Here is a 72,089-nt window from a genome sequence, read left to right on the forward strand (position 1 = left end):
AAAGTGTGCACTGTACGTTAAAATATGTACTCCTGCTCTCAGACTCTAACTGCTCCCCACTGTCTCCCCCACAAGTCAGATATACAGTCACACTATCACTTCAGCAAGTAGTAGTACTCCTCCTAATGCTCCCCAAAATTACTAAAGTAAATAATACTGTGTCTCTCTCTACTCTAGTAGTCTCACTCTCTATAAACGGAGAGGACGCCAGCCACGTCCTCTCCCTATCAATCTCAATGCACGTGTGAAAATGGCGGCGACGCGCGGCTCCTTATATAGAATCCGAGTCTCGCGATAGAATCCGAGCCTCGCGAGAATCCGACAGCGGGATGATGACGTTCGGGCGCGCTCGGGTTAACCGAGCAAGGCGGGAAGATCCGAGTCGCTCGGACCCGTGTAAAAAAAACTGAAGTTCGGGCGGGTTCGGTTTCCGAGGAACCGAACCCGCTCATCTCTAACTACCACTGGTCTGATGCAGCACAACACAACAACACTGTAAGGAACTTGTGGTTGTTGTTATTATTATTATACGGCAGCAATGGACATATAGCAGCAGTGTATATCGTCACTGGAATGACTAATGAGACAGTACACTACCACTGGTCTGATGCAGCACAACACAACAACACTGTAAGGGACTTGTGGTTGTTGTTATAATTATTATACGGCAGCAGTGGACATATAGCAGCAGCATATACCACTGTGACTGCCTCGTCACTGGAATTACTGATGGGACAGGAGGACACTACCACTGGTCTGATGCAGCACAACACAACAACACTGTAAGGGACTTGTGGTTGTTTTTATTATTAGTATACGGCAGCAGTGGACATATAGCAGCAGCGTATATATATCGTCACTGGAATGACTGATGAGACAGGACACTACCACTGGTCTGATGCAGCACAACACAACAACACTCTAAGGGACTTGTGGTTGTTGTTATTATTATTATTATGCGGCAGCAGTGGACATTTAGCAGCAGCGTATATTGTCACTGGAATGACTGATGAGACAGGACACTACCACTGTTCTGATGCAGCACAACACAACAACACTGTAAGGGATTTGTGGTTGCTGTTTTTGTTATTATATGGCAGCAGTGGACATATAGCAGCAGCATATACCACTGTGGCTGCCTCGTCACTGGAATGACTGATGAGACAGGACACTACCACTGGTCTGATGCAGCACAACACAACAATACTGTAAGGGTATTGTGGTGGTTGTTGTTATTATAATTATTATTCAGCAGCAGTGGACATATAGCAGCAGCGTATATCGTCACTGGAATGACTGATGAGACAGGACACTACCACTGGTCTGATGCAGCACAACACAACAACACTGTAAGGGACTTACGGTTGTTGTTGTTGTTGTTGTTGTTGTTGTTGTTATAATTATTATTTGACAGCAGTGGACATATAGCAGCAGCATATATCGTCACTGGAATGACTGATGAGACAGGACACTACCACTGGTCTGATGCAGCACAACACAACAATACTGTAAGGGACTTGTGGTTGTAGTTGTTATAATTATTATACGGCAGCAGTGAACATATAGCAGCAGCGTATATCGTCACTGGAATGACTGATGAGACAGGACACTACCACTGGTCTGATGCAGCACAACACAACAACACTATAAGGGACTTGTGGTTGTTGTTGTTATAATTATTATACAAGAGCATGAACATATAGCAGCAGCGTATATCGTCACTGGAATGACTGATTGTCAGGACACTACAACTGGTCTGTTGCAGCACAACACAACAACACTGTAAGTGACTTATGGATGGCTGTTGTTATAATTATTATACAGCAGCAATTGACATATAGCAGTAGTGTATATCGTCACTGGAATGACTGATGAGACAGGAAACTACCACTGGTCTGATGCAGCACAACACAGCAACACTGTAAGGGACTTGTGGTTGTTGTTATAATTATTATTATACGGCAGCAGTGGACATATAGCAGCAGCGTATATCGTCACTGGAATGACTGATAAACAGGACACTACCACTGGTCTGATGCAGCACAACACAACAACACTGTAAGGAACTTGTGGTTGTTGTTATTATTATTATACGGCAGCAATGGACATATAGCAGCAGCGTATATCGTCACTGGAATGACTAATGAGACAGTACACTACAACTGGTCTGTTGCAGCACAACACAACAACACTGTAAGTGACTTATGGATGGCTGTTGTTATAATTATTATACGGCAGCAATTGACATATAGCAGTAGTGTATATCGTCACTGGAATGACTGATGAGACAGGAAACTACCACTGGTCTGATGCAGCACAACACAGCAACACTGTAAGGGACTTGTGGTTGTTGTTATAATTATTATTATATGGCAGCAGTGGACATATAGCAGCAGCGTATATCGTCACTGGAATGACTGATAAACAGGACACTACCACTGGTCTGAGGCAGCACAACACAACAACACTGTAAGGAACTTGTGGTTGTTGTTATTATTATTATACGGCAGCAATGGACATATAGCAGCAGCGTATATCGTCACTGGAATGACTAATGAGACAGTACACTACCACTGGTCTGATGCAGCACAACACAACAACACTGTAAGGGACTTGTGGTTGTTGTTATAATTATTATACGGCAGCAGTGGACATATAGCAGCAGCATATACCACTGTGACTGCCTCGTCACTGGAATTACTGATGGGACAGGACACTACCACTGTTCTGATGCAGCACAACACAACACCACTTTATACAGCTACACTGGATATATGGCAACAGAGGACACCAACACTGTGACTGGCTGGACTGATGCAGAACAATACACTGACTACACTGGACTGGACAGCACAACACAGCTCCACTTTATACAGCTACACTGGATATATGGCAGCAGAGGACACAAACACTGTGACTGGCTGGACTGATGCAGCACAATACACCGACTACACTGGACTGGACAGCACAACACAGCATCACTTTATACAGCTACACTGGATATATGGCAGCAGAGGACACCAACACTGTGACTACACTGGACTGGATTGAGCAGCACAACACAGCACAAGACTCGCCACCCCATTTTCCCGCCCCCACACAGACACTGAACACTGAGGTCACGGCCTCTCAATACACTCTCCGAGACTGGAGTGAAAATGGCGGCGACGTGCGGCTCCTTATATGGAATCCAAATCCCGCGAGAATCCGACAGCGGTATGATGACGTTTTGCCGCGTTCGGGTTTCCGAGTCAGGCGGGAAAACCCGAGCCTGGCTCGGAACCGAACACGGAAGGCAAAGTCCGGTAGGGTACGGTTCTCTGAGAACCGAACCCGCTCATCTCTAATTTTTTTGTATTTTAAATGCTTCTCTTTCACAAATATTTACGCTAAAAGCCCAGAATATAATATTATTGTAGGTAGTTATAAAATAAAAACACCATTTGTGCATTCCATAAGCCGCTCATAACTTTATTGTGATTACATAAACCTTTTACTTAAGCTAGCTTATCACTAAATAAAACCACACCACACACTGAAATAAAGACACGGACACAGTAGCTGGAGTTAAAGGTCAGACGATGTTTATTAATCGCTGACCAACTCTTTAAACTAATAATTGAGGCCGAATTAGAATTGAATTGAATATATATTAACTTTAGTTTGGAGGATGGCAAACAGAAAACCGCTGCCAAACACCAGCACCCGTCACCTAGATGACAAACCACCAAACCAAGGAGGGGAGTACACATACCCCGCCTCCTTCCCGCATAACCCGCATTGTGCTGGCCTTACCCCTCTTTCTCTGGCAAACGTTCGGTTCCCGCAGGGGAACGTCTAAATGTCCAACCGCAAGAAAAGGACACACCTGCCGTCCATTTAAAGAGGGAGCCCCACAATGACCACTTATGCCTGTGTGACAGCTGGTTGGCAGCGATTTCCCGCCAATCTGGCTTTCAATAGCCCACAGCAAGAACAAAAAACGTAGACGCATTCTGGGAGGGCGGGCGGGCATAAACTGAAAGGCAAGAGGGAGTCTAGCAAGATGGCCACCCCCTATATACTAACCTAAGACCCTCCTCTTCATCCTGATGCACAACCCCTTAAACCAATAGGAAAAAACCAACCGGGAAAACTGATCTGCCTAGCAACTGCTTAGTCATTTAACAACCAATCACAAAAAGTTGATCGCTTATATGGCCTCAGGCTTATGCAGCCTTCAGCTTATCTAAGCCGCTCATAACTTTATTGTGATTACATAAACCTTTTACTTAAGCTAGCTTATCACTAAATAAAACCACACCACACACTGAAATAAAGACACGGACACAGTAGCTGGAGTTAAAGGTCAGACGATGTTTATTAATCGCTGACCAACTCTTTAAACTAATAATTGAGGCCGAATTAGAATTGAATTGAATATATATTAACTTTAGTTTGGAGGATGGCAAACAGAAAACCGCTGCCAAACACCAGCACCCGTCACCTAGATGACAAACCACCAAACCAAGGAGGGGAGTACACATACCCCGCCTCCTTCCCGCATAACCCGCATTGTGCTGGCCTTACCCCTCTTTCTCTGGCAAACGTTCGGTTCCCGCAGGGGAACGTCTAAATGTCCAACCGCAAGAAAAGGACACACCTGCCGTCCATTTAAAGAGGGAGCCCCACAATGACCACTTATGCCTGTGTGACAGCTGGTTGGCAGCGATTTCCCGCCACCAAGGTTTTCCAAACCGCCACCGCCATCCGCAAACAGAACCTTAACCAACCAGAAACTAACTAGCTCTAACGAAAAAGACCGAAAATATCTTCCAGAAAAAACTGCACTCCTTCCGGAGAAAGGTGAACCCCATCGTCTCTATAGAACTGCCTGTTCCGCAGCACCAGCAGAGGATGCTTAATTGCCACTCCGCCTATGGCCTTGACAAACAGAGACACCGTCGAGTTCACCTTTTTGCGTGCTTTCTCCAGCGCCGAGAAACGCACCGCACCACGCCAATGGAAACGGGGCACCATTTCCGACCAGACAATGCATACCCCAGGCCAGTGACAACGTATCGCCACCACATCCGCCTTTATAGACAAAATCAAGTCTATGCCTTTAACTCGGCCCAGATCATTACCACCCAGATGAATGATAATACAACTGGGGCGACCCCAGCGGCGCTCCCTAGAAAAAAGGACGCGCAACAAATCACCCCATAACATGCCCCTAACACCTAACCATCTAAATTGCCGGGACCCAAAAATCTCAGTCGCCCTAGATGCCATGGGATGTTTCTCCGCCCAAAAAACATATGAATGACCAACCATCCATATGTGATCTCCAAAATTGCTGACAGCTGTAAAAGAAAATATCCTAATGTCAGATTATGCACATAATCTGTAACTTAAACACAACGTAACCAATAAAACCCAAGTGAAGGAGAAAACTCAAAAAACCTCCCGTGGACCTTGGTAGAACAGCCAATTGAAATTAGGCCCCCTCGGAGGAAAAATTTTAAAAATTCGCTTCACACCCTCGATTCCTGAACGGTAAGCGTTCAAAAACCGACGAGTAAACACGTTTTTGGGTTAGCGCAACAGGCGCACTTATAACTTATCTATACGGACATAGGACTTATAGGAGGCCGACTTCCAGCGACCCAACTCCCGAATAGCCGCTGGTGATGAACCAGCGGCCGCCGCATGGGTAGACGCCCCAATCCGAAAGGAATGAGTACCGAAGTCCGCCTCCTGCAAGCCCAACGCCGTCAAACATTTCTTGAACACCGATGAGAACTGAAACTTTGTCAGAGGGTCCAACTGCGCGTGCACCAGCAACTGGTTGCCCCCCGGAGGTCTTAACCGCACATACTCTTGCGTCAACCGCAGCGGGCAAACGCCCATACCTCCCTGAGCCTCCAAGGACAACCAGCGACCCCGACCTGTTTGATCTGTCTTGGACCGCACAATCCTACAGAGCAACAGGCCCTCCTGCAAGCGCACATTCTCGTAGAGCAGACCCGATTCCCGGGACGCCTTGCTGCTCGCCACTAGCTCGCTCACCCGAAAAGCCCCGAAAAAGGCCAGGGCATACGCGCTACTAAACAATGCCACCTCAAATTCCGAGGACGCAATCCGAGGTAGCACACGCAGCAATTCCGCTAGCAGCTGCAACGTTATAGGCCTACGTGAATCCGCAGGCGCCGGGTGCAACCTAGCCCAACCTTTCAGCGCTCTGGAAAGGACAAACGACCCCGTGGGGTCCGTTGTCCCGTGGAGTCGCGAGTGAAAGGCGATGCCCGCAAGGGCAGTAGCCATGGCCGCTTTTGACCTACCGTTTTGGTAATGCTCCCAAACAAAGGTCAACAGGGCGTCGGCCGAGGACTCACCTGCTACCCCGTACCTACTCTGAAAGGCTGACCAATCCCGCCATGCAGCATCATACGCTCGTAGCGTAGAGGGAGCCAGTGCACACCTGGCCAACGCCGTTAGACCGCTTCGACCATCTGCCAGACAGAAGGTGGGCACTGTAACCCCTCTGCCTCCGCTCCCGGAACCAACGTCCTGAATTTGTCAAACTGGAACCGGGACAATGCATCCGCAATTCCATTGTCAACTCCAGGTACGTGGCGAGCCCTAAAATTAATATTGCGCTGCAAACAAACCAACACTAAATGCCTTAGCAATCGCAGCGCCTGCGGAGATGAGGAACGCTGGTTATTAATCGCATGCACTACCCCTAAGTTGTCGCAAAGAAACAAAATGTCCCTATTTGCGAACCGTCCGGCCCATAACTCAAGCGCCACTAAGATCGGGAACAATTCCAGCAGAAGCAGGTTCTTGGTAAACCCACGCGTTACCCAAGATGCCGGCCAGGCCGCAGCGCGCCATGAGCCAGCGAAGAACGCGCCGAAACCTCGACTGCCTGAAGCATCCGTGAACAACTGCAGCTGCTTACTGGAACAACAAGGAGCGGGCCACAACACTTCCCTGTTGAAGGACACCAGGAACGAGACCCAAATCCGCAAATCATCCTTGATCTCGCGGGGAAGGTACACGGAGTGATTCTGTCGAACCGTCCCCGCGGTGGCCCGCTCAAGTTTGCGACAGAAAATCCTACCCATGGGGATAATCCGACACGCAAAATTGAGAGAACCAAGCAAGGACTGCACCTGTTTAAGCCGAACCCTGCGTTTTCCTAAACAGTCTGTAATCAAACCCAATAGTTTCCGCACCTTATCCTCGGGCAAGCGACAGCACCCCCCTACCGTGTCAATCTCGATACCTAAATAGCTAAGACAAGTGCAAGGACCCTCGCACTTATCCTGCGCAACCGGTACCCCTAAAGCGCAGAATAACGACCTGGCCACCGAGAGAATGTCCCCACAGACCGAACTGTCTCCGGGGCCTACAAAAAGAAAGTCATCCAGGTAGTGAGCCACCCCCATCTGCCCGGAGGCGGTCTGGACGCACCAGTGCAAAAACGTGCTAAAGCACTCAAAGTAGGCGCAGGAGACAGAGCAACCCATGGGGAGACACCGATCGACGTAGAATTCGCCCCCTATTTTGAAACCCAGAAACCGCAGGGAATCTGGGTGTAGCGGGAGTAGCCGAAAGGCCGACTCCACGTCCAATTTTGCCAACAGACTCCCCGGACCACAATCCCGCACTAATCGCAGCGCGTCGTCAAACGACTGATATCGAACTCTGCATTGGGCTTCCGGGATAGCGTCGTTGACCGACAGCCCCGGCGGGTGCGACAAGTGCTGTATCAAACGAAACTTACCTATGGCCTTCTTGGGCACTACCCCTACTGGGGAAATGCACAAGGAGGGCAACGGGGAAAGGGCGTAGGGCCCAGCCATGCGCCCCAGCCCAATCTCCCCGTCAACCTTCCGCCGGACTTCCTGCGGGAATTCCCGAGCCGATCTCAAATTCTGGCGTGCAACCACATACACCGAATCCGGGATTGGCAAACGAAAACCGTGCTGAAAGCCCTGCAAGAGAAACGATGCCGCCGACTCATCGGGGTACAAGGTAAGCCAGCGCTGCAACTCGGGAACTATAATCGGGGAGAAGGCCTTACTTGCCAATTCCACCGGCCTCGGTGGAAGCGGCAGGCTTACCGCCTGTCGCCGCGGTGCATTCCTTGGCCGGGTGACTGGCTCCGCACAACCTGCATGAGTGGCGAAAACGACAGCCCGTTCCTTTGCCGCATTTGCCGTCGTTGTAGGCAAAGCACTTGCCTTTTCCCGTCAATCGAGAAGCCACCGCCCCGGCCGCCCCGGGCTTCTTGGCCGTGACGTCCGGGGTGGGTTTGACCTGCTGCGTGACCTCCAACCACACCTCAACATCCTTAAAACCCGCGGGCAGGGTGGGGTTGCCATCCTGATTGCGACGAAACTTCTCGTCGTAATCCCGCCACGCGGAACCCTTGGATTTTAAGTACATATCGTGTACTAAAAACAAATATTTCACCAAGTTGGCATACTCCGCGGGACGCGATTCCGTGTAGCAAGCCATGAACACCAAAAACCCACGCAGCCACTGGTGAAAATTGCGAAACGCATTTTCCCCAATACCACCTGGTTTCTTGGCCGCGTCAAAACCCTGCCGCATTTCCTCTGTAAGGGTGAATATGTCTACATACTTCCCCTTACGTATTTTTCCCCGCATGCGCTTACGAACCCCTCTTGTCACTGCCGTGTTGGCGCAATGTACCATCTCGCCGTAACGGGGAGGGTCGGAGGGGACCACCTGCGCAGGAGCGGCCACCTTGTGCGCCTCCTTGGCCATTCGCCGCGCGATGAGCCTAGCTAATTTACGCGGGCGCCGCGGAGAGCCGGATGATACGCTGCTAGAAGACGAGGAACTACAAGTTGAAACGTGTAAAGGAATATTTAGCTCACCGGAGTTTGAAGGACCCGGAACCGCGTCGTCCGCTGCACCCGCCTCCGCTGATGGCCGTACCTCCACGTTCGCAGTCGCGCTTGTCCGTGACCTTCGCCTCGTGACGGGCGTAGCCCCTGAATTAGACGGAACCTGCAAGGGAGAAAAAGAGGGGACAACCGGCACCGGGGGAACCAGAACATCATTAACACTTGTCCGCAAATGCGGAGGCGGAGAGCCCGTCCCCCCGTTCCGTGGCGGATGGCCGCCCGGCAGCTGCAGGGAGGGGGCCCCCGCCGAGGTGTACCCGATCGACTGCGTAAAGGCTGACCCGCTCACTGCACCGAAACTCGCGGGGTAAGACGGCCGCCACGCCGTATGCGGCGGGCAGCCGCCCGCCCCCGCCCATCCGTATGACGCCGGAAGGAACTGAGGGGGCGCCGCGAGAGGGGGCCAACTCTGTGCCACCTGATACCCACCGCCCGGTGATTGCCCTGACTGCAGGCCCGCAAAGGCCGGCAAGGGCACCGCGACTCGGGGGCCACCGACCGACCACGTGGACTGCACGCCGGCGCCCGCGCTGGCCCCGTGCGGGGAAAACTGTGTGCCGGACACCGTCATGAAGCCCATGGAAGGCATGCTGGCGGCTAAGGGGAATGCTGGAGCCGGAGGCCACGCAAAACCCCCGGGGAAGGACTGGCTCCCCGCGAAGCCTTGCTGCGCTGCTACCGAAAGCGCCCCGCCGGGCGTCATATAAGCCGCCGAGACGGATGTCTGTGTGGACCCAAACTGAAAAGGACCGGGAAGGGCGTGGAGAGGGGTTTGAAAACCGACGAGCGGGGGCGCCGTTAATGGCGTCGGGGCGTCTGACACCCAGGAGGAGCCCGAGCAGGCCACCGAGGCCGGGGGAAAACCCTGCCATGTGACTGCCGCCGGGGCGGGTGTGGCGGCTGCCGCTGCCACGTCCCCCGCCCCGGCGACACTAGGCCCAAACGGCCCAATATTATTTAAATTGAGGTGCGGTGTGCTAAACCCCCCGCTGGAGGGGGGTAGTATGGGGCCCTGTATTGTCCCGGGGACAGCGGGAGCCGCTACCCGCTGCCCTGGGCTCATATCCCCCAGCTGCATATTGACCCCCCCCTCGCCCCCCGCAGCTCTGCCGTGGCCGTCCGGCACAGCTTGTGCCCCCAGGACGCCGCCGAGAGCCGACCGCGGGGATGGAGGAGGAGGGCCGGAGGCACTTATGGAAGGAGGGAGGGAAGTCGTTTCGCCCGCGGGAGACGCCGGGGAGCGCGGCCCAGCCGGACCGCGCGCACCCGCGCCACGTGCAGAGCGGCCGCCGGCCGCCGGAGGGGAAGTGCTGCAGACGCCCGAGGCAGGAGGGAGAGGAGAGGCCCGTCCCGCTGCGAGCGCCGGGACGCGCGGCCCGGCCGAGCCGCGCGCATCGGCACCACGTGACGAGTGGCCGCTGGCCGCCCGTCTCCGTGCGGCAGGGGAGCGGGCTGTAACTGCCCGTCCCCGCCGCCTGTCTGAAACAGGGGGAAGTCCTCTCTGTGGCGCAACGCTCGGGGAGCGGGAGCGGAAGGCGCTCCCCGCATCCACGAGGCGCCGGGGGGGGGGGAGCTGCACGTTTTGGACGAGGCATGGCAGAGGGGGGAGAATCTGCAAAAGTATACAATGACACGCAGAGAGGGGGCACAGCACTGTATAATGCCCTAGAGAAGGCAAATGAAATTCAAAAAAAACAAAACAAAAACAATTTACAGGCAGTGAAAATAAGCAATAGTACTTATCCTTCCTGGGGCATAAACTGAAAGGCAAGAGGGAGTCTAGCAAGATGGCCACCCCCTATATACTAACCTAAGACCCTCCTCTTCATCCTGATGCACAACCCCTTAAACCAATAGGAAAAAACCAACCGGGAAAACTGATCTGCCTAGTAGCAACTGCTTAGTCATTTAACAACCAATCACAAAAAGTTGATCGCTTATATGGCCTCAGGCTTATGCAGCCTTCAGCTTATCTAAACTTAAAATAAGTAATGGGAAATAGGGATATTTCTTGGGACAATCCATGGGCATTATCGGCAGTGGATAATTCAGCAAATGGTAAACATAATTTCCTGTAATGCCACACCTACTGAGAGGCTAACCAAGACAAGTACTCCTTTAGATTCTTGGGCTGTCTCAGATTTCCAGATTGGGAGCATGTCTGACAGGGCCACGTTTCCTCTAACACTGAAATGTTTCCCATTTCAATATATACACAAGGCTCTTTTATCATGCCCCTCCCTTGTTAATGCTGTACATGTTGATGCCCTTAAGTCAAACTGGCTGTTCTATAAAAGCATGCTATATGGTTTCTAAGGGGAAATGAGGATGAAGACACTGCTAAACGATTTTAGGAATGCTTTCATCTCATGGGATTTTTTTGTATGTGTTTGTTTGGAGGGACATCATAGACTATTAAAAGTTCACAAAGAAAAACAAGTAAATGAAAAGGAGCTGTGCAGTATGTACAGGAAAGTCCCAATTTCAGATATAATGGAAGCAATAAAGTGCTTTTTCGGAAGTGTGTGAAAAGAAGATGTGTTTATACAGATAAGGGAGCATTGTCGTTGTACTGTGGCTAGGAAGGCTTGTCTCATAATTCAGGTTACTGGAATAGAAAGGATCTAATTACCATGTTCTGCAGACAGGAAAGATTGTTTTTTTCCTGGTAGATTTGTCACTAGAACTGAATAGTAAAAACTTCCTGGTGGCGTACAGTAGAGATAAAAGACACGGAGCAAGCAGGCTGCATTTCATTATAGGAGCAAGAGACCTGACTAAATGTTGTAGCGTTAATTCCATCTCCCTAGAGCAGGGGTGGGGAACCTTTTTTCTAACAAGGGCCATTTGGATATTTATAAAATCCTTCGGGGGCCATACAAAAATTATCAACGTAAAAATTAGCCTGCCCCCAGTAGTTATGCCCCAAGTCAGTAGTTATGCCCCCAGTCAGTAGTTATGCCCCCAGTAGATATACCCCCAGTCAGTTGTTATGCCCCAGTAGATATGCCCCTAGTACATATGCCCCCAGTCAGTTGTTACGTCCCATTAGATATGCCCCCAGTCAGTTGTCATGCCCCATAAGATACGCCCGCAGTCAGTTGTTATGCCCCATTAGATATGTCCCCTAGTAGCGCCGCTTACATACACACATTAAAAGAAAAAAAATACTCACCAGCCCCGCTCCTTCTTCTGGACCGCTGCCCTTTGCCTGGCCGCCCGCTCCTCGGAACTATGGGAGAGCAGTCATGACGTCTCTCCCATAGCGCTGCACAGCCGCACATGTACACTGCCTGAGCCGGAAGCCGGAGCTCAAGAGTGAGCTCCTGCCTCCGGCTGCTGCTAAGGGGAAGGAGCCGGGAGCCTGCTGGTAACAAAATCTCAGCAGGCGCCCGGCATCTCCCTCGGTTAGGTAAGCCTGGCCGGTTCGGATCAAGTGGCTTTGTGGGCCTTATACGGCCCATGGGCCTGGGGTTCCCCACCCCTGCCCTAGAGTATCAGAATTATAACTAACTTATAGCTTATTGCTCTCAGGGCCTGATTCGGATTTGTACGCAAACCCACTGGCATATTTATAATGGCTGTAGTGTGTGCGGTGCATGTGGGCCCCCGGGGTCCAGTGGGGCCCACACTGCACATCCTGCACCCATTATTTGTAATACTTACCATCCGGAGTCCCGCTGTGAAGGAGCAGCGGTGCAGGAATCACTGGGAAAATGGCGCTGTACCATTTTCCTGGTGTTTTGCGCATGCGCAGTTGGAAAATCATCTGCGCGTGTGCTCTAGATTCTAGGACAGAGCTACGGTCCCCTAGGGACCCCAGTGCCCAGAGTTACAGCGCTGCCGCCGGCTAGAGAGGAGGGCGCCTGATGAAGCATGCACACGGGCCTCTTCCTCTCTAGATATGCCCCTGTGCAAACCTGATGGTTTATGTACAAATCTGATGTTTGTGGGTCTGCGCATGTGTAGAGCAGGTCTTGCAATATGGCTCGCAGCCCCACTTATGATTGACATGCATCAACAGTTTGGGTGGCAACCGGCACCATCCTTCAACACAGGGGCGTGTCGTCCCCGTTTTGGAGATGTGCCGAACCAAGTGTCTGCATCTTCGGACACAGACTTCCTGGACCCTGCTATCCGGATCCTACAGCCAGTCTGAGTAAGCTTCAGCTGACGTAGACTGACCGCGGACTTCTAACATTGCAAGTCGCAACTGATGATCGCGATGGTGATCCGAGGCTGCGTCCTCAGATACAGCACTTGGCTCTTGCAGACGCATGCAGGAAGCATCTATCTCCTCCTGCTACATATTCTTTTTATTTGTACTAAATTGCACAGCTGCGTCCCTGCAGAATCAGGCCCTCAGTGCTATATGTGACTGTGTCTGGAGCCTGTAGATAGGATGGATGGGATGGGTACCTGTGAACAGAGTTCTCTGCTTTTCCAGTACTTGTGGATGTTAATATTAATTAATGTCTTTTTGTTAATGTGTCAGAGTGTAAACATTTTGTGGGTTGAACCAATATTCATGAGTATCATAATTTTAACCTCAGTGGACTTGGGGCCTAATTCTGAGTTGATCGCAGCAGCAAATTTGTTAGCAGTTGGGCAAAACCATGTGCACTGCAGGGGGGACAGATATAACATGTGCAGAGAGAGAGAGTTATAGGCCCTACACACATGCCGATATTCTGAAAGATATGAACGATCTCGTTCATAAATGAACGAGAACTCGTTCATATCTTTCAGTGTGGAGACTCCAGCGATGAACGATGCGCGGCCCCGCGCTCGTTCATCGCTGATCTCCCGTCGGCTGTGCATGCAGGCCAATATGGACGATCTCGTCCATATTTGCCTGCACTTCAATGCAGCCGCGTGACGGGGGGAGTGAAGAAACTTCACTCCCCCCGTCACTGCCCCCCGCCGCCGGGTCGCTCGTCGGCCGTATCCGCCGTCGGGCAGCTCGGCGGCGGGTCGGCCAGTGAGTAGGGCCCTTTAGAGTTGGGTGTGGTGTGTTCAAACTGAAATCTAAATTGCAGTGTAAAAATAAAGCAGCCAGTATTTACCCTGCACAGAAACTAAATACCCCACCCAAATCTAACTGTTTCTGCACATGTTATATCTGCCCCCCCCCCCCCCCCCCCTCTGCAGTGCACATGGTTTTGCCCAACTGCTAACAAAATTCCTGCTGCAAACAACTTGGAATTACCCCCTTGGTGCAATGTTCACTATGTCTACTAGCACCTATTACACAATGTATCACGGTAGAGTGTGAAACTATGGCAAGTCATCAAGGTTGTACAAGGAGTACAGACCTAAGGGGCCTGGACTGATGAGGGGGCCTGCTGACACTGATAATCCTGATAGTCCTTTGAATAAGAAGCACCGGGATCATTCATTTTGGAGGATAACTATTTAGCAGAAGGCATCACATCCACCAGGCCTCATTCGCTTATGGCTCCCACTGAACCAGGAGCGCTATACCTTAGAGAGGCAGCACAACACTGTATGTCTCCTTCCCCGGAATCACTAGTTTCCTCATCTACTCCCTCAGCTTCATCACTGGCTGGGACTCTTGTGTACATGCAGCTCAGGAAGAAAGCAGCACTGCATGTAGCACAGAGAACTCACCTCGTGTCTGCAGCTCTATGCACCCTCCCTATCACCCTACATGTCTGTCACTGTCTCCCCCTCTGTTTTTGTCTACATTTTGTAGCTTAGAATCTTTGCCTTTCTACCCCATCTCACCTAAGTGTCTCAGCTTCCTTCCCTCCACATGGACACCTCTACCCCACTCCCCACCACACTTGTGTCTACACCACCACCAACTCCACATATGAACCTTTCTCCCACTCTGATTCCCATGAGTGCCACTGGTCCCCTCTTCACTAACCGTGAGTGCCTCTACCCCTTCTCCACTGCCCTATGTGTACCATCCTCTACCCTCCTCCACTCTACATGTATGCCTCTGCCCCTTTTACTTCCCATGAGTGCCTCTGTCCCCTCTTCACCCCCTGTGAGTGCCTCTACCCCCACCCTTCCACATGTGTGCCTCTGCCTCCCACTCCATACCTAATATGTGCCTCAACCCCTTATCCACTCCCAATGTGTACCTCTACCCCTTCCCTCTCCTCCCTATGTATACCCCTGCCCTCCTCCACTCCCCATGTATGCCTCTGCCCTATCTACTTCCCATGTGTGCCTCTGCCCCCTCTACTTCCCATCTGTGCCTCTGCCCTTACTCTCCATGAGTGCCTCTGCCCCTTTCCTTCCACATGTGTGCTTCTGCCTTTCACTCCACTCCCCATGTATGTCTCTGCCTCCTACTCCACTCAAAGGGCGGGATGTACTAAAGCAAAAATGCGGTAAAACCCCCGAAAACGGGGGTTTTACCGCATTTTCATATTTACTAACACCCTACCGCCGCGTTTTCGGCGTCCAGGGTATCGCCATCTCTGGATGGCGATACCCTATAGAAGCCTATGGGCTTCTTTTTGCCGACCGCCGCAACCCGCCGACACCGCCGCAGACGCCGACCCCCTTCCCCCCCAGCTTACCTTCCCCCCCAGCTTACCTGACCCGGAAGGTAATCTCCTCCTCCCCCTAGCAACGCAGCCGGACGTCCTTCCGGCTGCAGGGGGGAGGAGGACGCGCTGGGGGCAGCCTGCTGCTGCTACCCGGCATCAAGGCAGTGTGGGGACCCCATGGAGGTGACGGAGACCCCCCGCAGACCACCTAACAGGTATCGCGGGGGGCCTCCGTCACCGCATCGCGATGTTGATCGCATATGTTAGTACATACGCGATCAACATCGCTGCGGTAACCGGCGAGGTGCGGCGATGTATGTTAATACATCCCGCCCCCAATGTGTAGCTCTATCCCTTCCCTCTCCTACCTATGAGTGCCTCTGCCCTACTCCAGTTCCTATGTGTGCCTCTGCCCCACGTACTTTTACAATGTGTGCCTCTGCCCCTCCACACCCCACCCGTGCCTCTGCCTCTCCCCACTACCCATGTGTGTCTCTCTGCTCTTCCTCACTCCCAAGTGTGCCTCTTGTCCTTCTCCACTTCCAAAGATAGCCTCTGACCCCTCCTCTACTTCCCATGTGTGCCACTGCCCCTCCTCCACCTCCTATGCATATGTGCATCCTAGCCATCAGTACAGTGACAGCGATAACTGGCACTTTATATTCAACCTATTTGGCAGGATAGGCTCCAGTCGGATTTGCTGTTCCGACAGCAGGACTCTTTTTTATAAATAAATCCAAAAAATAATCCCATATTGACGCGGTATGTGGCGATTAAAGGATATTTTTGAGGACTGCGTTGCCTGTGTTTTGTACTTCTTTTTAGATAAAACAATATCTTCCTTTTTAATTATCAGAATACAATGGATTGAAGAGCTTAAAGAACTGTGAGGAAAAGCCCTGACTATCAGGCTGTTATTGCTCCTTCTAAGCCTGGGACATAGAAAGTATAATGTCATCACAACCAATGTGGCTGCTCAGTTTCTGTGATGTCCAGCAACAGATGTCTGTGGTCCCAAGGAAGGTCACATGAGTTCAGAGATGATGCAGTGCTTTGCTCGAGGTTCATAGGTCTGTAAAATGAAAGTCCATTCTTTTTATCCCAGTTCCGCAACACACACATCACTTATTATTGTGTCCAAACAAATAAGGCTTCATTAGCATTGCCATTCTGACGCTGGTAAACAAGTTTATTTACACTTGAGCGCTGTAGAAGAATCAAGTCATACAGAAGAGTTCCTGGTAGGTGGCCCTGCTTTTTGATAAGTGGAACTTTTACAGAATCATTACCGACTCGGCCAGACAAGCTGCTATTGAAGCTATTGAGTGGGGTTAATGAAGGTTTGATGTGCCCTTTTTAAACGGAGGACTATAATGCTTGTAGCCATGTGTGGTCACATTGTTAGTCGATGATATGGACTCTGGAAAGAGATCCAGCTTTCTTACCAGCTTTACCCCACCTCCAACCCCTCTCTCTAATTTATATTTAATGAAAAATCAACAGAGACCTCAGTATCCAATACGCAAGACTAAATCCACTATAGACTAAACAATTTTCTTAGTGGAATATTGTTGATTTTTAATATTGTGGTTTAGAGGCATCTGTAGGTCTAGTTATGATATAAGTATTGACACTGGTTTAAAGCCATTTGGTCAATGACAACTATAAGTAATCTTTTAGCCAGGTATTATGTGGCTGTTTCTCCAAAGACAGACCCTTAACTGTCTGAGACATAAGCAGATTCTTGTAAGTACACTAGTGAGTCAGCGAAGACCACTTAGTCATTTTCATTGACTCGCTTGTCTTTGTACAGTCATATAAAATGTTGGGCTTGTTTGTTATACTATAAAATGTTTTACTTTCCATCCCTGCAGATGAAGTCACTTATACATAAGTGTTCCTTGTTTCTACCCCATAACAAGTATGGCTCATACATTGGGAGTGGTACAAGAAGAAGTTAGTGCCGTTAAAATAGGTATGTTTGGAATTATGAGCTATATTGGGCTGATAATGCAATGGCAAGGAAAGTCTTAGAGGACAAGTAAAGACACCGGGATATATTCATCATGTTAATTATCGGGGGCTGGGCATCCCCTGTTAATTAACATTCTGACTCGCCGTGAGCTCCGGAACTAGGGTTCACGCAGGTGCACAAAGCCCCCAGCGTCCTTTGGAGAAGCTGGACAGGGGCAGAAGGATCCAGAAGGATCCCTGTTCACAAGCCAGGACTGCTTTCCATAACATAATGATTCCCAAGCAGGTCTATATCTGTGTTGAGCTTCTATGTTCTCCCTGTGTTTGTTTATAGGCACTCCAGTTTCTACCCACACTCCAGCAACATAGTGATAGGTTAACTACCTCCTGACTAAAATGGATCCAAGTGCAGTCAGAGAATTTATGCTGTAAGCTTCCGTGGAGCTGGGACTGATGTCAATGACAAATACACTCTGTACAGTGCTGTACAATATTGTGGCTCTATAGAATAATATGCATTGCTGGGGAGTGTGCAAACAGAAATCGCCAGCGATAGTTATTGGTTTTGAAACTGTAAAAAAGAAGGAAAAAAGGGTACTGTACTCAGAAGTGTAGCTAGGTGCCGTGGTGCCTGGAGCAAAGGTATGTTTTGGCGCCCCCTCCCCTGTACTGAATTGGGTGCATGTTACATTTGAAAAGAAAAAATATAAAAAAAATCCTAAATTGGTGACAGGGCCGGTTCTAGACCTTGTGGATCTCAGGGCAAAAGTTTCCTCTCAGCGCCTCCCATGTTTAAAACAGGGACAGTGCTTGCCGAAGGCATGCAATAAATATATAGGGGCGTGGTTTCATGGTGAAGGGAAGTTGTCACAGAATAGTACCAATTCACATTACACCACACAGAAGAGCCGCTTATAAATGTTATGCCACAGTAGAGCTGTTTATACATCTTAGGGGGTGCTGAGGGAGGCAAGGCAGAAAGTGGTGCTGCAGCACCTGGGGCAGGGAGAGGTACTGCAACAGCCGGGGCAGAAAGAGGTGCTGCAGCAGCCGGGGCAGAAAGAGGTGCTGCAGCAGACAGGGCAGAGAGAGGTGCTGCAGCAGCTGGGGCAGAATGAGGTGCTGCAGCAGCCGGGGCAGAGAGAGGTGCTGCAGCAGCCGGGGCAGAGAGAGGTGCTGCAGCAGCCGGGGCAGAGAGAGGTGCTGCAGCAGCTGGGGCAGAGAGAGGTGCTGCAACAGCCATGACAGAAAGAGGTGCTGCAGCAGCGGGGGCAGAGAGTGGTGTAGCAGGACAGAGGTAACCCTGCTGCACAGCTACAAGCACACAGTGAGACATATAATAAGGGCGGCACGTGGGCTCAGGCATGTGCCGGCTTTCAGTATCTCCTGCTGTCACCTCTGGCCTGACATGTTCCCTACCTAGTCTCTGAGTCCAAGTCAGTGTGCTCCCCCACTGTGCCCTCTAAATTTTTTGGTGCCCGGAGCTCGCGCTCCACCGGAGCCACCCTTGCTACACCCCTGACCAGGGCCGTAACTAGGTGTGTGCGAGAGGGGCCTCGCACACAGCGCAGAGCCCTGGGGAGCGCACAGTCACGGCCCTGTTTAACACTGTACGGAGCATCAGAGATCTGTTCAGCTGCATTGCCCAGCCGCAGCCCGCCCCAGCATAGAAAGCCGCCTCAGCTCCACTGTACGGACACCGTACAGTGGAGCTGAGGCGGCTTGCGGCTGGGGCATGTTGGCGGGTCCTCCCCGCTCCCATACTCCGTACTACGGAGCATGAGAGCGGGGAGGACCCGCCAACATGCCCCAGCCACAAGCCTCAGCTCCACTCAGTGGCAGAACTTTCGGAGTCCCTGGTGTCGGCTGCCGCAGGGCGCTAGCCCTTAAGTGGCACCTCCTCCATTTCTCCGGTGTCAGGGATTACCTGCAGCATGAGCACCGCAGTACCCGTACTGTACTGCTGTGCTGTCCATACTGGAGGAGGAAGCGGGGGGCGGGTCCCTTGTGGAACCTGAAGCTCATTGAGGTCGGCGTTTCCAAGCAGGGACCATGCCGATGAAGGCAGAGCGGCACTCGCTGCACCCGCCCGCCCACTTTCTGCTGTGTGCTTCAGACTTATCATCTGATCTTCCCCTCGTGGCAGTAGTAACATCAGAGGCACAGTAAGGACTCCGATGGAATACCAGTGCTTAGGGGGGAGCAGTGCTGTGAGTTTGAGGGAGGAGAGGAAAGTGGGTGAGTTGTGCAGGGATCTGTCTGTGTGTGTTTGATGGGAGGGGAACTGAGTGACGGAGGAGAGCTGTGTTTGTGGGGGGAAAGGGGTCTGTGAGAATAATGGACAGCTATGTGGGGGAGGGAGTCTCTGTAAGGGTGGAGAGCTGTGTGTGGGCAGAGGTCTGTGTGAAGGACAACCATATGGGGGTGGGGAACTCGGGTCTGTGTGAAAGGGGAGAGCTGTGTGTAGGGGGTTCTGTGTAACTAAGGGACCACTACGTGGTGGTGGTGGTGGGGGTCTCTGAGTCAGGGTGTGGTGCTAAATGTGCTTGAGGGGAACTGAGTGAATGTGGAGAGATGTGTGTGTAAGGGTTTGTGTGAGAAAGGCATAGCTATGTGAGGGGGGATTTCTCTCTGTGTGGGGAGGTCTGTATGAGGAGGTGAGAGCATTAGGGGGAGTTTGTATGAGGGTGGGAATATGAGTTAGGGGTGAGAGCTTTATGTATTTGTATTTCTATATTGATTTGGGCCCTGTTGGTCCAGTTTCCACAAAAACCTGTAACAGCGGCCCCAAAGGGTTCGACAAAGGCCGTCCACCATATGGCATCTCTTTCCAGCACCTTCCCGGGGGTGGGGGTGTATCTCGTAAATAGGCCCAATAGAAGCATATTCTATTTTAGAGGGATTTTTTTCCGGGGAGGGAGGTCACCAAGATCCAGATTGCCTCCGGACGACTGGGATGAACTTATGCCACTGGCTCCACTGTACGGAGCTTCAGAGCGGGAGGACCCGCCAACATGCCCCAGCCGCAAGCCGCTTCAGATCCACTGTACGGAGCATCGGAGCGGGGAGGACCCGCCAGGCGCCAGCATTTCCCCGCTACAGGCCTTCTCAGCTCCATTGCCCAGCCGCAGCCCGCCCCAGCACAGCACAGCAGCACCAGCCAGTGTCACAGAGGACAGTGGGGAGAGATGGTAAGTGCCTGTCTGTCTCTCTCTCTCTCTCTCTCTCTCTCTATCGACGCTGTCTGCCGTAATTTGTAAAAAAGGGGACTGGCTGCCGTAATGTGTAAAAAGGGGGACTGGCTTCCGTAATGTGTAAAAAGGGGACGCTGTCTGCCGTAATGTGTAAAAAGGGGGATGCTGTCTGCCGTAATGTGTAAAAAGGGGGACACTGTCTTCCGTAATGTGTAAAAAGGGGGACGCTGTCTGCCGTAATGTGTAAAAAGGGGACGCTGTCTGCCGTAATGTGTAAAAAGGGGGACGCTGTCTGCCGTAATGTGTAAAAAGGGGACGCTGACTGCCGTAATGTGTAAAAGGGGCTCTACCTGGTGTAGTGGCGCTACTGTGCGGTGTAATTTGAATAATGGAGACTACTGTGCACCGTAGTATGACTTGGTATTATTTTGTGGCCACACCCTTTCCCCATGAAGCCACACCCCTAATTTTTTGTGCACGCCTACGGTGCGCACTGCCCGTATTTTACATAAGGTGGTGGTGTGGGGGGGGCGCAAATGCCATTTCTTGCACACAGCGCTACAATGCCTAGTTACTAGTGATGTGCACCGGACATTTTTCGGGTTTTGTGTTTTGGTTTTGGATTCGGTTCCGCGGCCGTGTTTTGGATTCGGACGCGTTTTGGCAAAACATCCCTGAAAATTTTTTGTCGGATTCGGTTGTGTTTTGGATTCGTTTTTTTTTTTACAAAACCCCCTCAAAAACAGCTTAAATCATAGATTTTGGGGGTCATTTTGATCCCATAGTATTATTAACCTCAATAACCATAATTTTCACTCATTTTCTGGCTATTCTGAACACCTCACACCTCACAATATTATTTTTAGTCCTAAAATTTGCTGGATGACTAAGCTAAGCGACACAAGTGGCCGACACAAACACCTGGCCCATCTAGGAGTGGCAGTGCAGTGTCAGGCAGGATGGCACTTCAAAAAAATAGTCCCCAAACAGCACATGATACAAAGAAAAATGAAAGGAAAAAGAGGTGCAAGATGGAATTGTCCTTGGGCCCTCCCACCCACCCTTATGTTGTATAAACAGGACATGCACACTTTAACAAACCCATCATTTCAGCCACAGGGTCTGCCACACGACTGTGACTGAAATGACTGGTTGGTTTGGGCCCCCACCAAAAAAGAAGCAATCAATCTCTCCTTGCACAAACTGGCTCTACAGAGGCAAGATGTCCACCTCCTCCTCATCGTCCGATTCCTCACCCCTTTCACTGTGTACATCCCCCTCCTCACAGATTATTAATTCGTCCCCACTGGAATCCACCATCTCAGGTCCCTGTGTACTTCCTGGAGGCAATTGCTGGTGAATGTCTCCACGCAGGAATTGATTATAATTCATTTTGATGAACATCATCTTCTCCACATTTTCTGGAAGTAACCTCGTACGCCGATTGCTGACAAGGTGAGCGGCTGCACTAAACACTCTTTCGGAGTACACACTGGAGGGGGGGCAACTTAGGTAAAATAAAGCCAGTTTCTGCAAGGGCCTCCAAATTGCCTCTTTTTCCTGCCAGTATACGTACGGACTGTCTGACGTGCCTACTTGGATGTGGTCATTCATATAATCCTCCACCATTCTTTCAATGGTGACAGAATCATATGCAGTGACAGTAGACGACATGTCAGTAATCGTTGGCAGGTCCTTCAGTCCGGACCAGATGTCAGCACTCGCTCCAGACTGCCCTGCATCACCGCCAGCGGTTGGCTCGGAATTCTTAGCCTTTTTCTCGCACCCCCAGTTGCGGGAGAATGTGAAGGAGGAGCTGTTGACGGGTCACGTTCCGCTTGACTTGACAATTTTCTCACCAGCAGGTCTTTGAACCTCTGCAGACTTGTGTCTGCCGGAAAGAGAGATACAACGTAGGTTTTAAATCTAGGATCGAGCACGGTGGCCAAAATGTAGTGCTCTGATTTTAACAGATTGACCACCCGTGAATCCTGGTTAAGCGAATTAAGGGCTCCATCCACAGGTCCCACATGCCTAGCGGAATCGCTCTGTTTTAGCTCCTCCTTCAATGTCTCCAGCTTCTTCTGCAAAAGCCTGATGAGGGGAATGACCTGACTCAGGGACTCAGGCTGGCAGTGTCTGGTCTGACTTCACGTGTGGCAAGTTCAAAGGGTTGCAGAACCTTGCACAACGTTGAAATCATTCTCCACTGCGCTTGAGTCAGGTGCATTCCCCCTCCTTTGCCTATATCGTAGGCAGATGTATAGGCTTGAATGGCCTTTTGCTGCTCCTCCATCCTCTGAAGCATATAGAGGGTTGAATTCCACCTCGTTACCACCTCTTGCTTCAGATGATGGCAGGGCAGGTTCAGGACTGTTTGCTGGTGCTCCAGTCTTCGGCACGCGGTGGCTGAATGCCGAAAGTGGCCCGCAATTCTTCGGGCCACCGACAGCATCTTTTGCACGCCCCTGTCGTTTTTTAAATAATTCTGCACCACCAAATTCAATGTATGTGCAAAACATGGGACGTGCTGGAATTTGCCCAGATGTAGTGCACGCACAATATTGGTGGCGTTGTCCGATGTCACAAATCCCCAGGAGAGTCCAATTGGGGTAAGCCATTCTGCGATGATGTTCCTCAGTTTCCGTAAGAGGTTGTCAGCTGTGTGCCTCTTCTGGAAAGCGGTGATACAAAGCGTAGCCTGCCTAGGAATGAGTTGGCGTTTGCGAGATGCTGCTACTGGTGCCGCCGCTGCTGTTCTTGCTGCGGGAGGCAATACATCTACCCAGTGGGCTGTCACAGTCATATAGTCCTGAGTCTGCCCTGCTCCACTTGTCCACATGTCCGTGGTTAAGTGGACATTGGGTACAACGGCATTTTTTAGGACACTGGTGACTCTTTTTCTGACGTCTGTGTACATTTTCGGTATCGCCTGCCTAGAGAAATGGAACCTAGATGGTATTTGGTACCGGGGACACAGTACCTCAATCAAGTCTATAGTTGCCTGTGAATTAACGGTGGATAAAGGACACACGTTTCTCACCACCCAGGCTGCCAAGGCCTGAGTTATCCGCTTTGCAGCAGGATGACTGCTGTGATATTTCATCTTCCTCGCAAAGGACTGTAGGACAGTCAATTGCTTACTGGAAGTAGTACAAGTGGTCTTCCGACTTCCCCTCTGGGATGACGATCGACTCCCAGCAGCAACAACAGCAGCGCCAGCAGCAGTAGGCGTTACACTCAAGGATGCATCGGAGGAATCCCAGGCAAGAGAGGACTCGTCAGACTTGACAGTGACATGGCCTGCAGGACTATTGGCTTTCCTGTCTAAGGAGGAAATTGACACTGAGGGAGTTGGTGGTGTGGTTTGCAGGAGCTTGGTTACAAGAGGAAGGGATTTAGTGGTCAGTGGACTGCTTCCGCTGTCATCCAAAGTTTTTGAACTTGTCACTGACTTCTGATGAATGCGGTCCAGGTGACGTATAAGGGAGGATGTTCCTAGGTGGTTAACGTCCTTACCCCTACTTATTACAGCTTGACAAAGGCGACACACGGCTAGACACCAGTTGTCCGCATTTCTGTTGAAATAATTCCACACCGAAGAGGTGATTTTTTTTGTATTTTGACCAGGCATGTCAATGGCCATATTCGTCCCATGGACAACAGATGTCTCCCCGGGTGCCTGACTTAAACAAACCACCTCACCATCAGAATTCTCCTTGTCAATTTCCTCCCCAGCGCCAGCAACACCCATATCCTCATCCTGGTGTACTTCAACAGTGACATCTTCAATTTGACTATCAGGAACTGGACTGCGGGTGCTCCTTCCAGCAATTGCAGGGGACGTGCAAATGGTGGAAGGCGCAACCTCTTCCCGTCCAGTGTTAGGAAGGTCAGGCATCGCAACCGACACAACTGGACTCTCCTTGGGGATTTGTGATTTAGAAGAACGCACAGTTCTTTGCTGTGCTTTTGCCATCTTAACTCTTTTAAGTTTTCTAGCAGGAGGATGACTGCTTCCATCCTCAGGTGAAGCTGAACCACTAACCTTGAACATAGGCCAGGGCCTCAGCCGTTCCTTGCCACTCCGTGTCGTAAATGGCACATTGGCAAGTTTATGCTTCTCCTCAGACGATTTTGATTTAGATTTTTGGGTCATTTTACTGAGCTTTATTTTTTGGGATTTTACATGCTCTCTACTATGACATTGTGCATCGGCCTTGGCAGACGACGTTGATGGCATTTCATCGTCTCGGTCATGACTAGTGGCAGCAGCTTCAGCACGAGGTGGAAGTGGATCTTGATCTTTCCCTATTTTACCCTCCACATTTTTGTTCTCCATTTTTTAATGTGTGGAATTATATGCCAGTAATAGATCAACGTATAATACTGGTGGTCACTGGTCAGCAAAACTCTGCACTGTACTCCTCCTATATAATATACTGGTGGTCCCCAGTCCCCACATTAAAGCAGTGTGAGCACAGATATATGCAGCACACTGAGCACAGATATGGAGTGTTTTTCATGCAGAGAACGTATAATACTGGTGGTCACTGGTCAGCAAAACTCTGCACTGTACTCCTCCTATATAATATACTGGTGGTCCCCAGTCCCCACAATAAAGCAGTGTGAGCACAGATATATGCAGCACACTGAGCACAGATATGGAGCATTTTTCAGGCAGAGAACGTATAATACTGGTGGTCACTGGTCAGCAAAACTCTGCACTGTACTCCTCCTATATAATATACTGGTGGTCCCCAGTCCCCACAATAAAGCAGTGTGAGCACAGATATATGCAGCACACTGAGCACAGATATGGAGCGTTTTTCAGGCAGAGAACGTATAATACTGGTGGTCACTGGTCAGCAAAACTCTGCACTGTACTCCTCCTATATAATATACTGGTGGTCCCCAGTCCCCACAATAAAGCACTGTGAGCACAGATATATGCAGCACACTGAGCACAGATATGGAGCGTTTTTCAGGCAGAGAACGTATAATACTGGTGGTCACTGGTCAGCAAAACTCTGCACTGTACTCCTCCTATAATACTGCTGGTCCCCAGAATAAAGATATTTGCAGCCCCCTGAAACAAAGTGAGAGGACGCCAGCCACGACCTCTCACTATCATTTCCAATGCACGAGTCAAAAATGGCGGCGACGCGCGGCTCCTTATATAGAATCCGAATCTCGCGAGAATCCGAAAGCGGGATGATGACGTTCGGGTGCGCTCGGGTTAACCGAGCAAGGCGGGAGGATCCGAGTCGCTCGGACCCGTGAAAAAAAAGGTGAAGTTCGGGCGGGTTCGGATCCCGAGGATCCGAACCCGCTCATCACTACTAGTTACGGCACTGCCCCTGACTGTTCTGTGCTATGTAGTGATGTGCACCGGAAATTTTTTGGGTTTTGTGTTTTGGTTTTGGGTTCGGTTCCGCGGCCGTGTTTTGGGTTCGGACGCGTTTTGGCAAAATCTCACCGAAATTTTTTTGTCGGATTCGGGTGTGTTTTGGATTCGGGTGTTTTTTTCAAAAAACCCTAAAAAAAACAGCTTAAATCATAGAATTTGGGGGTCATTTTGATCCCATAGTATTATTAACCTCACTAACCATAATTTCCACTCATTTTCAGTCTATTCGGAACACCTCACATCTCACAATATTATTTTTAGTCCTAAAATTTGCACCGAGGTCGCTGGATGGCTAAGCTAAGCGACCCAAGTGGCCGACACAAACACCTGGCCCATCTAGGAGTGGCACTGCAGTGTCAGACAGGATGGTTCTTCAAAAAAATTGTCCCCAAACAGCACATGATGCAATGAAAAAAAGAGGCGCAATGAGGTAGCTGTGTGACTAAGCTAAGCGACCCAAGTGGCCGACACAAACACCTGTCCCATCTAGGAGTGGCACTGCAGTGTCACGCAGGATGGCCCTTCAAAAAAAATACTCCCCAAACAGCACATGATGCAAAGAAAAAAAGAGGCGCAATGAGGTAGCTGTGTGACTAAGATAAGCGACCCAAGTGGCCGACACAAACATCTGGCCCATCTAGGAGTGGCACTGCAGTGTCACGCAGGATGGCCCTTCAAAAAAATACTCCCCAAACAGCACATGACGCAAAGAAAAAAAGAGGCGCAATGAGGTAGCTGTGTGACTAAGCTAAGCGACCCTAGTGGCCGACACAAACACCTGGCCCATCTAGGAGTGGCACTGCAGTGTCACGCAGGATGGCCCTTCAAAAAAAATACTCCCCAAACAGCACATGACGCAAAGAAAAAAAGAGGCGCAATGAGGTAGCTGTGTGACTAAGCTAAGTGACCCTAGTGGCCGACACAAACACCTGGCCCATCTAGGAGTGGCACTGCAGTGTCACGCAGGATGGCCCTTCAAAAAAATGCTCCCCAAACAGCACATGATGCAAAGAAAAATGAAAGAAAAAAGAGGTGCAAGATGGAATTGTCCTTGGGCTCTCCCACCCACCCTTATGTTGTATAAACAGGACATGCACACTTTAACGAACCCATCATTTCAGTGACAGTGTCTGCCACACGACTGTGACTGAAATGACTGGTTGGTTTGGGCCCCCACCAAAAAAGAAGCAATCAATCTCTCCTTGCACAAACTGGCTCTACAGAGGCAAGATGTCCACCTCCTCCTCATCGTCCGATTCATCACCCCTTTCACTGTGTACATCCCTCTCCTCACAGATTATTAATTTGTCCCCACTGGAATCCACCATCTCAGGTCCCCGTGTACTTTCTGGAGGCAATTGCTGCTGGTGAATGTCTCCACGGAGGAATTGATTATAATTCATTTTAATGAACATCATCTTCTCCACATTTTCTGGAAGTAACCTCGTACTAGAGATGAGCGGGTTCGGTTCCTCGGAATCCGAACCCGCCCGAACTTCATGTTTTTTTACACGGGTCCGAGCGACTCGGATCTTCCCGCCTTGCTCGGTTAACCCGAGCGCGCCCGAACGTCATCATGACGCTGTCGGATTCTCGCGAGGCTCGGATTCTATCGCGAGACTCGGATTCTATATAAGGAGCCGCGCGTCGCCGCCATTTTCACACGTGCATTGAGATTGATAGGGAGAGGACGTGGCTGGCGTCCTCTCCATTTAGATTAGAAGAGAGAGAGTGAGATTGAGACAGAGACACTTGATTTACTGGAGCTTAGGAGTACTAGAGAGTGCAGAGTTTACTAGTGACTGACCACTGACCAGTGACCACCAGTGCAGTTTTATTTAATATAATCCGTTCTCTGCCTGAAAAAAACGATACACAGTGACTCAGTCACATACCATATCTGTGCTCAGCCCAGTGTGCTGCATCATCTATGTATAATATCTGACTGTGCTCACACAGCTTAATTGTGGGGGAGACTGGGGAGTAGTTATAGGTTATAGCAGGAGCCAGGAGTACATACATATTATTAAAATTAAACAGTGCACACTTTTGCTGCAGGCAGGAGTGCCACTGCCAGTGTGACTGACCAGTGACCTGACCACACTGACCACCAGTATAGTATACTATATTGTGATTGCCTGAAAAAGTTAAACACTCGTCGTGTGACTTGTGTGGTGTTTTTTTTTTTATTCTATAAAAAACTCATTCTGCTGACAGACAGTGTCCAGCAGGTCCGTCATTATATAATATATACCTGTCCGGCTGCAGTAGTGATATATATATATTTTTTATATCATTATTTATCATCCAGTCGCAGCAGACACAGTACGGTAGTTCACGGCTGTAGCTACCTCTGTGTCGGCACTCGGCAGTCCATCCATAATTGTATACCACCTACCCGTGGTTTTTTTTTTCTTTCTTCTTTATACATACTACATCTCATTATCATCCAGTCTATATTAGCAGCAGACACAGTACAGTACGGTAGTCCACGGCTGTAGCTACCTCTGTGTCGGCACTCGGCAGTCCATCCATAATTGTATACCACCTACCCGTGGTTTTTTTTTCTTTCTTCTTTATACATACTACATCTCATTATCATCCAGTCTATATTAGCAGCAGACACAGTACAGTACGGTAGTCCACGGCTGTAGCTACCTCTGTGTCGGCACTCGGCAGTCCATTCATAATTGTATACTAGTATCCATCCATCTCCATTGTTTACCTGAGGTGCCTTTTAGTTGTGCCTATTAAAATATGGAGAACAAAAATGTTGAGGTTCCAAAATTAGGGAAAGATCAAGATCCACTTCCACCTCGTGCTGAAGCTGCTGCCACTAGTCATGGCCGAGACGATGAAATGCCAGCAACGTCGTCTGCCAAGGCCGATGCCCAATGTCATAGTACAGAGCATGTCAAATCCAAAACACCAAATATCAGTAAAAAAAGGACTCCAAAACCTAAAATAAAATTGTCGGAGGAGAAGCGTAAACTTGCCAATATGCCATTTACCACACGGAGTGGCAAGGAACGGCTGAGGCCCTGGCCTATGTTCATGGCTAGTGGTTCAGCTTCACATGAGGATGGAGGCACTCAGCCTCTCGCTAGAAAAATGAAAAGACTCAAGCTGGCAAAAGCACCGCAAAGAACTGTGCGTTCTTCGAAATCCCAAATCCACAAGGAGAGTCCAATTGTGTCGGTTGCGATGCCTGACCTTCCCAACACTGGACGTGAAGAGCATGCGCCTTCCACCATTTGCACGCCCCCTGCAAGTGCTGGAAGGAGCACCCGCAGTCCAGTTCCTGATAGTCAGATTGAAGATGTCAGTGTTGAAGTACACCAGGATGAGGAGGATATGGGTGTTGCTGGCGCTGGGGAGGAAATTGACCAGGAGGATTCTGATGGTGAGGTGGTTTGTTTAAGTCAGGCACCCGGGGAGACACCTGTTGTCCGTGGGAGGAATATGGCCGTTGACATGCCTGGTGAAAATACCAAAAAAATCAGCTCTTCGGTGTGGAACTATTTCAACAGAAATGCGGACAACAGGTGTCAAGCCGTGTGTTCCCTTTGTCAAGCTGTAATAAGTAGGGGTAAGGACGTTAACCACCTCGGAACATCCTCCCTTATACGTCACCTGCAGCGCATTCATAATAAGTCAGTGACAAGTTCAAAAACTTTGGGTGACAGCGGAAGCAGTCCACTGACCAGTAAATCCCTTCCTCTTGTAACCAAGCTCACGCAAACCACCCCACCAACTCCTTCAGTGTCAATTTCCTCCTTCCCCAGGAATGCCAATAGTCCTGCAGGCCATGTCACTGGCAATTCTGACGAGTCCTCTCCTGCCTGGGATTCCTCCGATGCATCCTTGTGTGTAACGCCTACTGCTGCTGGCGCTGCTGTTGTTGCTGCTGGGAGTCGATGGTCATCCCAGAGGGGAAGTCGTAAGCCCACTTGTACTACTTCCAGTAAGCAATTGACTGTTCAACAGTCCTTTGCGAGGAAGATGAAATATCACAGCAGTCATCCTGCTGCAAAGCGGATAACTGAGGCCTTGACAACTATGTTGGTGTTAGACGTGCGTCCGGTATCCGCCGTTAGTTCACAGGGAACTAGACAATTTATTGAGGCAGTGTGCCCCCGTTACCAAATACCATCTAGGTTCCACTTCTCTAGGCAGGCGATACCGAAAATGTACACGGACCTCAGAAAAAGACTCACCAGTGTCCTAAAAAAAGCAGCTGGACCCAATGTCCACTTAACCACAGACATGTGGACAAGTGGAGCAGGGCAGGGTCAGGACTATATGACTGTGACAGCCCACTGGGTAGATGTATGGACTCCCGCCGCAAGAACAGCAGCGGTGGCACCAGTAGCAGCATCTCGCAAACGCCAACTCTTTCCTAGGCAGGCTACGCTTTGTATCACCGCTTTCCAGAATACGCACACAGCTGAAAACCTCTTACGGCAACTGAGGAAGATCATCGCGGAATGGCTTACCCCAATTTGACTCTCCTGTGGATTTGTGGCATCGGACAACGCCAGCAATATTGTGTGTGCATTAAATATGGGCAAATTCCAGCACGTCCCATGTTTTGCACATACCTTGAATTTGGTGGTGCTGAATTTTTTAAAAAACGACAGGGGCGTGCAAGAGATGCTGTCGGTGGCCAGAAGAATTGCGGGACACTTTCGGCGTACAGGCACCACGTACAGAAGACTGGAGCACCACCAAAAACTACTGAACCTGCCCTGCCATCATCTGAAGCAAGAAGTGGTAACGAGGTGGAATTCAACCCTCTATATGCTTCAGAGGTTGGAGGAGCAGCAAAAGGCCATTCAAGCCTATACAATTGAGCACGATATAGGAGGTGGAATGCACCTGTCTCAAGCGCAGTGGAGAATGATTTCAACGTTGTGCAAGGTTCTGATGCCCTTTGAACTTGCCACACGTGAAGTCAGTTCAGACACTGCCAGCCTGAGTCAGGTCATTCCCCTCATCAGGCTTTTGCAGAAGAAGCTGGAGACATTGAAGGAGGAGCTAACACGGAGCGATTCCGCTAGGCATGTGGGACTTGTGGATGGAGCCCTTAATTCGCTTAACAAGGATTCACGGGTGGTCAATCTGTTGAAATCAGAGCACTACATTTTGGCCACCGTGCTCGATCCTAGATTTAAAGCCTACCTTGGATCTCTCTTTCCGGCAGACACAAGTCTGCTGGGGTTGAAAGACCTGCTGGTGAGAAAATTGTCAAGTCAAGCGGAACGCGACCTGTCAACATCTCCTCCTTCACATTCTCCCGCAACTGGGGGTGCGAGGAAAAGGCTCAGAATTCTGAGCCCACCCGCTGGCGGTGATGCAGGGCAGTCTGGAGCGACTGCTGATGCTGACATCTGGTCCGGACTGAAGGACCTGACAACGATTACGGACATGTCGTCTACTGTCACTGCATATGATTCTCTCCCCATTGAAAGAATGGTGGAGGATTATATGAGTGACCGCATCCAAGTAGGCACGTCACACAGTCCGTACTTATACTGGCAGGAAAAAGAGGCAATTTGGAGGCCCTTGCACAAACTGGCTTTATTCTACCTAAGTTGCCCTCCCACAAGTGTGTACTCCGAAAGAGTGTTTAGTGCCGCCGCTCACCTTGTCAGCAATCGGCGTACGAGGTTACATCCAGAAAATGTGGAGAAGATGATGTTCATTAAAATGAATTATAATCAATTCCTCCGCGGAGACATTGACCAGCAGCAATTGCCTCCACAAAGTACACAGGGAGCTGAGATGGTGGATTCCAGTGGGGACGAATTGATAATCTGTGAGGAGGGGGATGTACACGGTGATATATCGGAGGATGATGATGAGGTGGACATCTTGCCTCTGTAGAGCCAGTTTGTGCAAGGAGAGATTAATTGCTTCTTTTTTGGGGGGGGTCCAAACCAACCCGTCATATCAGTCACAGTCGTGTGGCAGACCCTGTCACTGAAATGATGGGTTGGTTAAAGTGTGCATGTCCTGTTTATACAACATAAGGGTGGGTGGGAGGGACCAAGGACAATTCCATCTTGCACCTCTTTTTTCTTTTATTTTTCTTTGCGTCATGTGCTGTTTGGGGAGGGTTTTTTGGAAGGGCCATCCTGCGTGACACTGCAGTGCCACTCCTAGATGGGCCCGGTGTTTGTGTCGGCCACTAGGGTCGCTTATCTTACTCACACAGTCAGCTACCTCATTGCGCCTCTTTTTTTCTTTGCGTCATGTGCTGTTTGGGGAGGGTTTTTTGGAAGGGACATCCTGCGTGACACTGCAGTGCCACTCCTAGATGGGCCCGGTGTTTGTGTCGGCCACTAGGGTCGCTTATCTTACTCACACAGTCAGCTACCTCATTGCGCCTCTTTTTTTCTTTGCGTCATGTGCTGTTTGGGGAGGGTTTTTTGGAAGGGCCATCCTGCGTGACACTGCAGTGCCACTCCTAGATGGGCCCGGTGTTTGTGTCGGCCACTAGGGTCGCTTATCTTACTCACACAGTCAGCTACCTCATTGCGCCTCTTTTTTTTTTTGCGTCATGTGCTGTTTGGGGAGGGTTTTTTGGAAGGGACATCCTGCGTGACACTGCAGTGCCACTCCTAGATGGGCCCGGTGTTTGTGTCGGCCACTAGGGTCGCTTATCTTACTCACACAGTCAGCTACCTCATTGCGCCTCTTTTTTTCTTTGCGTCATGTGCTGTTTGGGGAGGGTTTTTTGGAAGGGACATCCTGCGTGACACTGCAGTGCCACTCCTAGATGGGCCCGGTGTTTGTGTCGGCCACTAGGGTCGCTTATCTTACTCACACAGTCAGCTACCTCATTGCGCCTCTTTTTTTCTTTGCGTCATGTGCTGTTTGGGGAGGGTTTTTTGGAAGGGACATCCTGCGTGACACTGCAGTGCCACTCCTAGATGGGCCCGGTGTTTGTGTCGGCCACTAGGGTCGCTTATCTTACTCACACAGTCAGCTACCTCATTGCGCCTCTTTTTTTCTTTGCGTCATGTGCTGTTTGGGGAGGGTTTTTTGGAAGGGACATCCTGCGTGACACTGCAGTGACACTCCTAGATGGGCCCGGTGTTTGTGTCGGCCACTAGGGTCGCTTATCTTACTCACACAGTCAGCTACCTCATTGCGCCTCTTTTTTTCTTTGCGTCATGTGCTGTTTGGGGAGGGTTTTTTGGAAGGGACATCCTGCGTGACACTGCAGTGCCACTCCTAGATGGGCCCGGTGTTTGTGTCGGCCACTAGGGTCGCTAATCTTACTCACACAGCTACCTCATTGCGCCTCTTTTTTCTTTGCGTCATGTGCTGTTTGGGGAGGGTTTTTTGGAAGGGACATCCTGCGTGACACTGCAGTGCCACTCCTAGATGGGCCCGGTGTTTGTGTCGGCCACTAGGGTCGCTTATCTTACTCACACAGCGACCTCGGTGCAAATTTTAGGACTAAAAATAATATTGTGAGGTGTGAGGTATTCAGAATAGACTGAAAATGAGTGGAAATTATGGTTTTTGAGGTTAATAATACTTTGGGATCAAAATGACCCCCAAATTCTATGATTTAAGCTGTTTTTTAGGGTTTTTTGAAAAAAACACCCGAATCCAAAACACACCCGAATCCGACAAAAAAAATTCGGTGAGGTTTTGCCAAAACGCGGTCGAACCCAAAACACGGCCGCGGAACCGAACCCAAAACCAAAACACAAAACCCGAAAAATTTCAGGCGCTCATCTCTACCTCGTACGCCGATTGCTGACAAGGTGAGCGGCTGCACTAAACACTCTTTCGGAGTACACACTGGAGGGAGGGCAACTTAGGTAGAATAAAGCCAGTTTCTGCAAGGGGTGGTCTTCTGTTTGCCGGCGGTCGGGCTCCCGGCGCTCAGTATACCGGCGCCGGGAGCCCGACAGCCAGAATACCGATAATTATTTTCCCTCGTGGGGGTCCACAACCCCCATAGAGGGAGAATAAAATAGTGTGGCGCGCGTAGCGCGCCACCGTGCCCGTAGCGTGGCGAACGCAGCGAGCCCGCAAGGGGCTCATTTGCGCTCGCCAAGCTGTCGGTAAGCCGGCGGTCGGGCTCCCGGCGCCGGGATGCTGGTCGCCGGGAGCCCGACCGCCGGCCAGCCGTAGTGAACCCTCTGCAAGGGCCTCCAAATTGCCTCTTTTTCCTGCCAGTATACGTACGGACTGTCTAACGTGCCTACTTGGATGTGGTCACTCATATAATCCTCCACCATTCTTTCAATGGTGAGAGAATCATATGCAGTGACAGTAGAGGACATGTCAGTAATCGTTGGCAGGTCCTTCAGTCCGGACCAGATGTCAGCACTCGCTCCAGACTGCCCTGCATCACCGCCAGCGGGTGGGCTCGGAATTCTTAGCCTTTTCCTCGCACCCCCAGTTGCAGGAGAATGTGAAGGAGGAGCTGTTGACGGGTCACGTTCCGCTTGACTTGACAATTTTCTCACCAGCAGGTCTTTGAACCCCTGCAGACTTGTGTCTGCCGGAAAGAGAGATCCAAGGTAGGTTTAAAATCTAGGATCGAGCACGGTGGCCAAAATGTAGTGCTCTGATTTCAACAGATTGACCACCCATGAATCCTGGTTAAGCGAATGAAGGGCTCCATCCACAAGTCCCACATGCCTAGCGGAATCGCTCTGTTTTAGCTCCTCCTCCAATGTCTCCAGCTTCTTCTGCAAAAGCCTGATGAGGGGAATGACCTGACTCAGGCTGGCAGTGTCTGAACTGACTTCACGTGTGGCAAGTTCAAAGGGTTGCAGAACCTTGCACAACGTTGAAATCATTCTCCACTGCGCTTGAGACAGGTGCATTCCACCTCCTTTGCCTATATCGTGGCCAGATGTATAGGCTTGAATGGCCTTTTGCTGCTCCTCCATCCTCTGAAGCATATAGAGGGTTGAATTCCACCTCGTTACCACCTCTTGCTTCAGATGATGGCAGGGCAGGTTCAGGTATTTTTGGTGGTGCTCCAGTCTTCTGTACGCGGTGCCTGAACGCCAAAAGTGGCCCGCAATTCTTCGGGCCACCGACAGCATCTCTTGCACGACCCTGTCGCTTTTTAAATAATTCTGCACAACCAAATTCAAGGTATGTGCAAAACATGGGACGTGCTGGAATTTGCCCAAATATTGCTGGCGTTGTCCGATGTCACAAATCCCCAGGAGAGTCCAATTGGGGTAAGCCATTCTGCGATGATCTTCCTCAGTTGCCGTAAGAGGTTTTCAGCTGTGTGCGTATTCTGGAAAGCGGTGATACAAAGCGTAGCCTGCCTAGGAACGAGTTGGCGTTTGCGAGATGCTGCTACTGGTGCCGCCGCTGCTGTTCTTGCAGCGGGAGGCAATACATCTACCCAGTGGGCTGTCACAGTCATATAGTCCTGAGTCTGCCCTGCTCCACTTGTCCACATGTCCGTGGTTAAGTGGACATTGGGTACAACTGCATTTTTTAGGACACTGGTGAGTCTTTTTCTGAGGTCTGTGTACATTTTCGGTATCGCCTGCCTAGAGAAATGGAACCTAGATGGTATTTGGTACCGGGGACACAGTACCTCAATCAAGTCTATAGTTGGCTCTGAATTAACGATGGATACCGGAACCACGTTTCTCACCGCCCAGGCTGCCAAGGCCTCAGTTATCCGCTTTGCAGCAGGATGACTACTGTGATATTTCATCTTCCTCGCAAAGGACTGTTGTACAGTCAATTGCTTACTGGAAGTAGTACAAGTGGTATTCCGACTTCCCCTCTGGGATGACGATCGACTCCCAGCAGCAACAACAGCAGCGCCAGCAGCAGTAGGCGTTACACTCAAGGATGCATCGGAGGAATCCCAGGCAGGAGAGGACTCGTCAGACTTGACAGTGACATGGCCTGCAGGACTATTGGCTTTCCTTGGTAAGGAGGAAATTGACACTGAGGGAGTTGGTGGTGTGGTTTGCAGGAGCTTGGTTACAAGAGGAAGGGATTTACTGGTCAGTGGACTGCTTCCGCTGTCATCCAAAGTTTTTGAACTTGTCACTGACTTCTGATGAATGCGGTCCAGGTGACGTATAAGGGAGGATGTTCCGAGGTGGTTAACGTCCTTACCCCTACTTATTACAGCTTGACAAAGGCAACACACGGCTTGACACCTGTTGTCCGCATTTCTGTTGAAATAATTCCACACCGAAGAGCTGATTTTTTTTGTATTTTGACCAGGCATGTCAATGGCCATATTCCTCCCACGGACAACAGGCGTCTCCCCGGGTGCCTGACTTAAACAAACCACCTCACCATCAGAATCCTCCTTGTCAATTTCCTCCCCAGCGCCAGCAACACCCATATCCTCATCCTGGTGTACTTCAACACTGACATCTTCAATTTGACTATCAGGAACTGGACTGCGGGTGCTCCTTCCAGCACTTGCAGGGGGCGTGCAAATGGTGGAAGGCGCAAGCTCTTCCCGTCCAGTGTTGGGAAGGTCAGGCATCGCAACCGACACAATTGGACTCTCCTTGGGGATTTGTGATTTCGAAGAACGCACAGTTCTTTGCTGTGCTTTTGCCAGCTTAAGTCTTTTCTTTTTTCTAGTGAGAGGATGAGTGCTTCCATCCTCATGTGAAGCTGAACCACTAGCCATGAACATAGGCCAGGGCCTCAGCCGTTCCTTGCCACTCCATGTCGTAAATGGCATATTGGCAAGTTTACGCTTCTCCTCAGACGCTTTTAATTTTGATTTTTGGGTCATTTTACTGATCTTTTGTGTTTTGGATTTTACATGCTCTGTACTATGACATTGGGCATCGGCCTTGGCAGACGACGTTGATGGCATTTCATCGTCTCGGCCATGACTAGTGGCAGCAGCTTCAGCACGAGGTGGAAGTGGATCTTGATCTTTCCCTATTTTTTTAACCTCCACATTTTTGTTCTCCATATTTTAATGCGCACAACTAAAAGGCACCACAGGTATACAATGTAGATGGATGGATAGTATACTTATGGACGACGAGTGACGACACAGAGGTAGGTACAGCAGTGGCCTACCGTACTGCTATATACAGTATAATAAATGGACCTGGTGGACACTGTCAGCAGACTGCTAAACTAGTACTACTAGTATAAAGAAAAAAAGCCACCACAGGTATACAATGTAGATGGATGGTTAGTATACTTATGGACGACAAGTGACGACACAGAGGTAGGTACAGCAGTGGCCTACCGTACTGCTATATACAGTATAATGGACCTGGTGGACACTGTCAGCAGACTGCTAAACTAGTACTACTAGTATAAAGAAAAAATGCCACCACAGGTATACAATGTAGATGGATGGATAGTATACTTATGGACGACGAGTGACGACACAGAGGTAGGTACAGCAGTGGCCTACCGTACTGCTATATACAGTATAATAAATGGACCTGGTGGACACTGTCAGCAGACTGCTAAACTAGTACTACTAGTATAAAGAAAAAAAGCCACCACAGGTATACAATGTAGATGGATGGATAGTATACTTATGGACGACGAGTGACGACACAGAGGTAGGTACAGCAGTGGCCTACCGTACTGCTATATACAGTATAATGGACCTGGTGGACACTGTCAGCAGACTGCTAAACTAGTACTACTAGCATAAAGAAAAAAAGGCACCACAGGTATACAATGTAGATGGATGGATAGTATACTTATGGACGACGAGTGACGACACAGAGGTAGGTACAGCAGTGGCCTACCGTACTGCTATATACAGTATAATGGACCTGGTGGACACTGTCAGCAGACTGCTAAACTAGTACTACTAGTATAAAGAAAAAAAGCCACCACAGGTATACAATGTAGATGGATGGATAGTATACTTATGGATGACGAGTGACGACACAGAGGTAGGTACAGCAGTGGCCTACCGTACTGCTATATACAGTATAATAAATGGACCTGGTGGACACTGTCAGCAAACTGCTAAACTAGTATAAAGAAAAAAAGCCACCACAGGTATACAATGTAGATGGATGGATAGTATACTTATGGACGACGAGTGACGACACAGAGGTAGGTACAGCAGTGGCCTACCGTACTGCTATATACAGTATAATAAATGGACCTGGTGGACACTGTCAGCAAAATGCTAAACTAGTATAAAGAAAAAAAGCCACCACAGGTATACAATGTAGATGGATGGATAGTATACTTATGGACGACGAGTGACGACACAGAGGTAGGTACAGCAGTGGCCTACCATACTGCTATATACAGTATAATAAATGGACCTGGTGGACACTGTCAGCAAACTGCTAAACTAGTATAAAGAAAAAAAGCCACCACAGGTATACAATGTAGATGGATGGATAGTATACTTATGGACGACGAGTGACGAAACAGAGGTAGGTACAGCAGTGGCCTACCGTACTGCTATATACAGTATAATAAATGGACCTGGTGGACACTGTCAGCAAACTGCTAAACTAGTATAAAGAAAAAAAGCCACCACAGGTATACAATGTAGATGGATGGATAGTATACTTATGGACGACGAGTGACGACACAGAGGTAGGTACAGAAGTGGCCTACCGTACTGCTATATACAGTATAATGGACCTGGTGGACACTGTCAGCAGACTGCTAAACTAGTACTACTAGTATAAAGAAAAAAAGCCACCACAGGTATACAATGTAGATGGATGGATAGTATACTTATGGACGACGAGTGACGACACAGAGGTAGGTACAGCAGTGGCCTACCGTACTGCTATATACAGTATAATGGACCTGGTGGACACTGTCAGCAGACTGCTAAACTATTACTACTAGTATAAAGAAAAAAAGCCACCACAGGTATACAATGTAGATGGATGGATAGTATACTTAAGGACGACGAGTGACGACACAGAGGTAGGTACAGCAGTGGCCTACCATACTGCTATATACAGTATAATGGACCTGGTGGACACTGTCAGCTGACTGCGTTTATAGTATAAAAAAAAGACACCACAGGTATACAATGTAGATGGATGGATACTTAGTATACTTATGGACGAAGAGTGACGACACAGAGGTAGGTACAGCAGTGGCCTACCGTACTGCTATATACAGTATAATGGACCTGGTGGACACTGTCAGCAGACTGCTAAACTAGTACTACTAGTATTAAAAAAAAAGCCACCACAGGTATACAATGTAGATGGATGGTAGTATACTTATGGACGACGAGTGACGACGCAGAGGTAGGTACAGCAGTGGCCTACCGTACTGCTATATACAGTATAATGGACCTGGTGGACACTGTCAGCAGACTGCGTTTATAGTATAAAAAAAAAGCCACCACATGTATACAATGTAGATGGATGGATAGTATACTATTACTTTATGGACGACGAGTGACGACACAGAGGTAGGTACAGCAGTGGCCTACCGTACTGCTATATACAGTATAATGGACCTGGTGGACACTGTCAGCAGACTGCGTTTATAGTATTAAAAAAAAAGACACCACAGGTATACAATGTAGATGGATGGATACTTAGTATACTTATGGACGACGAGTGACGACACAGAGGTAGGTACAGCAGTGGCCTACCGTACTGCTATATACAGTATAATGGACCTGGTGGACACTGTCAGCAGACTGCGTTTATAGTATAAAGAAAAAAAGACACCACAGGTATACAATGTAGATGGATGGATACTTAGTATACTTATGGACGACGAGTGACGACACAGAGGTAGGTACAGCAGTGGCCTACCGTACTGCTATATACAGTATAATGGACCTGGTGGACACTGTCAGCAGACTGCGTTTATAGTATAAAAAAAAAGCCACCACAGGTATACAATGTAGATGGATGGTAGTATACTTATGGACGACGAGTGACGACGCAGAGGTAGGTACAGCAGTGGCCTACCGTACTGCTATATACAGTATAATGGACCTGGTGGACACTGTCAGCAGACTGCGTTTATAGTATAAAAAAAAAAGCCACCACAGGTATACAATGTAGATGGATGGATAGTATACTATTACTTTATGGACGACGAGTGACGACACAGAGGTAGGTACAGCAGTGGCCTACCGTACTGCTATATACAGTATAATGGACCTGGTGGACACTGTCAGCAGACTGCGTTTATAGTATAAAAAAAAAGACACCACAGGTATACAATGTAGATGGATGGATACTTAGTATACTTATGGACGACGAGTGACGACACAGAGGTAGGTACAGCAGTGGCCTACCATACTGCTATATACAGTATAATGGACCTGGTGGACACTGTCAGCAGACTGCGTTTATAGTATAAAGAAAAAAAGACACCACAGGTATACAATGTAGATGGATGGATACTTAGTATACTTATGGACGACGAGTGACGACACAGAGGTAGGTACAGCAGTGGCCTACCGTACTGCTATATACAGTATAATGGACCTGGTGGACACTGTCAGCAGACTGCGTTTATAGTATAAAAAAAAAGACACCACAGGTATACAATGTAGATGGATGGATAGTATACTTATGGACGACGAGTGACGACACAGAGGTAGGTACAGCAGTGGCCTACCGTACTGCTATATACAGTATAATGGACCTGGTGGACACTGTCAGCAGACTGCGTTTACAGTATAAAAAAAAAGACACCACAGGAGTGTTTTTCAGGCAGACAAACGTATACTGGTGGTCACTGTCAGCAAAACTGTGCACTGTACTCCTGCTATAGCTGCTCCCCATTCCCCACAATTAAGCAGTGTGAGCACTCAGCACAGATATATCATGCAGCACACTGAGCACAGATATGGTATGGAGCGTTTTTTTCAGGCAGAGAACGGATAAAAAACTGGTGGTCACTATTAGCAAAACTCTGCACTGTACTCCTCCTAACAGCTGCTCCCCAATCCTCCCCACAATAAGCTAAGCAATCAGATCAACTGTGTAACTATATAAACGGAGAGGACGCCAGCCACGTCCTCTCCCTATCAATCTCAATGCACGTGTGAAAATGGCGGCGACGCGCGGCTGCTTATATAGAATCCGAATCTCGCGAGAATCCGACAGCGGGATGATGACGTTCGGGCGCGCTCGGGTTAACCGAGCCATACGGGAGAATCCGAGTATGGCTCGGACCCGTGTAAAAAGGGTGAAGTTCGGGGGGGTTCGGTTTCTCGGAAACCGAACCCGCTCATCACTAGTGCTATGTGTGTCATATTTGTTCTTACGGCTAGTGGGAGAAAGAGGATGAGGCCACAGATAGTGGTGAGGAAAAAGAGATTACCTTGGTTCCGGATGTAGCAGAGCAGGGTGGAGAGGAGTTTGAGGGTCAGGGTACTAGGCAGTCTGGCGAGGCTAAATCATCCAGTCATGTTAGATAGTCAGAAAGAAAACTGGCCACTCATTTTAAACATATTTATCTGCTGTGAGCACATTTAAGCAACCAAGCTACTAATAACTAAACAGTTTGAATATGCCAGCTGTGGTCAGGTATTGCACAGTTCTGAATGTGATGGGTCCTTTCAAATTGAAGATCATAGACACAACATCAAAAGTATTGATAGCGGTGTGCAAATGGATGTTAGTCCACATGGCAGGTCAACTTAACCAGGTGAAGGTCTATTAACCAGGTAGAAACAGGAACAGGTCAACACAGGGTTAAAGGCAGATACCTGGTAACTGGATTCCCCAATTGCAACCAGGAGCATTTGTAGGGTTGCTGGGCGTTGTGGTGCACCAGATGTTGCACTCACTGTATAGAGCTGTAACCAATGATGGCAGCAGGGCTATATATTTATACTATGCGATGGGGATATAGTGGATTCATGGAGTCTACAGTATACTAGGGTGATGATGATCTCAAAAAACTAAAAAAGTCTAATATTTTTTTTTTTTAAATGCATGCCTGTCTGATGACACATACTATTTTTTTTAAATATGCCATGTGTTATACATGCTTTTTTGCTGAGCCTACAGTAAGCATTTTTTTTATATCCTGGGGGGGGGGGGAAATCTAAATCGTTTCCCATGGTTTATTACACAGCTTCATCAGGAAGTCAGGATGCACTGCCATCCAGACAGCAAGCAGATGATGACCATGCTGCAGGTGAGTCCATCTAAAACAAAATAAAATAATGGTGAATCTTTTAACACCAGCACAAGGGGAAAGGCAAGCAGACCAAAATCCTGAAGAGGAACCCATTATGCTTTCCCAAGCAATCTTTAATCCTGATACAGCTGCTGCAATGTGGCGGGTTAGGTTTTTTTAATTTTTCTTCAGAAAACTGACTTTTCACATGCTGCACGGCAGTGGAACACCAAACTGCATGATGTTAGCAAAAATAAACTTGATTCTGCTCTTTAGACAGCAGCAGCAATGTTTAGTGCATGACAGATTAGCTACCATGATTTGCAGTATGCTGTACTCTCCTATTTTCCTGGAATGTCTGGGAGACTACTAAATTTCGTGGAGCTCCGTGGCACTTCTAAGAGAGTAGACTAACCAAAGAGGTGGGAAGTCCAGGCAGAGCCAACCCTTGGCCTAGGCAATATAGGAAAATTCCAAGAACGCCATTGTAATGGGCACCAAATTGGTCAGGGTTGGTGCCCATGGCGAGACATTAGGGGCATGATGACATGGTGCATAGTAAACTGCAGAAGTATTGCAGTGGGGAGCTGGCCTGCTGTGACATCATGACATGATTCATAGTGCCACACACCCAGTGGCGTAACTACTGGGACTGGGGGCATATGTGGCACTGGGGGGGTATATCTGTACCTGGCACATGAAGGGGGGCTATATTTGGCACTGGGGGCATGCGAGTACCTGGCACTGTGGGGGAATATCTGGCACTGGGGGCATATGTGGCACTGGGGGGGTGTATGTGTACCTGGCACATGGGGGGGGCTATATTTGGCACTGGAGGCATGTGAGTACCTGGCACCATGGGGGAATATCTGGCACTGGGGACATATGTGACACTGGGAGCACAGCCCTAGCAACAAGCACTACCCCCTAGCAACGAGCATGACACCCTGAGCATGAAAACCCCTAGCACTGTGCATGGAACCAAGAGCATGAAACCCCTGGCAACGAGCAGGTAATTTAAAAGTAATTAGAAGCCTTACTGTAGGACTTAATGTGTAATGGGCATTACGGTGTGTGGCATAATGTATCACGGACATTGCGGTGTGTGTCATAATGTGTCACAGGCATTACGGTGTGTGGCATACTATATCACGGGCATTGTGGTATGTGGTATAATGTCTCAGGGGCATTGCAGTGTGGCATAATGTATAACGGGCATTGCGGTGTATGGCATAGGGTATAACAGGCATTGCGGTATGTGTAACAGGCATTACGGTGTATGGTATACTATATAACGGGCATTGTGATATGTGGTATAATGACTCAGAGTCATTGCAGTGTGTGGCATAATGTATCACGGACATTGCGGTGTGTGTCATAATGTGTCACAGGCATTACGGTGTGTGGTATACTATATCACGGGCATTGTGGTATATGGTATAATGTCTCAGGGTCATTGCAGTGTGGCATAATGTATAACGGGCATTGTGGTATGTGTCAGGAATTACGGTGTGTTGTATACTATATCACGGGCATTGTGGTATGTGGTATAATGTCTCAGGGTCATTGCAGTGTGTGTCATAATGTGTCAGAGGCATTGTATGTGCTATAATGTATCAGGGGCATTGCAGTGTGTAGCATAATGTATAACGGGCATTGCGATTCCTGTCATAATGTGTCACAGGCATTACGGTGTGTGGCATAATGTGTCGGGGGCATTACGGTGTGTGGCATAATGTGTCGGGCATTACGGTGTGTTGTATACTATATCACGGGCATTGTGGTATGTGGTATAATGTCTCAGGGTCATTGCAGTGTGTGTCATAATGTGTCAGAGGCATTGTATGTGCTATAATGTATCAGGGGCGTTGCAGTGTGTAGCATAATGTATAACGGGCATTGCGATTCCTGTCATAATGTGTCGGGGGCATTACAGTGTGTGGCATAATGTGTCGGGGGCATTACGGTGTGTGGCATAATGTGTCTGCATTACGGTGTGTTGTATACTATATCACGGGCATTGTGGTATGTGGTATAATGTCTCAGGGTCATTGCAGTGTGTGTCATAATGTGTCAGAGGCATTGTATGTGCTATAACAGCCGTGGCCAACCTGTGGCTCTTGAGTCGCATGCGGCTCTTTCTTTATTTAAATGTGGCTCCCGACACTCAAAGTCACTTGACCACAACAGATCCTGGAAACTGGTGCACTCCAACCAGACACACAGAAGCACTACAGCGACTGAAAACTGAGGGAGCCAGATACTGGGCTGTAGTGACATATGAAGGTGGGCTGGAGTGACACAAGGGGGAGCTGGCTGGAGTGGCACAGAAGGATCCTGGTAGGAGAGACATAATGGGGGAGCTGACTGGAGTGATACAGGAGGGTGAGGGCTGGAGTGACACAGGAGGGTGCTTGCCTTTAGTGACACAATGGGGAGCTGGCTGGAGTGACAAAGGAGTATCCTGGCAGAAGAGATACAATGGGGAGCTGACTGGAGTAACACAGGAAGGTGCTGGCTGGAGTGACACATGGGGGAGCTTGCTGGAGTGACACAGGAAGGTGCTGGCTGGAGTGACACATGGAGGAGATTAAGTGTATTATGTGAATATGGCTTTTTCAATATATTTTATGTGGATCTGGATTCTTAAATTATTTTATGTGGAAGTGTCTTTTTCAATGTATTTTATCTGTTGATTCTGGCTTTAAAATTTATTTTATGTGGATCTGGCATTTTCATTGTATTTTATACCAAGGGTTTGGCCTATCAGGCACAAGGTCACACCCCATTTTTGCACACGCTCCTTCGGCTTGATGTCGGCTCTTTGATGTACCTAACAAGATTTTTTGGCTCTTTGTGCCTGACTGGTTGGCCAGCCCTGTGCTATAATGTATCAGGGGCATTGCAGTGTGTAGCATAATGTATAACGGGCATTGCGATTCCTGTCATAATGTGTCACAGGCATTACGGTGTGTGGCATAATGTGTCACAGGCATTACGGTGTGTGGCATAATGTGTCGGGGGCATTACGGTGTGTGCATATTGTGTCATGTGCATTATTGTGTGTGGCATAATGTCTAAGGGCCATTGCAGTATGTGGCATAATGTATACTGGGCATTACTATAAGGAGGAAAAATGACAAATAATGTAAGGGGCATGAATCAGGATTATTTTTCTTTCCTGTGGTGGCCAACGTCTGGGCGTGCAGGTTGCAAAACTGGGGTATAAGGTAGTCTTTTCCTGCAACGCCACGCCCCTTTATGCAAAGCCACGCCCATTCCAATGAAACCACCCCCCTTTTTGCGGTATATGTGTACCTGGCACATGGGGGGGGGGCTATATTTGGCACTGGGGGCATGTGAGTACCTGGCACTGTGGGGGAATATTTGGCACTGGGGGCATATGTGGCACTGGGGGGGGGGGGGGGTATATGTGTACCTGGCACATGGGGGGGCTATATTTGCCACTGGGGGCATGTGAGTACCTGGCACCGTGGGGGAATATCTGGCACTGGGGACATATGTGGCACTGGGGGGGTATATGTGTGCCTGGCACATGGGGGGGGCTATATTTGGCACTGGGGGCATGTGAGTACCTGGCACTGTGGAGGAATATCTGGCACTGATGGGCATATGCAGGGCTGTTTCTAGCCAATTTGGCTCCCAGTGCGAGATTTAAAAATGCGCCCCCCCATGGCATAAAAAAATGTCCCCGTCCCCCCCACACCTAGATAAAAAAAAACTTGCGCCCGCACCCCGGCAAGGGGGCGTGGCCTCATCTAAATTGGTGTGGCCTCATTTAAATGGTCATGGCCTCGTCTGAAAAGACTACCTCACAATCCAGTTTTTGACCCTGCACCAACAGATCACGACCACCACAGGAAAAAAAAATGCTACCATATTAAGCCCCACACAGTAATGCCCCCTGCACCATATTATGCAACACACCGCAATGCCCTTGATACATTAAATTCCCACACTACGGCAGGCAAGAGTCCCCATTTCACACATTACGGCAGGTGTCCCCATTTTACACATTGAGATAGAGAGAGAATACTTACAGAGGCGATTACCGCTCTTCGGCCCGTCTCACCAGTCGCTCCTCGCGCCGGCCTTTCCCTCTTCCTAACTTGGATCCCTTTCTGTAATCCGCTCGAGGGGGGGGGGGGGGTTCACAGAGTGACGGGGTTGCGTCGTGACGTAACGACGCAACAGCGTCATTCCGTGAAACTTCGCCCCCCGAGCGGGTTACTCGGGGAGAAATAGGAGGGGGAAGCAGGGAGCCACAGTTAGTGCCGCGGCGGGCGCCCAGTGCGGTTGCACTGCTCGCCTGCCCCAAGAAAAGGCCCTGGGCATATGTGGCACTGGGGGGATATATGTGTACCTGGCACATGGGGGGGGGGCTATATTTGGCACTGGGGGCATGTGAGTACCTGGCACCGCGGGGGAATATCTGGCACTGGGGACATATGTGGCACTGGGAGCACAGCCTAGCAACAAGCACTACCCCCTAGCAACGAGCATGAAACCCCTGGCAACGAGCATGACACCCTGAGGGGGATGTGGGGGGGGGGGGGGCGCCGAAGAATTTTTTGGCTTGGGGGAGAAAAATTTCTAGTTACGCCACTGCACACACCTGTACCTCCTACTACCTTGCCCCATCCCTCTAGCCAGGGCCGGTGCTAGGGTGTTCAGCGCCCCCCTGCAAACTATAAATTTGCGCCCTCCCATAATTTACAAAGGGACAGCGCGTACCTTTGGTGCGTGTCGAAAAAAAGGGTGTGGTCTCACGCAGAAAGGGCCTGGCCACGTAATAGTGCCCCCATTTCGCAGAGCACCCTTATTAGTCCTGCTAACTTTTCCGCTGGTTGAGGGCCCCTCAGGTGCTGTGGGCTCCGGTGCATAGCACTGGCTGCTCCAGTGGAAGTTCCGCCTCTGTATTTCATAAGATATAAGTATTTGCACTGCATTACTTTTAAATTTTATGCTATTGGTGCTTTATTTTTTGAGCAGTGCAGTGGGATGACTACACAGTTATCTAAAATGTTTTCTGTAAAGTATATGACACAATTCAAAGGGAGAAGAAAACCCACAGAGCTGAAGTGTATTCCCTATGCCAGGGATTTTCAAACTCGGTCCTCAGGACCCCACACAGTGCATGTTTTGCTGGTAACCCAGCAGGTGCACAGGTGTAATAATTACTCACAGACACATTTTAAAAGGTCCACAGGTGGAGCTAATTATTTCACTTGTGATTAAGTGAGGAGACCTACAAAACATGCACTGTGTGAGGTCCTGAGGACCGAGTTTGAGAACCTGTGCTCTATGCAAAGTGTCTAGTAAGCTAGTACAGTGGTTCTCAAACTCGATCCTCAGGACCCCACACAGTGCATATTTTGCAGGTAACTCAGCAGGTGCACAGGTATATTAATTACTCTCTGACACATTTTAAATGGCCCACAGGTGGAGCTAATTAATTTCACTTGCGATTCTGTGAGGAGACCTGCAAAACATGCACTGTGTGGGGTCCTGACTCCTGAGGGCCGAGTTTGAGAACCTATGAGCTAGTATATATATATATATATATATATACTATGGTGCAGCATTCGTGGCTTACACGCTTACACACACTTACACACACACACACACACACACACACACACTTTCTCTCACTTTCTTTCCATCCACTCCACTTACCACAGTCTGGTGGGCTGGATGGGATCTGCCTCAGCCTGGGTCATGTGTAGCTCCGCCCCTTTATGACAGTGGCTCCACCCCTTTGGTCGTGTGACCCATCCCATTTGTCTATGTGGCTCCGCCCCCTTATCGTCTGGTCACTGTCACTGGAGGAGGGGGTGGGGGAGGGCTACAGGCTGTCAGCGCTGCTGCCTGTTATACAGTGACAGGCACAGCAGTGGCAGCAGCAGAGGGGACAGTGCGGAGCAGCAGCAGGGATGCAAAGCAGGGAGACGCCTCTCCAGCCAAGCGCCTACCTGCTTTGCATCCCTTTGCTGAGCCGGTAGCGCCGGGCCTGCCTCTAGCATCTGTCAGACAACCTGGGCAAAATTTGGCAAGTATAACTTGCAGTTGTCCAGGGAAACTATAGAACTACAAGTACCAGCATTAACTATAACAATAGAACCTTTAATACCCTAGTTCCCATTATACATATATGTTTTAATTAATGAATAATATATCATCATGCATGAATATACATTTTTAATTCATTTACCGAGCATGCAAGATGTTTATGTTCTATTCCATAGGTTCTCAAACTCGGTCCTCAGGACCCCACACAGTGCATGTTTTGCAGGTCTCCTCACAGAATCACAAGTGAAATAATTAGCTCCACCTGTGGACCTTTTACAATGTGTCAGTGAGTAATTAATACACCTGTGCACCTTCTGGGTTACCTGCAAAACATGCACTGTGTGGGGTCCTGAGGACCGAGTTTGAGAACCTCTGTTCTATTCAGTACGTATGGTGCACTGGTTAGCATTACTGCCTCACAGCACTGAGGTCATGGGTTCAATTCCCATCATGGCCCTAACTGTGCGGAGTTTGTATATTCTCCCCGTACTTGTGTGGGTTTCCTTCGGTACTCCAGTGTCCTCCCACATTCCAAAAATATACTGGTAGGTTAATTGGCTCCCAACAAAATTAACCCTAGCGTTAATGTGTGTGTACATGTGATAGGGAACATAGGGGCAGATGTATTAACCTGGAGAAGGCATAAGGAAGTGATAAATGCAAGGTGATACACGCACCAGCCAATCAGCTCCCATATGTAAATGAACAGTTAGGAGCTGATTGGCTGGTGCATTATCACCATGCTTTATCACTGGTTTATCACTTCCTTATGCCTTCTCCAGGTTAATATATCTACCCCATAGACTGTAAACTCCACTGGGGCAGGGACTGAGATGAATGGCCAAATATTCTCTGTAAAGCGCTGCAGAGTATGTGTGCGCTATATAAATAACTAATAAAAAATACATATTTACCAGTCATTTACATGTGCTCAGTCAAACTTTTCAGGGCTTTTTTATTGTATATGAAAGTCTGCTGCAGACAAAAGCTGTAGGGTAACAGGTTCATGTGTATTGTATAGCGGCACTATGAATGGAATGTCTTGAAAGACTTCAGAAACTTTTCTACAAAATCATCAGTCACTGATAAAGCTCCATCAGCACACTGTGTTATGCTCAGACATTATCTGTCCTGAAAGTATTACAGACAGACAACTTCCAAGTACTCTGCTACTTATATGAATGATGACTTTCCTGTAAGCTCTTGGTAATGGGTGTCTCATTTATCTAGAAAGACCACTCCCAATAGAAAATTAGGCACAACAAGTATTATCTCATTCCAATTGCTGTGCCGGTCACAACCCGTGAAAAATGTGTTTATTGTGATTTGGAAACAAGGTTTTACATTTACAACATGTTCCAGGTTTGAGAGTAGCCATGAGCCACGTAATAAACGAGTAATCCGAGCAATGACAGTTTCCTAAAGAGAATGTTAAAAAAAAAAGCAATCGATACTGTCTAGATGCCAAGTCTAAATATGTCAACATAGGTCCTCTACTGCAGTAAAAGAGCGTAACAAAGGGAATTCCTGTCACATGAGTCAGTGGAACTTTTAAATGAGTCTCTGATGAAAGATTGGAAGGTGTACAAAGTGACTCTCAGACAGGTACAGACAGAGCATTCGAGGTGCCTGTAACAGATCCCTCTTACTCATGTGGACTGTAAAATAATCATTAAATAATCCATTCCTGTTTGGTAGCAAAAAACATTCATAACTATGGGGAAAAACATATTTGTTTGTCATTTACAAACCCTAAAGTATAGCAGGAAGAAAAAATAAAATGCTGTTTTGTGCTATGGGGGTGATTCAGATCTGATCGCTGGACTGCAAACTTTGCTGTCCTGCAATCAGATAGTCGCTAGAGATGAGCGCCTGAAATTTTTCGGGTTTTGTGTTTTGGTTTTGGGTTCGGTTCCGCGGCCGTGTTTTGGGTTCGAACGCGTTTTGGCAAAACCTCACCGAATTTTTTTTGGCGGATTCGGGTGTGTTTTGGATTCGGGTGTTTTTTTCAAAAAACACTAAAAAACAGCTTAAATCATAGAATTTGGGGGTCATTTTGATCCCAAAGTATTATTAACCTCAAAAACCATAATTTACACTCATTTTCAGTCTATTCTGAATACCTCACACCTCACAATATTATTTTTAGTCCTAAAATTTGCACCGAGGTCGCTGTGTGAGTAAGATAAGCGACCCTAGTGGCCGACACAAACACCGGGCCCATCTAGGAGTGGCACTGCAGTGTCACGCAGGATGTCCCTTCCAAAAAACCCTCCCCAAACAGCACATGACGCAAAGAAAAAAAGAGGCGCAATGAGGTAGCTGTGTGAGTAAGATTAGCGACCCTAGTGGCCGACACAAACACCGGGCCCATCTAGGAGTGGCACTGCAGTGTCACGCAGGATGGCCCTTCCAAAAAACCCTCCCCAAACAGCACATGACGCAAAGAAAAAAAGAGGCGCAATGAGGTAGCTGTGTGAGTAAGATTAGCGACCCTAGTGGCCGACACAAACACCGGGCCCATCTAGGAGTGGCACTGCAGTGTCACGCAGGATGTCCCTTCCAAAAAACCCTCCCCAAACAGCACATGACGCAAAGAAAAAAAGAGGCGCAATGCGGTAGCTGTGTGAGTAAGATTAGCGACCCTAGTGGCCGACACAAACACCGGGCCCATCTAGGAGTGGCACTGCAGTGTCACGCAGGATGTCCCTTCCAAAAAACCCTCCCCAAACAGCACATGACGCAAAGAAAAAAAGAGGCGCAATGAGGTAGCTGACTGTGTGAGTAAGATTAGCGACCCTAGTGGCCGACACAAACACCGGGCCTATCTAGGAGTGGCACTGCAGTGTCACGCAGGATGTCCCTTCCAAAAAACCCTCCCCAATCAGCACATGATGCAAAGAAAAAGAAAAGAAAAAAGAGGTGCAAGATGGAATTGTCCTTGGGCCCTCCCACCCACCCTTATGTTGTATAAACAAAACAGGACATGCACACTTTAACCAACCCATCATTTCAGTGACAGGGTCTGCCACACGACTGTGACTGATATGACGGGTTGGTTTGGACCCCCCCCAAAAAAGAAGCAATTAATCTCTCCTTGCACAAACTGGCTCTACAGAGGCAAGATGTCCACCTCATCTTCACCCTCCGATATATCACCGTGTACATCCCCCTCCTCACAGATTATCAATTCGTCCCCACTGGAATCCACCATCTCAGCTCCCTGTGTACTTTGTGGAGGCAATTGCTGCTGGTCAATGTCTCCGCGGAGGAATTGATTATAATTCATTTTAATGAACATCATCTTCTCCACATTTTCTGGATGTAACCTCGTACGCCGATTGCTGACAAGGTGAGCGGCGGCACTAAACACTCTTTCGGAGTACACACTTGTGGGAGGGCAACTTAGGTAGAATAAAGCCAGTTTGTGCAAGGGCCTCCAAATTGCCTCTTTTTCCTGCCAGTATAAGTACGGACTGTGTGACGTGCCTACTTGGATGCGGTCACTCATATAATCCTCCACCATTCTATCAATGTTGAGAGAATCATATGCAGTGACAGTAGACGACATGTCCGTAATCGTTGTCAGGTCCTTCAGTCCGGACCAGATGTCAGCATCAGCAGTCGCTCCAGACTGCCCTGCATCACCGCCAGCGGGTGGGCTCGGAATTCTGAGCCTTTTCCTCGCACCCCCAGTTGCGGGAGAATGTGAAGGAGGAGATGTTGACAGGTCGCGTTCCGCTTGACTTGACAATTTTGTCACCAGCAGGTCTTTCAACCCCAGCAGACCTGTGTCTGCCGGAAAGAGAGATCCAAGGTAGGCTTTAAATCTAGGATCGAGCATGGTGGCCAAAATGTAGTGCTCTGATTTCAACAGATTGACCACCCGTGAATCCTTGTTAAGCGAATTAAGGGCTGCATCCACAAGTCCCACATGCCTAGCGGAATCGCTCCCTTTTAGCTCCTTCTTCAATGCCTCCAGCTTCTTCTGCAAAAGCCTGATGAGGGGAATGACCTGACTCAGGCTGGCAGTGTCTGAACTGACTTCACGTGTGGCAAGTTCAAAGGGCATCAGAACCTTGCACAACGTTGAAATCATTCTCCACTGCACTTGAGACAGGTGCATTCCACCTACTATATCGTGCTCAATTGTATAGGCTTGAATGGCCTTTTGCTGCTCCTCCAACCTCTGAAGCATATAGAGGGTTGAATTCCACCTCGTTACCACTTCTTGCTTCAGATGATGGCAGGGCAGGTTCAGTAGTTTTTGGTGGTGCTCCAGTCTTCTGTACGTGGTGCCTGTACGCCGAAAGTGTCCCGCAATTCTTCTGGCCACCGACAGCATCTCTTGCACGCCCCTGTCGTTTTTTTAAAAATTCTGCACCACCAAATTCAAGGTATGTGCAAAACATGGGACGTGCTGGAATTTGCCCATATTTAATGCACACACAATATTGCTGGCGTTGTCCGATGCCACAAATCCACAGGAGAGTCCAATTGGGGTAAGCCATTCCGCGATGATCTTCCTCAGTTGCCGTAAGAGGTTTTCAGCTGTGTGCGTATTCTGGAAAGCGGTGATACAAAGCGTAGCCTGCCTAGGAAAGAGTTGGCGTTTGCGAGATGCTGCTACTGGTGCCGCCGCTGCTGTTCTTGCGGCGGGAGTCCATACATCTACCCAGTGGGCTGTCACAGTCATATAGTCCTGACCCTGCCCTGCTCCACTTGTCCACATGTCCGTGGTTAAGTGGACATTGGGTACAACTGCATTTTTTAGGACACTGGTGAGTCTTTTTCTGACGTCCGTGTACATTCTCGGTATCGCCTGCCTAGAGAAGTGGAACCTAGATGGTATTTGGTAACGGGGGCACACTGCCTCAATAAATTGTCTAGTTCCCTGTGAACTAACGGCGGATACCGGACGCACGTCTAACACCAACATAGTTGTCAAGGACTCAGTTATCCGCTTTGCAGTAGGATGACTGCTGTGATATTTCATCTTCCTCGCAAAGGACTGTTGAACAGTCAATTGCTTACTGGAAGTAGTACAAGTGGGCTTACGACTTCCCCTCTGGGATGACCATCGACTCCCAGCGGCAACAACAGCAGCGCCAGCAGCAGTAGGCGTTACACGCAAGGATGCATCGGAGGAATCCCAGGCAGGAGAGGACTCGTCAGAATTGCCAGTGACATGGCCTGCAGGACTATTGGCATTCCTGGGGAAGGAGGAAATTGACACTGAGGGAGTTGGTGGGGTGGTTTGCGTGAGCTTGGTTACAAGAGGAAGGGATTTACTGGTCAGTGGACTGCTTCCGCTGTCACCCAAAGTTTTTGAACTTGTCACTGACTTATTATGAATGCGCTGCAGGTGACGTATAAGGGAGGATGTTCCGAGGTGGTTAACGTCCTTACCCCTACTTATTACAGCTTGACAAAGGGAACACACGGCTTGACACCTGTTGTCCGCATTTCTGGTGAAATACCTCCACACCGAAGAGCTGATTTTTTTGGTATTTTCACCTGGCATGTCAACGGCCATATTCCTCCCACGGACAACAGGTGTCTCCCCGGGTGCCTGACTTAAACAAACCACCTCACCATCAGAATCCTCCTGGTCAATTTCCTCCCCAGCGTCAGCAACACCCATATCCTCCTCATCCTGGTGTACTTCAACACTGACATCTTCAATCTGACTATCAGGAACTGAACTGCGGGTGCTCCTTCCAGCACTTGCAGGGGGCGTGCAAATGGTGGAAGGCGCATGCTCTTCACGTCCAGTGTTGGGAAGGTCAGGCATCGCAACCGACACAATTGGACTCTCCTTGTGGATTTGGGATTTCAAAGAACGCACAGTTCTTTGCGGTGCTTTTGCCAGCTTGAGTCTTTTCAGTTTTCTAGCGAGAGGCTGAGTGCTTCCATCCTCATGTGAAGCTGAACCACTAGCCATGAACATAGGCCAGGGCCTCAGCCGTTCCTTGCCACTCCGTGTGGTAAATGGCATATTGGCAAGTTTACGCTTCTCCTCCGACAATTTTATTTTAGGTTTTGGAGTCCTTTTTTTACTGATATTTGGTGTTTTGGTTTTGACATGCTCTGTACTATGCCATTGGGCATCGGCCTTGGCAGACGACGTTGCTGGCATTTCATCGTCTCGGCCATGACTAGTGGCAGCAGCTTCAGCACGAGGTGGAAGTGGATCTTGATCTTTCCCTAATTTTGGAACCTCAACATTTTTGTTCTCCATATTTTAATAGGCACAACTAAAAGGCACCTCAGGTAAACAATGGAGATGGATGGATTGGATACTAGTATACAATTATGGACGGGCTGCCGAGTGCCGACACAGAGGTAGCCACAGCCGTGAACTACCGCACTGTACTGTGTCTGCTGCTAATATATAGACTGGTTGATAAAGAGATAGTATACTCGTAACTAGTATGTATGTATAAAGAAAGAAAAAAAAACCACGGTTAGGTGGTATATACAATTATGGACGGGCTGCCGAGTGCCGACACAGAGGTAGCCACAGCCGTGAACTACCGCACTGTACTGTGTCTGCTGCTAATATATAGACTGGTTGATAAAGAGATAGTATACTCGTAACTAGTATGTATGTATAAAGAAAGAAAAAAAAACCACGGTTAGGTGGTATATACAATTATGGACGGGCTGCCGAGTGCCGACACAGAGGTAGCCACAGCCGTGAACTACCGCACTGTACTGTGTCTGCTGCTAATATATAGACTGGTTGATAAAGAGATAGTATACTCGTAACTAGTATGTATGTATAAAGAAAGAAAAAAAAACCACGGTTAGGTGGTATATACAATTATGGACGGGCTGCCGAGTGCCGACACAGAGGTAGCCACAGCCGTGAACTACCGCACTGTACTGTGTCTGCTGCTAATATATAGACTGGTTGATAAAGAGATAGTATACTCGTAACTAGTATGTATGTATAAAGAAAGAAAAAAAAACCACGGTTAGGTGGTATATACAATTATGGACGGGCTGCCGAGTGCCGACACAGAGGTAGCCACAGCCGTGAACTACCGCACTGTACTGTGTCTGCTGCTAATATATAGACTGGTTGATAAAGAGATAGTATACTCGTAACTAGTATGTATGTATAAAGAAAGAAAAAAAAACCACGGTTAGGTGGTATATACAATTATGGACAGGCTGCCGAGTGCCGACACAGAGGTAGCCACAGCCGTGAACTACCGCACTGTACTGTGTCTGCTGCTAATATATAGACTGGTTGATAAAGAGATAGTATACTCGTAACTAGTATGTATGTATAAAGAAAGAAAAAAAAACCACGGTTAGGTGGTATATACAATTATGGACGGGCTGCCGAGTGCCGACACAGAGGTAGCCACAGCCGTGAACTACCGCACTGTACTGTGTCTGCTGCTAATATATAGACTGGTTGATAAAGAGATAGTATACTCGTAACTAGTATGTATGTATAAAGAAAGAAAAAAAAACCACGGTTAGGTGGTATATACAATTATGGACAGGCTGCCGAGTGCCGACACAGAGGTAGCCACAGCCGTGAACTACCGCACTGTACTGTGTCTGCTGCTAATATATAGACTGGTTGATAAAGAGATAGTATACTCGTAACTAGTATGTATGTATAAAGAAAGAAAAAAAAACCACGGTTAGGTGGTATATACAATTATGGACGGGCTGCCGAGTGCCGACACAGAGGTAGCCACAGCCGTGAACTACCGCACTGTACTGTGTCTGCTGCTAATATATAGACTGGTTGATAAAGAGATAGTATACTCGTAACTAGTATGTATGTATAAAGAAAGAAAAAAAAACCACGGTTAGGTGGTATATACAATTATGGACGGGCTGCCGAGTGCCGACACAGAGGTAGCCACAGCCGTGAACTACCGCACTGTACTGTGTCTGCTGCTAATATATAGACTGGTTGATAAAGAGATAGTATACTCGTAACTAGTATGTATGTATAAAGAAAGAAAAAAAAAACCACGGTTAGGTGGTATATACAATTATGGACGGGCTGCCGAGTGCCGACACAGAGGTAGCCACAGCCGTGAACTACCGCACTGTACTGTGTCTGCTGCTAATATAGACTGGTTGATAAAGAGATAGTATACTCGTAACTAGTATGTATGTATAAAGAAAGAAAAAAAAACCACGGTTAGGTGGTATATACAATTATGGACGGGCTGCCGAGTGCCGACACAGAGGTAGCCACAGCCGTGAACTACCGCACTGTACTGTGTCTGCTGCTAATATAGACTGGTTGATAAAGAGATAGTATACTACTAATATTATATATACTGGTGGTCAGGTCACTGGTCACTAGTCACACTGGCAGTGGCACTCCTGCAGCAAAAGTGTGCACTGTTTTAATATAATATTATGTACTCCTGGGTCCTGCTATAACCTATAACTGGCACTGCAGTAGTGCTCCCCAGTCTCCCCCACAATTATAAGCTGTGTGAGCTGAGCAGTCAGACAGATATATAATATATATAGATGATGCAGCACACTGGCCTGAGCCTGAGCAGTGCACACAGATATGGTATGTGACTGACTGAGTCACTGTGTGTATCGCTTTTTTCAGGCAGAGAACGGATATATTAAATAAACTGCACTGTGTGTCTGGTGGTCACTCACTATATAATATATTATGTACTCCTGGCTCCTGCTATAACCTATAACTGGCACTGCAGTAGTGCTCCCCAGTCTCCCCCACAATTATAAGCTGTGTGAGCTGAGCAGTCAGACAGATAATCAGATATATATAATATTATATATAGATAATAGATGATGCAGCACACTGGCCTGAGCCTGAGCAGTGCACACAGATATGGTATGTGACTGAGTCACTGTGTGCTGTGTATCGCTTTTTTCAGGCAGAGAACGGATTATAAATAAAACTGGTGGTCACTATCAGCAAAACTCTGCACTGTACTGAGTACTCCTAATGCTCCCCAAAATTAGTAAATCAAGTGTCTCTCTAATCTATTCTAAACGGAGAGGACGCCAGCCACGTCCTCTCCCTATCAATCTCAATGCACGTGTGAAAATGGCGGCGACGCGCGGCTCCTTATATAGAATCCGAGTCTCGCGATAGAATCCGAGCCTCGCGAGAATCCGACAGCGTCATGATGACGTTCGGGCGCGCTCGGGTTAACCGAGCAAGGCGGGAAGATCCGAGTCGCTCGGACCCGTGAAAAAAAACATGAAGTTCGTGCGGGTTCGGATTCAGAGAAACCGAACCCGCTCATCTCTAATAGTCGCCACCTCCAGGGTGAGTGTAAATTCGCCATGCAAGTGTGCAATCGCATGTTTATGATGAGCTGCGAAAATCCACTGTGTGCAGTCTGTGCGCAACCCAGCACTTACTCCTCCAGTGCGATGAGAAGAGGCTGATCGGGCCGGGAGCTGACGTCAGGCACCCTCCCTTAAACGCTTTGGCACGCCTGCATTTTTCCGGGCACTCCCAATCAACGGTCAGTTACCACTCACAAACGGCCTCTTCCTGTCAATCACCTTGCGAATGCCTGTGCGGTCGGATTTTTCGCACCATCTCGTCACTGACTGGCGATGCTCTTTGTTGTTGTCAGACTGCGTGTGCATTGCGGTACATACACATTTGCAGTTAGTACCTGATCGTTCGCTGTGTGAAAATGCACAGCAGCGGTCAGATCTGAATCACCCCCTTAAGCATCTACATTTGCACAAGAGCAGGGAAGGAAAAGTGCACACCAGCTGATAGATTAAGTCGGTCGGGCAGATGGAGGGTGAGCTGTGTAAGATCCTTCCTAGCTTTATAAAGAATTTCATTTTGCAGGACGGGATAATTAAATGAGTCAACGGGTGGAGATGGTGTTTTCTGCATTGCAGGAACTCACAGACTTTTCCTCCTTTGATCTTGAATTCTCTGCGTTTCCAGTATTGAAGATTGGGTCTCATCCCAATACTTTTAATGGGACACATCTAGTATCTCCCAGTTGCTCTTCTGTTGGGTCATTTCTATGCACACTTTGACCAAAGTCATAATACGCTTTAAATAAAAGCGGCACATTAAAGACATTCTTGGTATTTCCTTACTCTAATAATCAATTTGAGGCATAAATGGGGCTGGGCTCAGTTGAGCATTCAAGGGGAAGAATGGAAATGGCGACATTAATGAATGGAGGGTCTTAAGATTATAGTAGGCTTGAATCATACTTGCCTACCTTCCCTCATTCTGCAGGAGACTCCCTGAAATAGCAGCAATCTCCCTGACTCCCTGAATAGTCCAGCAATCTCCCTGATTGCACCTTAACCCCACTATCCCACTATGCAGCTGTTACATTCTTGGGGGTGGGGGGTAATAAATCACAGATACTTGCATTCAAATGGGATCATCGGTGCCATTTCCCTGCATTGGTTATAAGGTACAATGGTCCCTATAGCTAGTAGCTACATGCACTTTAAGTAATGTTTCTTGTGGCCACTTACAGTATATGGATCCTCTTGTAAAGCACAATATATGGACAAATTCTGCAAAATATAAGTGTCTTTTATTCAACAAGTAGATCTTACTAACTTTGGGGCTCATTTACATTTGGATGGTACACACTATACAATTATCTGGCAGATTATCTGCCAGATCTGGCTGGTTGGAATGAAAATCTGGTAATGGATGAAAGCAAATGACATTCGACCATTTGCTTCCAAACACTGGAAAACTAACAAAACCTGTCATTCATACAAATTGGTTAAACACAAATTTAACCAACTTGGATGAATGACTGTTGTTGTCCATTTTGCAGTTTTTGGGAGCAAATGGTCGATTGCTCTCATCCATTACCAGATTTTCATTCCAACCAGCTAAATCTGGCAGATTATCTGCCAAATAATTGTTTAGTGTGTACCTAGGCTAAAGGGCCCTACACATATCTCGATGCGCCGCCGAGGTGCCCGACGGCCGATACGGCCAACGAGCGACCCGGTGGCGGGGGGGGCAGTGACGGGGGGAGTGAAGTTTCTTCACTCCCCCCGTCACGCGGCTGCATTGAAGTGCAGGCAAATATGGACGAGATCGTCCATATTGGCCTGCATGCACAGCCGACGGGAGACCAGCGATGAACGAGCGCGGGGACGCGCATCGTTCATCGCTGGAGTCCCCACACTGAAAGATATGAACGAGTTCTCGTTCATTTATGAACGAGATCGTTCATATCTTTCAGAAAATCGGCCAATGTGTAGGGCCTATAAGTCATTTTTATGACAGGCCTCTCATATGTAGCAGTACACCTCCGCACTGATAGGTGTTACTTTCACATCTCCCTGAAATGCTTTTTCAAAAGTAGTCAAGTATGGTTTGAATCTGTTGTGGTGTTTTTATTGAACTAGTATCCCCCACTCACCTTCAGAGCACAAAGGTCCTGCCACACTCTGGGCCTGATCCCAAGTCTCACACAATGCCGATGTTCACAGCATTGAGCAGGGGCATAGCCAGAACTTTGTGGGACCCATAGCAACATTTTAAAGGGGCCCCCCGTCCCAAGCTTCTAGAGAGACACTTCTCTGCATCAGTTGTTAATTTTATGCCCCATAATAGTGCCCTAGTTCATTTTCTGAACCATAGTAGAGCCTTATTTAATATTATGCCCCATAGTAGTGCCCTGGTTTCTTTTATGAATCGCAGTAGTTCTCAAGTTCACACTATGTCACATTTTAGAGCTGCCAGTACACATTATGCCGCACAGTACCCTCAATTCACATTATGATATATATAGTGCTCCCCATTCTTAGTGTGCCTTATTACAGTGCCCCGGTTCATATTATATATTGCAGGCACCAAGGAAAAAGTTTGAAAAGATCCCTACGTACCACCCAATGGCGAAAAATGTATATAACACATGTAACTTTGACTGGGAAGGTGGGCCCCTCTCAGCTCTGGGCCCCATAGCAGCTGCACTGCCTGCACCTATGGTAGCTACGCCCTTGTATATAACACATGTAACTGTGACAGGGAAGGTGGCCTCTCTCAGCTCTGGGCCCCATAGCAGCTGCACTGCCTGCACCTATGGTAGCTACGATCTTGGCATTGAGCCATTCTTTGCTAAAATCCCTGAAACCTCTTACGGTGCATGCGTTCCACAGATTGTGCAAACAAATGTTGCGATGGAGACACATGGTATCTGAGATGTATTGGGAAAAGTGCTGGGTGGTGACTTGGAGGAAGCTAAACAGACTTGGAGGAAGCTAAACAGATGCAAGGAGATGCTCCAACTTATGGTGTGTTATGGGATTGACGTGTCATTGAAACATTTGATACTCAGACGCTCAATCATTCAGTTTGGTGGCCATATCCAAATAGAATAAAAAACCTGCTCCTACCATAGGTCTGGTGCAAGTTTCAATGGTGCGACTGATGGTGGTGCCAGAACAGAAGATGCACTAAGTGGTAAAACAGCATAAATGGACGCTGACAGTGGGCGCCTCAGTTCTTGCACATTCATATGCACAGATGTACTTCAGGGAAGGACTTTGTGGCGGCATTTGTAAAGTCACAGTCGGGCGATCACCAGTAGATGCAGACTGGGCTGCTTCTGTGTCCACCTCTGAATCAGGCCCTCTGTAAGGCTCTCTTCCAGCTTTCCAGCCTTCAAATGCTCCCTTAAAACACATTATATATATATATATATATATATATATATATATATTACCCTAGCCTACAGCTCCTCCTACTAACTCTCCAGCTTCTGCAATATCAAACTTATTCTCCCCTCTTCAATTATATGTCCCCCATATCCCATCCAGTGTTTAAACTGGGCAGTCACTCTCTGTGGTCTTTACATTATTATGTAATCTATGGATTATAATTATGTATATTTGTAAAGTTGTAAACTCGTCTGTTACTGCTCTGTATGATCACCCTTATGTAATCTTGCTGTACGTACCTAAGTATGGTGCTATGAAAACCTTGTAGTGCCAAATACATAAAGATCATAATTATTATTTCCATTTGTAAGGAATGGTGAGAGCATACAGGCACCACCACAAATTTATTCTCCCAATCAGATGCTTACATAATACACGGCCGAGTCACATTATTACAACCACCTGCTAATAGCCAGAGTAACCGCCGTGTGCAGCACTGACATCAGCTAGATGGGCTGAGCTGTAGTTTTAGGAACACATCAGGTTCATTTTGACGGTGAGCTGCTCCACTGTAGCGTGTCAGTCGGCACTCATGCACCTTTGTAGCCGACGTTAACCTCTCAAATCAGTGGCACGTGGGACCCCACTGTTTCCACGCTGGTTATTCACAATGGTGCCATTTGTCCAGTCGTGATACACCTTCACCACAGCAGCATGCGGACAGTTCACAAATTGCGCTGTTTCAGAAATACTGCCACCCTTGCCCCAAAAGCCGATAATCATCCCTTTTTCCAACTCGGTTAAATCGCTCCTTTTACCCATTACAGCAATGAGAGATATGTGTGCAGACGGCCTATCGCACACCTTACATACCCACCAAGCCAGCGCACAACACAACGTATTTCATGGGCAACGCGCTGTTGACGTCAAATGTAGGAGGTGGACATAATATGACCGTGTAGAAACACTAATGAGAAACTGGGCGGGTATTTTAAGTTGTGATCATGTAATAACGTATGACTATGGAGGCTTGGATCCTCATTCTGATTGGCTGCCTGTACTTACATTAGTTTAGAAATTTGTGCACTCACTGCTCATTATAGATTGCAGTGCACTTTATTATGTGTTTCGCTGTTATTAGCACTTACATTCTTGTGTAGAATATTCTGCTTTCAGGTTGCCCTGACCTCATTCTGATTTTTAGACCTGGTTTTATTGTGAGCTGCCTGCCCCTGACATCTGACTACATTTTGACTTTTCTATTGTTTGCTGCCTGTGCTGACCACCATTTAGCGAAAGGATATGGTTTTATTATTTGTTGCATGCCTTGACTCCCACTGGTACTTTTGGATTTAATCTAGCAAAGTTTGCTCAGGATTCATCTGGTTATTGTTTTACTATTACCATTATTTCCTGTTGCAACCTCTTAATAGTAATAAGACTAATTTTACATGTACAAGAATTGTAAGTAATAGATTACCTGCAAGCATATTCATCTCCTTTTAGAACTGGTGTAACCACGTTATTTGTAAAGTAATAAGCAGCTCATTAATAAACAATACTTGGAAGATAAATAAATATGAGCGCTAGATATGTGTAAATTATAGGTAAATAAATACATTTGTGGCGCCTGTAAAAATAAAATGGTTATTGGTTAGCAAAAATGTTTACAACTCCTTTTGGAAGAATGAAGTGAGAGGCCAGTGGGTATTTGCTGTTACTCCGCACTAATGTGAGCTTACCCTAGCTTTTCCTACCTTAAGTTCTGATAGCGGCAGTAGAGTTAGTCTGGCATGTAGTTCGGGTCAGACCAGGCTTGTCAGGCTCCCACTACATGTGCTTCTGCCGTGTCAGCTGCAGCGGTACCCCGGCTGATGACTTCACATGGGCAGGCAGCGGTGGGCAGTGCGACTGTGTGCTGTGTCCTCTGTTGGTGTTAGGGCTTCCCACTTTGATGGCCTCCAACACGTTTTGTGCGACTAGCGCAATTTATCAAGGATGGCCTAACTAGAAGGTGATCCATATTAATAGTAAAATATTACCCAGCAGGAACTTCCTCATCAGTTCCTGTCTGGGTAAGAGATGGATGTAGCCCAATGTCACGGAATGGCAGCAAGAAAAATATATATATGCTTGTAATACTGATTTGTGGTAGGGTTGTTTTATTTAAAAATAGTAAATGGAATTCTTTTACAAGAGAAGTCCAGCTTCATATAAGTAGGCCAACTGTATTCTACTACTGTAAATAAAGAGAATGAAAAAAGAAGTAGGCCAACTGTGATTGGCCCAGAGTTTTCGATGCACCTCCTTATCGTTGGAGTGTGCAATTAGACAGGGATGTAGTTATGTGACCAGTGGTCAAGAGACCGCCAGTCACAACACCTCCCCCTACATCCCACCCCCTGAGAATCCCGGCATTCGGCATGCCAACTAGCAGGGACTATTCCCACTCGTGGCTGTCCACGACACCCATAGAGTAGGAATAGGACCTGTGGCGACCACCCCTTTGCCGGCATTCCACTGCCAGCATACCAGCGGAGGTATGCTGACCGGCAGTCTCCTGACCGGCGGTAACGCATACCCAACCCCAATAAGACATCCAAGCCTTTAAATGAGCCCAAAAACTCATCTTTTCAACAAGGCCTACCCGTCCACCTCCAAACAGTTTCTTCTTGACATTCCCAACACTTACTATGAATTTGTTGACATCACACTCTTGTATCTGGGTTCTCTCAAGCTAAAAATGATCTTACAAATTCTGCTGTGGTATGAGTTTTGAATGTTTGACAATCCCATGGACACTATGAGCTGGAGTGGAGGGCCTCATATTATACTGATAATGTATCCCAACTGTCACTGACAAAAGAAGGGGTTAGAGGACAGAGTCACATGACATTCTAGAATCATAAAAGATGGATGACCTGTGCAACTGGAGCTTCACCTGAGATCTGGAAGCTCCTGATAAGATCATGTTTCTGCAATAGGCTGAGGCAGTTTGAGAAATGGTTGGAGAATCATTGAACTAAACAAATCCTTAGGTGATATATATTAAATACACCTGCACATTTTTTGTGTGAGAATTATATGTTTTTCTTTGTAGTTACTGTAGATAACTTCTAATTTAAATAATAGGTTTTAACATTTAAAAAGTAACAAAATTAAATGCAGACCATTTTCAGTGTATTGCACACTGTAATATTTCTGAAACAACTTGTAGATTTGCCAGATACGGTAGAAGTGAGAAGAACAATACATTTTAAAGTTGACTGAAAATAACTTTACACTATTTGTTTATATCAGTAGGTAAAAGCCTCTGTGGTGTTCAATATAAGAAGTGACAGGGCTTATCACCAAGATGGAAGTGTTAATTTCTTATCTCCGGAAGGAATGTAATTGATACATCACTTTGTTCCTTGTTTTCTGATCTTTTCCAAGCCCTTGTCTACTCTGAACTTATAACTTCTCGACAATGTCTGTGCTTTGTCAGATATCGAGTGCTGCTGTTTTAAGAGTGAGAAGAACTGCAATGAAATGTTTGCCTTGAGGCAATGTTGCCTTGCAGAGTCTTTGTTTATAGCCAGGGGTGTAACTAGAATTTTCTGGTCCCCGTAGCAAGAATTTGAAGGTGCCCCTAATGATTCTTTAGGGATATTCCTCTCCACATTGCTCCACCGTAGCTTGTATAACATTGCTTATATTGTCTCCCTACATAATTTAAGAAATTGTATGGCACATGTAACTGGACTGCCTTACCTCCGGAGCCTGGGGTGAGCAACACACATGGGCTGGATTCCTCACAGCTGCTGGTTATGGGGTGAACAAGCATTTGTTAGCAATGTGCAAGAGCTAATCTATCTTTCTATCTATCTATCTATCTATCTATCTATCTATCTATCTATATCTGCCTTAGATTCCTACACATGCCAACTAAATGTCATCAATCCCCCACATATGCCCACACATATTCCATTTATGTAATCAGAGCCCCCTCTTGCCCCTTAAATGCAATCAGACTCATCTCTATAGCTTTCTTTCCCTCTTTAATTCTCTTTCTTACTCTTTATTCCCTTTCTTCAAATCTCTCTCTTTCTCCCTCCTCATTTCTCACACTGGGGGTGATTCCGAGTTGTTCGCTCGCTAGCAGATTTTAGCAGCATTGCACACGCTAGGCCGCCGCCCTCTGGGAGTGTTTCTTAGCTTAGCAGAATTGCGAACGAAAGATTAGCTGAATTGCGAATAGAAAATTCTTAGCAGTTTCTGAGTAGCTCGAGACTTACTCCTACACTGCGATCAGCTCAGCCCGTTTCGTTCCTGGTTTGACGTCACAAACACGCCCTGCGTTCGGCCAGCCACTCCCCCGTTTCTCCAGACACTCCCGCGTTTTATCCTGCCACGCCTGCGTTTTTCCACACACTCCCAGAAAACGGCCAGTTTCCGCCCAGAAACACCCACTTCCTGTCAATCACACTCCGATCACTTCAACGATGGAAATTCTTAGTTCGGACGTGAGTAAATCTACTAAGTTTTGAGCTAAAATACTAAGCGCATGCGACCTACGTACCATGCGCATGCGCAGTTAGCGGCTAATCGCAGTATAGCGAAAATCGTCAACGAGCGAACAACTCGGAATGACCCCCACTATCTCAATCTTTTTCTTCACAACTATTTCCCAATACCCCTTTGTTTCATGCAAATTGCTGGCATGGGATTCCCCTTCTCACTAATGGTGGGCATAGCCCAGTCCCAGAGCAGCACCAGTAGCTACTTCTGATGTTGCCATGGCACCCCTCTCAAACGTTTATGAGGGAGCCTCCCGCATCCCATTCTGACATTTCTGGTAAAGTGGTACAGGCAATTAATTCCTGTGTGTGCTGCATACTGCGTGTACTGGCGTACACTGCACCACTTCCACATAGTGTAGTGACCAACTGAGATCTGGTTCTGATGCTGTGGTCTCATTTGCCTCCCTACTCCTCGTTTGTGGGGTCCATTGGTGATCTTCCTGCTGGTAAGTGTGCAGACTGAGGTGAGCTGGGTGCAGAGAAGAGCTGAGCCCTAGAAGGGGTGGTCTAGTACCCGTAGCAGCTGCTCCCCTTGCACCCACAGTAGTTATGCCCCTGTTGATAGCCCATGTGCACTAAATGGAGACATTGAGGCAAAAGGGAGTAGAGGGAAGCTATATGTGTGCTAGGAATAGCGGTATGACAGCAAAAACAGCAGAGTATGGGCTGCTAAGGAGTCAAGACATGCCCTCAAGATGGTATGACCAGACCATGCCCCCTTTACCGGGTAGCGCAGCATGTAAATAGGCCCTACCTCTGGCCACACTCCCTAATTCAATAGATCTCCAGGCAACAATGGGACTTACTATCTTTTTGTAAACTCAAGATCACATTTATTAACTAACAAAAAGTTACACACTAGCACTTTCTTTCTACCGATGCACTGTAGCACTGTAGGAATTAGAGGTTGCTCAAAACATGCATGTGTATATTAGCATCTCAACAGGTGACAAAGAAAAATAATGACCATAAAAACACTAGCAATTTTAGTCTACATCGCAATAATAAGAAAAGTGTAATGGATTAGTGCCATATAGGAGCCAGCTCTGTGGATACTGAGTGTGCTAGAGCACCCACAATATTTACATGTATCTGCGTACCATTTTTCAGTTAGAGCGGGTAGATTTATCAAACCTTATAGAGAGGACAAGTGGAGATGCTTGCATTAATTTTACAAAGTGTACTAGATCAGTGGTTCTCAAACTCGGTCCTCAGGACCCCACACGGTTCACATTTTCCATGTCACCCAGCAGCTGCACTGTGCATCACCAACTGTCACATTTTAAAAATCTACAGGTGACCTGCAAAACATGAACCGTGTGGGGTCCTGTGGACCGAGTTTGAGAACCTGTGTACTAGATCAATAATAGCTACTTTCTGGTTGCAGTGTTATACTCTATGGTGGTCATTCCGAGTCGATCGCAGCAGCAATTTTGTTAGCAGTTGGGCAAAACCACGTGCACTGCAGGAGGGGCAGATATAACATGTGCAGAGAGAGTTAGATTTGGGTGGGGTGTGTTCAAACTGGAATCTAGATTGCAGTGTAAGAATAAAGCAACCAGTATTTACCCTGCACAGAAACAAAATAACTCACACAAATCTAACTCTCTCTGCAAATGTTATATCTGCCCCCCCCCCCCCCTGCAGTGCACATGGGCCCTCATTCCGAGTTGTTCGCTCGGTAAAATTCTTCGCATCGCAGCGATTTTCCGCTTAGTGCACATGCGCAATGTTCGCACTGCGACTGCGCCAAGTAAATTTGCTATGCAGTTAGGAATTTTACTCACGGCTTTTTCATCGTTCTGGCGAACGTAATGTGATTGACAGGAAATGGGTGTTACTGGGCGGAAACAGGCCGTTTTATGGGCGTGTGGGAAAAAACGCTACCGTTTCCGGAAAAAACGCAGGAGTGGCTGGAGAAACGGGGGAGTGTCTGGGCGAACGCTGGGTGTGTTTGTGACGTCAAACCAGGAACGACAAGCACTAAAATGATCGCAGATGCCGAGTAAGTCTGAAGCTACTCAGAAACTGCTACGAGGTGTGTAATCGCAATATTGCGAATACATCGTTCGCAATTTTAAGATGCTAAGATTCACTCCCAGTAGGCGGCGGCTTAGCATGAGCAAATCTGCTAAAATCCGCTTGCGAGCGAACAACTCGGAATGAGGGCCCTGGTTTTGCCCAATTGCTAACAAACTTGCTGCTGCGATCAACTCAGAATTACCCCCTATGTCAGGCCTGGCCAACCTGTGGCTCTCCAGATGTTGTGAAACTGCACATCCCAGCATGCCCTGCCACCATTCTAGCATTTCCTAATAGCAAAACTGGGTCAAGCCATGATGGGACTTGTAGCTTTACAACAGCTGGAGAGCCACAGGTTGGCCAGGCCTGCTCTATGTCAACACAATGTTAGTTAATGACTGCGGAATACTTTGGGACACACAGTTCAATACTGAGTGAGTTACAGTGCGGGGCTCAGAGTGAGTTGAATACAGTGCTGGTCGGATACAGTGCGGGTTACAGTGTGGGTCGGATACAGGGCCTAAATCAAGGTTGATCGCAAAAGCAAAATCTTCCTCTAATGGGCAAAACCTTGTTGTTCTGCAGGTGGGGCAGTTATAACTAGTGATGAGCGGGTTCGGTTCCTCGGAATCCGAACCCCCCCGAACTTCACCCATTTTACATGGGTCCGAGGCATACTCGGATACTCCAGTATTGCTCGGTTAACCCGAGCGCGCCCGAACGGCATCATCCCGCTGTCGGATTCTCGCGAGATTCGGATTCTATATAAGGAGCCACGCGTCGCCGCCATTTTTCACACATGCATTGGAAATGATAGTGAGAGGACGTGGCTGGCGTCCTCTCACTTTGTTTCAGAACTTTCAGGGAGCAGCAAATATCTTTATTCTGGGGACCAGCAGTATTATAGGAGGAGTACAGTGCAGAGTTTTGCTGACCAGTGACCACCAGTATTATACGTTCTCTGCCTGAAAAACGCTCCATATCTGTGCTCAGTGTGCTGCATATATCTGTGCTCACACTGCTTTATTGTGGGGACTGGGGACCAGCAGTATTATACAGGAGGAGTACAGTGCAGAGTTTTGCTGACCAGTGACCACCAGTATTATACGTTCTCTGCCTGAAAAACGCTCCATATCTGTGCTCAGTGTGCTGCATATATCTGTGCTCACACTGCTTTATTGTGGGGACTGGGGACCAGCAGTATTATATAGGAGGAGTACAGTGCAGAGTTTTGCTGACCAGTGACCACCAGTATTATACGTTCTCTGCCTGAAAAACGCTCCATATCTGTGCTCAGTGTGCTGCATATATCTGTGCTCACACTGCTTTATTGTGGGGACTGGGGACAAGCAGTATTATATAGGAGGAGTACAGTGCAGAGTTTTGCTGACCAGTGACCACCAGTATTATACGTTCTCTGCCTGAAAAACGCTCCATATCTGTGCTGCATTGTAGTATATAGTAGGAGTACAGTGCATAATTTTGCTGACCACCAGTATATAATATATAGGAGTACGGTACAGAAGGCCACTGCTCTACCTACCTCTGTGTCGTCAAGTATACTATCCATCCATACCTGTGGTGCATTTCAGTTTTGCACAGTTTGCTGACCACCAGTATATAATATATAGCAGTACGGTACAGTAGGCCACTGCTCTACCTACCTCTGTGTCGTCAAGTATACTATCCATCCATACCTGTGGTGCATTTCAGTTTTGCACAGTTTGCTGACCACCAGTATATAATATATAGCAGTACGGTACAGTAGGCCACTGCTCTACCTACCTCTGTGTCGTCAAGTATACTATCCATCCATACCTGTGGTGCATTTCAGTTTTGCAGTTTGCTGACCACCAGTATATAATATATAGCAGTACGGTACAGTAGGCCACTGCTCTACCTACCTCTGTGTCGTCAAGTATACTATCCATCCATACCTGTGGTGCATTTCAGTTTTGAACAGTTTGCTGACCACCAGTATATAATATATAGCAGTACGGTACAGTAGGCCACTGCTCTACCTACCTCTGTGTCGTCAAGTATACTATCCATCCATACCTGTGGTGCATTTCAGTTTTGCACAGTTTGCTGACCACCAGTATATAATATATAGCAGTACGGTACAGTAGGCCACTGCTCTACCTACCTCTGTGTCGTCAAGTATACTATCCATCCATACCTGTGGTGCATTTCAGTTGTGCGCAGTATATATAGTAGTAGGCCATTGCTATTGATACTGGCATATAATTCCACACATTAAAAAATGGAGAACAAAAATGTGGAGGGTAAAATAGGGAAAGATCAAGATCCACTTCCACCTCGTGCTGAAGCTGCTGCCACTAGTCATGGCCGAGACGATGAAATGCCATCAACGTCGTCTGCCAAGGCCGATGCCCAATGTCATAGTAGAGAGCATGTAAAATCCAAAACACAAAAGTTCAGTAAAATGACCCAAACATCAAAATTAAAAGCGTCTGAGGAGAAGCGTAAACTTGCCAATATGCCATTTACGACACGGAGTGGCAAGGAACGGCTGAGGCCCTGGCCTATGTTCATGGCTAGTGGTTCAGCTTCACTTGAGGATGGAAGCACTCATCCTCTCACTAGAAAAATGAAAAGACTTAAGCTGGCAAAAGCACAGCAAAGAACTGTGCGTTCTTCTAAATCACAAATCCCCAAGGAGAGTCCAATTGTGTCGGCTGCGATGCCTGACCTTCCCAACACTGGATGGGAAGAGGTGGCGCCTTCCATCATTTGCACGCCCCCTGCAAGTGCTGGAAGGAGCACCCGCAGTCCAGTTCCTGATAGTCAAATTGAAGATGTTACTGTTGAAGTACACCAGGATGAGGATATGGGTGTTGCTGGCGCTGAGGAGGAAATTGACAAGGAGGATTCTGATGGTGAGGTGGTTTGTTTAAGTCAGGCACCCGGGGAGACACCTGTTGTCCGTGGGACGAATATGGCCATTGACATGCCTGGTCAAATTACAAAAAAAAATCACCTCTTCGGTGTGGAATTATTTTAACACAAATGCGGACAACAGGTGTCAAGCCGTGTGTTGCCTTTGTCAAGCTGTAATAAGTAGGGGTAAGGACGTTAACCACCTCGGAACATCCTCCCTTATACGTCACCTGCAGCGCATTCATCATAAGTCAGTGACAAGTTCAAAAACTTTGGATGACAGCGGAAGCAGTCCACTGACCACTAAATCCCTTCCTCTTGTAACCAAGCTCCTGCAAACCACACCACCAACTCCCTCAGTGTCAATTTTCTCCTTACACAGGAAAGCCAATAGTCCTGCAGGCCATGTCACTGTCAAGTCTGACGAGTCCTCTCCTGCCTGGGATTCCTCCGATGCATCCTTGAGTGTAACGCCTACTGCTGCTGGCGCTGCTGTTGTTGCTGCTGGGAGTCGATCATCATCCCAGAGGGGAAGTCGGAAGACCACTTGTACTACTTCCAGTAAGCAATTGACTGTCCAACAGTCCTTTGCGAGGAAGATGAAATATCACAGCAGTCATCCTGCTGCAAAGCGGATAACTCAGGCCTTGGCAGCCTGGGCGGTGAGAAACGTGTTTCCGTTATCCACCGTTAATTCACAGGCAACTACAGACTTGATTGAGGTACTGTGTCCCCGGTACCAAATACCATCTAGGTTCCATTTCTCTAGGCAGGCGATACCGAAAATGTACACAGACCTCAGAAAAAGAGTCACCAGTGTCCTGAAAAATGCAGTTGTACCCAATGTCCACTTAACCACGGACATGTGGACAAGTGGAGCAGGGCAGACTCAGGACTATATGACTGTGACAGCCCACTGGGTAGATGTATTGCATCCCGCAGCAAGAACAGCAGCGGCGGCACCAGTAGCAGCATCTCGCAAACGCCAACTCGTTCCTAGGCAGGCTACGCTTTGTATCACCGCTTTCCAGAAGAGGCACACAGCTGACAACCTCTTACGGAAACTGAGGAACATCATCGCAGAATGGCTTACCCCAAATGGACTCTCCTGGGGATTTGTGACATCGGACAACGCCAGCAATATTGTGCGTGCATTACATCTGGGCAAATTCCAGCACGTCCCATGTTTTGCACATTCATTGAATTTGGTGGTGCAGAATTATTTAAAAAACGACAGGGGCGTGCAAGAGATGCTGTCGGTGGCCCGAAGAATTGCGGGCCACTTTCGGCATTCAGCCACCGCGTGCCGAAGACTGGAGCACCAGCAAACAGTCCTGAACCTGCCCTGCCATCATCTGAAGCAAGAGGTGGTAACAAGGTGGAATTCAACCCTCTATATGCTTCAGAGGATGGAGGAGCAGCAAAAGGCCATTCAAGCCTAAACATCTGCCTACGACATAGGCAAAGGAGGGGGAATGCACCTGACTCAAGCGCAGTGGAGAATGATTTCAACATTGTGCAAGGTTCTGCAACCCTTTGAACTTGCCACACGTGAAGTCAGTTCAGACACTGCCAGCCTGAGTCAGGTCATTCCCCTCATCAGGCTTTTGCAGAAGAAGCTGGAGACATTGAAGGAGGAGCTAAAACGGAGCGATTCCGCTAGGCATGTGGGACTTGTGGATGGAACCCTTAATTCGCTTAACCAGGATTCACGGGTGGTCAATCTGTTGAAATCAGAGCACTACATT

The sequence above is a fragment of the Pseudophryne corroboree genome, chromosome 6 (genome assembly GCF_028390025.1).
Source record: "Pseudophryne corroboree isolate aPseCor3 chromosome 6, aPseCor3.hap2, whole genome shotgun sequence".
In the NCBI taxonomy this organism is placed as follows: domain Eukaryota; kingdom Metazoa; phylum Chordata; class Amphibia; order Anura; family Myobatrachidae; genus Pseudophryne; species Pseudophryne corroboree.